This window comes from Galeopterus variegatus, unplaced genomic scaffold (assembly GCF_000696425.1).
Source record: "Galeopterus variegatus unplaced genomic scaffold, G_variegatus-3.0.2 Scaffold1079, whole genome shotgun sequence".
NCBI lineage: Eukaryota > Metazoa > Chordata > Mammalia > Dermoptera > Cynocephalidae > Galeopterus > Galeopterus variegatus.
In genome coordinates, this window is record NW_007727190.1 from 124,138 (window position 1) to 196,062 (window position 71,925).

The 71,925-nt window shown below is 36.1% G+C and overlaps 4 protein-coding genes across 6 annotated transcripts in view; 1 reads left to right on the forward strand and 3 right to left on the reverse strand.

Moving 5' to 3' along the window:
- Positions 1 to 11,011, reverse strand: part of PLRG1 (pleiotropic regulator 1) — a 14,280-nt gene extending 3,269 nt beyond the window's left edge. Inside the window, exons 1-12 of one of the 2 annotated variants that reach the window (XM_008574645.1) lie at positions 10,910 to 11,011; positions 9,425 to 9,531; positions 8,249 to 8,391; positions 7,468 to 7,521; positions 6,568 to 6,661; positions 6,304 to 6,391; positions 4,883 to 4,984; positions 3,685 to 3,777; positions 2,131 to 2,280; positions 1,940 to 2,041; positions 1,324 to 1,426; positions 464 to 572 (exon numbers count right to left, since the gene is read on the reverse strand). In XM_008574645.1, coding sequence (XP_008572867.1) covers positions 464 to 572; positions 1,324 to 1,426; positions 1,940 to 2,041; positions 2,131 to 2,280; positions 3,685 to 3,777; positions 4,883 to 4,984; positions 6,304 to 6,391; positions 6,568 to 6,661; positions 7,468 to 7,521; positions 8,249 to 8,391; positions 9,425 to 9,531; positions 10,910 to 10,918 — 1,154 coding nt within the window. In that variant the 5' untranslated portion in view covers positions 10,919 to 11,011. Of the gene's footprint in view, positions 1 to 463; positions 573 to 1,323; positions 1,427 to 1,939; positions 2,042 to 2,130; positions 2,281 to 3,684; positions 3,778 to 4,882; positions 4,985 to 6,303; positions 6,392 to 6,567; positions 6,662 to 7,467; positions 7,522 to 8,248; positions 8,392 to 9,072; positions 9,141 to 9,424; positions 9,532 to 10,909 lie in introns of those variants that run through there. The other variant, XM_008574646.1, reaches the window with a different exon arrangement.
- A 10,949-nt stretch (positions 11,012 to 21,960) lies between these two features.
- On the forward strand, positions 21,961 to 28,971 carry FGB (fibrinogen beta chain). The gene is made up of 8 exons (XM_008574647.1): positions 21,961 to 22,065; positions 24,317 to 24,523; positions 25,018 to 25,201; positions 26,154 to 26,381; positions 26,921 to 27,034; positions 27,377 to 27,502; positions 27,718 to 28,003; positions 28,603 to 28,971. Exons 1-8 carry the CDS (start codon positions 21,961 to 21,963, stop codon positions 28,832 to 28,834), a joined length of 1,482 nt encoding a protein of 493 aa, XP_008572869.1. The 3' UTR covers positions 28,835 to 28,971.
- Positions 28,972 to 40,115: 11,144 nt separating this feature from the next.
- FGA (fibrinogen alpha chain) lies at positions 40,116 to 47,923 on the reverse strand. Its single transcript, XM_008574648.1, has 6 exons — positions 47,823 to 47,923; positions 45,688 to 45,813; positions 45,045 to 45,228; positions 43,479 to 43,624; positions 41,595 to 42,897; positions 40,116 to 40,825 (listed from the first exon to the last, which is right to left on the reverse strand). Exons 1-6 carry the CDS (start codon positions 47,874 to 47,876, stop codon positions 40,116 to 40,118), a joined length of 2,523 nt encoding a protein of 840 aa, XP_008572870.1. The 5' UTR covers positions 47,877 to 47,923.
- Positions 47,924 to 60,605: 12,682 nt separating this feature from the next.
- On the reverse strand, positions 60,606 to 69,219 carry FGG (fibrinogen gamma chain). 2 transcript variants are annotated; one of them, XM_008574650.1, is made up of 10 exons: positions 69,001 to 69,219; positions 68,856 to 68,900; positions 68,474 to 68,657; positions 68,269 to 68,362; positions 66,342 to 66,472; positions 65,784 to 65,917; positions 64,697 to 64,881; positions 62,947 to 63,224; positions 61,361 to 61,530; positions 60,606 to 60,824 (listed from the first exon to the last, which is right to left on the reverse strand). In XM_008574650.1, the coding sequence occupies exons 1-10, from the start codon at positions 69,076 to 69,078 to the stop codon at positions 60,810 to 60,812; spliced, it is 1,314 nt and encodes a 437-aa protein (XP_008572872.1). In that variant the 5' UTR covers positions 69,079 to 69,219; the 3' UTR covers positions 60,606 to 60,809. The 2 variants fall into 2 exon arrangements, with proteins under 2 accessions (XP_008572872.1, XP_008572871.1); XM_008574649.1 differs by lacking the exon at positions 60,606 to 60,824 and having other exon boundaries at positions 61,322 to 61,530.
- Between the last annotated feature and the right edge of the window lie 2,706 nt (positions 69,220 to 71,925).

Consider the following 71,925-nt stretch of genomic DNA (forward strand, 5'->3'; position numbering starts at 1 on the left):
CAACCCGAAAAGTGTCAGAGGTGATCTGATACAATGAACAGTTTGTGGTATTATGCTCCTCCTCTTTGGATATCCTGACTATAATGTTCAAGGTCCTTACTTTTTTTTTCTACGTATATTAAATTCCTCCTTAAGAATTAAACTATTCTATGAACTCATCAGTGTACAATATCACTTATGTCCAAAATGTTAAAAGCCCAGCCACTGTTACCTTCTATTTTGACATGCAGCATTTAACCATTTCACTATATTTTCATTTCACATTACTTTTTTGTCACTATGTAGAAGTTTTTCCTCATCTTATATAAGGTATGAAGGAAAATAAAATAAATGTATATTCATAAATGACACAGGTCTGGAAATAACAGTGGCTAATTGATTGACAAAAGTAGTAATGTTGGCATTTCAGTACTATTCTAAGAAATGAAGAAAGGAGAGCAACGAATTAGGAGAATATACTTACTGTCTTGGATGTAAAACCACAGCCCTGACTGATTTTTTATGATTTGTTAATGTCACTCTTGTTTTTCCAGCCACCAGATCCCATAATCGTATTGTAGTGTCATGGCTTCCTGTAATGAAAACACATACACCCCCCAAAATATAGACCAGAAAAAAAGAATGCAAAAGTTAAATACAATAAAATATGAAGTGTTTTTCCATAAACATACATATACTGAATGAAAGTCATATCACCTCTTGGCTAATTTCTTCATTGCTCCAAAATTCTACTTTGATTTTAAATTTAATTCTTTAAGAAATACAACACGATACTTGATTAAATATCACTGAACAGCTAGAACAAACGCAAATAACAAATAAAGACAAATATATGCCTTTATCCCCTACTGGAAGGGAAAAACTCCAATTTTTTTTTTTTTTTTAGTTAATAAATATATCAAGTGAAGTAATTATTTTCTAGTCTTAAAGATCCAATGTTATTAACCTTAATTTGAGCAAAATAAGATTCAAACCAGTTATAAAGGTTATTGGGCTCAGGGTATTTTGTGTTCTAACTTCAATTTCCTATACTAATAATTTTGACTCTATAAAACAATACATAATTGAATCTAACAGCACAGTTTTCTAGTCAGGCATTACAGGATTCTGTACATGACATACTCTGTGATATGTAAAAAGTATGAGATAATCGAATGAAATCTTATTACAATAAATTTCAAATGCCCATGACTAAAATATATAATGACACAGAAACACTGTTAACACAACACAGAGCAAGAGTTGTAGTGAATATAAAAATATACGTATTATTATAATGCATTGATATGAATATGCTGTAAACTTGAAAAGTATCCATCATACCAGTAATAATTTGTGGTTCTGCAGCTTGACACCTCACTGTAGCAACGGCATTTGTATGTCCAGATAATGTATGTACACTGGCTTTAGTTCTCACATCCCAAATCTATAAAAACAGACATATTGTCAAAGAGAATAGGTATTCCTATCTCAGGAAGATAAATGTATCAATTCAAGGCTGGAAATTTACTAGACAACTGTGCCTGAATATAATGAAGAAAGTGCTTAAGTAAAAGATAATAATCTACAAGTTGGGTAAAAAATATAGATAGGAGGTAGCTGCCAAGAAAAAAAAAGCTTAAAGATCAGGGTACTGAAAGTCTAAGAATGGGTATAATGGGAGTACTGAATGAAAGAGCTAATGGACAATAGGTTAAGGTGATAAAATGAAGCTTAAGAGTGTCACATTTCAGGGTCAGGGCACTAACAATAAATATGGTGAGTCCACAGAACTGAAGACAAGGTGGGAAAAACATACAAGTCAAACTCAGGGACTAGGGTATTGATGAGTCAAGAAAACTATGTTTAATTCTCTATCAAACAATGTAAGATACCAATATCAAATATGTGTACTACAAGATGCAATATATTTACAAACACACAGCTCTATCCTTTTTACCCGTGCAGTTGAATCTCTACTACAGGTTACCAGCACATCAATTGTTGGGTGCAAATCCAAACCATACACTGCGCTAAGATGTCCATGATAGTGCCTTATAACCTAAAGATAAAGCAGAAAAGTTAAAATTTCTATAGTTAGGAAGATAAACTGCGGCCCACAATGTCTTAAATCCTAAAGTCCAAGCTTACCTTATTATACTCAAGATCCCAGCATTTTACTTGTTTGTCTTCTCCACAAGAGAACAGGTATGGGCTTCTTGCGCTCACTATCACGCCCCGCACTGTACTGATATGCCCAGTCAACGACAGTTTTAGTTTTCCACTAGCCAAGTCCCAGATCTGCAATCAAAGAATATTTATTTTTTTCTTTTCTTGGTTACCCTGAAGCAAAATTTTAGAATCTTGATGTTAAAACTGAATCTTCAAAAAGAAAAGGGAGATGATATAAATATATGAAAATAAAGAAATTTGTAAAATAAGTCCTCTAAATAAAAACAGAAAAAAAAAAGTGCTCAAACTGAAAAATATATTTGCAACAGATGACAAAAAAGTTAATATTCTTAACATATTAAAGATACAATTGGGGCCGGCCCGGTGGCGCACTGGAGAGTGCGCCGCTTGGGAGCGTGGTGGCGCTCCCGCTGAGGGTTCGGATCCCATATGGAGACCGGTTCCTGCTCACTGGCTGAGTGCGGTGCGGGCGCAACACCGAGGGTTGCGATCCCGTTGCCGGTCAGTAAAAAAGACAAAAAGGAAAAAAAAAAAGATACAATTGATGATAAAAGTATGAATAACATGGTACCAAATTAGCCAAGGATGGCAACAACTTAAAAAGAACCCTGAAAGTAGGAAGTAAATGTATGAAAAAGTTCAACCCCACTAGAAACTTTGTATAAATGGTTATAGATTAGATATTCATTTTTGCTTATCATATTAGATATTTTTAAAGGGATACACAATCAACATGCTGAAAAGTATTCTCTAATAGACTGCAAGTATCAATTCACCCATTTTGGAAAGTAATTTGTATTTTGGGTAATCAGCCTAAAAAATACTTGACCCATTAATTTCATTTCTGGGATTCTATCTTAACAAAATAATTTAAAATAAAGAAAAAGCTTTATGCACAAAGATTAATTATAGTATTACTTAATCAGGAAACTGAAAACTTTAATGTCCAACAACAGGAAAATAGATTATAGAATATCTAAATGATATAACATTACATAACCATTTAAAAAGATGTTGAATTTTTTGCAGGAATATGCCTTTGATATGATGTTAAATAATAAAAGGCAAGATACAAAGAATGATTTTGAAAAGATACACATTTACACATAGGAAAAAAGCTTATAAGAAAATGCACTGATATACATGCACAGAAATACTCGAAACTCATCCAAATATCTAACAGTGGTAGGATTCTGCATGGTCTATGTTCTTTCATAGTTTCATATATATTCCACATTTTCTATAGATGAGCATGCTTTAATTTTGTAACCAGAAGGGAAAAAAAAATTTAAGTCAAGAAATAAGTGGTAGGTTGCCAGCATGTTAAATACCACTTTCTAAACAGATACTTATTTGGAACTCTTGCTGGTATAGATGATGAATTTTACTCCATACCAAGATCTAACTAGAGGAACTGCAATAGTAATTCCCACCATAGGAAATAACTTAGAACAGATTAAACTTACATGACAAACACAGTCATGTGTATTTTTTTCTTCCCTCCCTCCTTACCTTTATAGTTCTATCAGCAGATCCAGTAACAAACCACTGGTTTCCAGGTTCCACAGCAATACATCGAACCCAGCCAAGATGTCCACTGATAACCTGTATTAAAAAAATAAAATAGGCCAACTCATCAACACATAAATTAGAATGTATTCAATTTTAACCACAACTGGGGTTTGAATTGCTCCTCTCCACATCCCCAGATCTTTAAATCATAAGTTTGTAAGATTATTTGACAATTAGATTTTAGAATGATAAATATTAAATTATCGTCAGTGGATAAATGGATACACAAACTGTGGTACATCTATACAATGGAATGCTGCTCAGCAACAAAAAGAAATACGAGGGTACTTCAAAAAGTTCATGGAAAAACAGAATTAGATAATACAAACGTCCCATGAACTTTGTGAAATAACCTCATATGTTATTACTATACACCAACAACTAGGACGAATCTCAAAAGCATTAAACTGAGTGGTGGAGCCAGTCGCAAAAAGTACATACTATATGATTCCATTTACATGACATAGTCAAAAAGGCACAAATATATTGATAGAAAACAGATCAGTGGATGCCAAGGGTGATGGAGAGTAAGACTATAAAAGAATAGCACAGGAGTACTTCTTGAGGTGACATAACTTCTACATCCTAATTGTGGTAGTGATTACCCAAATCTATACATCTATTAAAATTCATTAGACTTGTACACCAAAAGAAACATCTCTTTTACTGTATAATCATTTGAAAAAATAAAAAACTTAAAATATATATTCAATTATGTGTATCTGTACATTTCCTACTCTCTACATTTTAATTTAGATCTGGTATATTTTTAATCATTTTAATTTATTGTAGTTGAAAGAATAATTGATAGATCCAAAGAAATTTCTTTATATGGTGTTTTTCCCCTCAGCCTTTATACTAAAAGTTCAAACACTTTCCTAAATTTATTTTGTCTGCACTCCATGCTTCTATTATATTTTATACTGTATTTTATAGAAAATACAAGCATAGCTTCTACTTAAGGCAGTTTCCTTCTCAAGATATCTTTTTAAGTACTGCCTAAGCCTCTTTTCGTCCCACGTCAGATCACTCTACATGTTTTCATCATATTCACTCCTTTTCCTTCCTATTCTTCAGCCCTTGTCAAGTGGAAAGCAATCACGTTTCACATAGTGGAATAAAATGCAGATTTGCTCACCCTGTAGAGTTTCCATGGTGGGTGCCACTGGGGTTTCGGCATCGTAGGCGCTTTTTTAGCTATCAGTGCAGAGTTCTTTGTATTGCCAGTCTCCATAACAATCTAGATATGGAACAGATTACATTATTATTAAAGCTATTATACCTAAGGATTCATGTTATCAATTCAAAAATGGAAACTGAAAGAGGGAATTTATGAAAGATTTTTTCTTTAAGTGAAGAGGAAAGAACAGCTAAAATTTTTTTCATAACTAGAAAAAGAGTCCAAGACTTCAATCGGAACTGTATTTTTTGTATGTTAATTTTAAAAAGCAATTAGAAAACATCACGTTTTCAAATTCAAAACCCAGCTCTGCCAATTACTAGCTGATTGACCTTGGGTAAAAATTATGTAACCTCTATGTGCCTCATTTGTCAAATAGGAAGAACAGTGCTTACCTCATACGGTTACTATGAAGATTTAAAAAGTAGTAAATGCTCCGCATAAGCACTTACATCTGATGCATTTACATTCAAGTCCTTTTAATTTATTATTGCCACCGCCTTTCATTGTCATTTTAACACTATTGATTTAATATAGCATAGGAGAGACGGATAGTTTCTTCTATTTATTTTCTAATACAATATTTAAATACTATTTTAAAAGGTATACTAGTTGATATACCATCTATTGCTAACATCCATCCATTCAACCAAAACATATTTAAGCCCATAAAGTTCTTGCCCTCAAGAACCTTAAATTACATCTTCCTAAAGAGACAAAGAACCTGGACGAAGAGATCTTCTCCGAAGGATAAAGAAATGTGGTGTGAATTACAAATTTGTTCACTCCATAAAGCCAAATCAATTGCATAATAAACTGAGGAAGTAAAGCCTGCACTTATTTCAAGTATGTAATAAAATAAACTGCATATTTTCAGTTATCCTTCTACAACTACTTTCGCCAATACTAAGAGCAGCTGCCGCTTACTTACAAACAGATAAACGTGTATTTCTAAATGGTCATTTATAAGACACTAGTTTTATAGCCAAGAATATTACAATACTAACAGCACTCAAGTGTACATGTATAAACCAACATAAAGTTCAATAAAAAAAGACTTTCATATCTAACACATACTAATGCAAGTTTCAGAATATAACACTCCTTGTATTTTTAAGAGTAATAAATACTAACAGCACATTACCTTAATCAAAATACATACTATGACACAAATAACAGAATTTTAAATCCTAAAAAATATGTCAATTTACTAACAACTTAAGTTTCGGGGCTATAAAATACTGTCTAGCTCAGGCTTGTATTTATCTTAATTCCAAGGAAGTGTTCATTTCTTTAATAAGTAAGATAAGACTTTTGGGATAAATGAAAATAAGACAACAAATTCTACCTGCAGCGCTGTGTGACACAGGGAAACTTACTGAATTCATCACTGTAGGCTGTGAACGGTCAGAAGCCCCAGGATGTCGATATTCATTTCCACCAGGTACAGTACGATTTGCATCAACCCTGAAGCAAAAAAAAGAACACATTCTAAGTAACTAATGCCTCCAGTCTGTAAGCCCTGATAAAGGAGAATGTCATATAAAACATACTTACAGAGAAACAAATGTAAAAATTTAAAAAATGTGAACAGTAAAATATGCTTTCAAAATCTTTGTGATTATGAGTATAATATTTCATACCTGGCCTGAGAAGAAGGTAATGCCACTGTTAAGGACTGCGCGGCTGATTCACTTGGCATTCTTTGGACCTTAGTATCTGCTGTCAGAGCAACCCCTATTAAAATTTTAAAAAATCAATTCCTTTTAGTAGCTATCCTTGTTTTCATTTACATGTATTTAAAAATAAAATACTGCAGGAAAACATATACCAAATGGTTATTATCTCCAAGCAGTGATACCATAAAAATTTTGATTAAGTTTTGCTTATCTTTATAACTTTTTTTACTATAACTACTGCTTAATAATACACAACTCAAATTTTATTTGATCACAAGCAACTTGGTATTAAAGTAGCCCAAGATGATAAGGTTAAATTTCTATTAAATTTGAATATTACCTTCAACAGTAAAAATTAAGCAGTTCCTCAAATACTAGCAAAATGTTTTCAAGAGTGAATGTAAGTTATCACACCTGATTCCCCTGTAATTTCTATGTATAATATTTTGTCCTCCACCCTGTTATACTGGCCACTCCATCTGTGTGCCAATCCTTCTAAACACACACACACACACACACATATATAGAGGACATGTTTCTACCCTACCTGTTTCTATACTAATTCCTCTATCATTTTTATAAGCTTAGTGATATTTACATGTCTGTCTAAACCATCAGCTCTGGAGCAGTCTTGTTGTCTTTGGATTCCTAGCACAGTGCCTGAAATAATATAGGTGCTTAAGAATGTTTGCTGAACGAATGCACAAGTATTACTTAATTATCATCTAAAAAGCTATGGGTGGATACTTGGCTATTGAGCTTATCCTGTAATTTATAGGCAATGAGAATCTCATTATTGGTTCATTCATGGAAATACATGTGAAAATAAAATAAGACATTTTTAATATGCAGCAGCTCACTTACCAGGTCCTGGTGGATATGGATGTGTACCTGTCACTAAATATTCAACTTCTTGTCCTAAAAGGAAAAAAAAAAAGAAAAAAGAAAAAAGAAAAAAATTAATCGACGGTGAAGTTATCTTATATACAAGTATCACCTTTTCAGTATATCAAATAGTATTATACTATCAACTGGATTTCCCAAATTTTCCCAACTATACTCAAGCCTCAGAAATAAGGGAAGTTGATCATTTTTGTTTTGACCTGTGTAAAACCACATGTACACAGCTATTTCCTTGCCCACTTGCTGATATGAGATCAAGAAAGCTTGTGCATTTGCTACATAGAAATGATGTACAAAGAGGCCTTCTGATCCAGTGACAAACCACTCTGGTTTTTTCCCAAGCAAATGGGCTCCTGTGAAATTTTGGACTGTCTTTATTCATTACAATTTCAGTACTTAACATCTTTCTGAATTACAGCCAAGACAGATGGAATCCCTACAAGTTAGGAATAGTCTTCAAATTTTTCCTTTAGTCTCCACTGTGACCTTCTTCTCATCCTAAGATTTTCTGCATCATTATACTACCACTTGTATTTTCTACAAGAAAAAAACCATCAACCATATAACCTACTTGCTTCTCCCATGAGGAAATCAAGCCTTCCATCATAATACTTGCATAGCCATTAAATCCTGTATTACCGCAATTATTCCTTCCAAGAGAGGCACTACTAAAACATTTTAATTGTTTTCTATTTTTAATTTCACATATAAGTTCTGACATTCCTGATATCACCATACTCACCTTGATTGGCAGGATACTGTTTATGACCATATGAATCTGCTCCATTCTGAGGACCCTTCTCTTTAAAATTCTCTTTCGAAGTAGGCATATGCAACACAGGGCCATACTCATTACGAAGCTTGACTGCCATTTTTCGTTTGTGACTAGTTAAAAATTATAAACATAAGAATGTATGCTTGAATACTTTAAATACATTCACCAATGCAAATGTTTACAGATAGCCAGGAAACAAGTACTTAAATGGCTTAAGTTTACCTAACCACATAGAAAAAGTCTCTAGTAATACTTTAAAGTTAAATAGTATTTTAAAGAACAAAAAACTTCCAACTGCATTTCTACACCACATGTATTTACTTTGCTCACAATCCACCATACAGCAGTCACTAAAACTAAGTAATATTTTAATTTGTTACCTAATAAACACAAAAGCTTTTATGTTGAGTTATCTAGGGTCCAAATGTTTTAAAGATATATAGAAACTAACATATCCTTTATAAAATCTCAAAGTCGACATACTTTCCTTCAAATGTTTAAATATAAAAATACACTAAAAACTTCCACAGCAACCTTTACTAGATGTATCTAAAAGATTAGGTAGAAAGTACTTAATTAGCTTGATATTTTAAAAAGAAATGCGCTTATATTACTTTTAAGAATAGTTCACTTTACAAACTAAATATAAATGTTTGCTTGAGAAATTAAGTAGATTTTAAAAGAAAGGTAAAGGACAAAGAAGGAACACTGCACATAATGCAATCCCAGACTGGAGCTGGAGATGTAGAACCAAAAATATGCCACCACTCAAAAATCTTCATCATACTAACGAGAAAAGATGGGAGTAGAGGTACTGGCCAGGTACAATTTCAGCTCAGCAAGGCTCTGAGAGCAGCGGGAAGCTGAAAGCACATACAAAGTGATTGATTATAAAATAAAATACCTAAAATGGACTTTCCTAATTACTGGGTTTTTGCAAAATGCAATTAATTAATGGAATTTTTATGTAAAAAGCCAAAAAAAAAAAAAAAAGTTAGATCGGCTTAAATTATGCCAAAACTCATTACTGAATAGACAGTGTTAGTATCACTAACTGATCTTTAAAGGTCTCCCTCTCCCTACTCTCTTCCCCCAATATTAAAATTTTAAATATTTTAGAAATTGAAAAAGAACTATACCTACCTCTCTTCATCCAAAGGCACAGGTTTTCCATTATCAGCTACAAACATGTCATGAGTCCTCTTCAATGATCTGAACACAAGTGTGTGCACAGAATGTTTCTGTACTTCCTAGAAAGAAAGAGTGTAATTACACATTTAGCTACAAATTACACACACCATAACCTAAATTAAAGTCAAATGTAAGTATACACTTTACATTTAAATATGTAAAAAGCTTTATACCACTCACAGCTACTTATAGCAAGTCAAGCTACAGGAGTCAAGTTCAGAGGAGAAAACTCCTCTTTGGCCAAAGCCCCAGGTCTAATAACTGAGTGATGCCTGAGGTTAGTCATTTGTTCAGTAAATATTTACTGAGCTTATACTATGTGTCTGGCAGGTATTAAGCTAGAAGCTAACAATAGAATGATGAAAAGGCAGTCATGGTCCCTGTGCTCAAGAGGAGACAGACAAATAAAAATAAGCAAGATAATTCCACATTTTGATAAGTGCTATGAAGGCAACAAGCAAGGCGCTCAGTCAGAGAACCAAGGAAGAACTAAGAGTAACACAAAAGATGTCTCTGAGGAGATATTTAAGCAGAGAGGGAGTTAGTCTCGCACTGAATAGAGGTAAGAACAATTCAGGAAGAGGGGAATGCCATATACAATGACGTTCAATAACCTAAATAATGCCAGGAACGCAGTACAGCGTGTATGTTGGGTGAGAGTGGGTTGTAGTGCAAGATGAGGTTGCAAATGTAGACAAGGCCCAGATTAGATAAACTCTTCTAGAACATTACAAGTCTATATTTTTGTTCTAGTAACAAATGGCCAGTAAAGTGCTTTAACCAAGAAAAACATGATTAACTTACGTTTTAAACAGAATAATTTATAGGAGTACAAAAACTGGAGGTAAGGAGACCAGCTGGAATCTAATGTACCAGTCCAAGTACAACATGATGTTGGTATTAATTAAGGTACACTGCAGTGGATATGAAGAGAGGATGGAATCAAGAAATATTTGGGATAAGATGGACAAGTCCTGCTAATAGAATGGCTATTCAAGCTACGGAAAGATGTAAAGAACGGCAGGTTTTCCTAGGGTGGAGCTGACACAGGAGACGAACTGAAGGCAAGATAAACAAGACCGCCAGTCTTTCAGGGCACAGAATCACCGACACTACTCCGCAGAGGACGAGTACCAGTGGTCGAACATCAACAGAAGCCCCGCCTCCGAGGACAGTGCTCAGCTCCCAAAGGTTAGATGAGGACCGGACGAATTATCTCAGGCTTCCCGCCTGGACGGAACCTCCGACTCGGGTTCTCATCCAGCCTCTCTCCCTCCTCCCAAAACCTTAAGAGACCCCTCGGCCGGCCTCAGCCAAACGGCTTCCCTCGCACCCCCTTCTCTCCCCAGACTCCCAGCACTCTCGATCCCCCATGCCCGCTGCCAAAGAAAGCAGTCCAGAAACAAACGACTCTTGAGAGCCCAAGGGTCCTTTTACCTCCACCATGATGCTGCCGTGTACCCCAAGCCTCCGGCAGCGAAGAAACACTAACCACCAACGCAGAAACCGCCGCCTCAACTGGGCAGCACCTTCCGGAATTGGACGTTCTGGCGCCGGACGTGACGCAAGCCTCGCGCACGCGCGCTGCTCGCCCGCCGGCCTCCTGGGGTCGAGGGGCGGGTCTTCCGCCTCGGGGCCGCCTCTGGGGTGGAGTCTTGAGGCTGAGAGGTGGTGACTCCTGAAGTGCCTGGCGGGACTGGACGGAGCCGTTCACCCCTCTAAAGTCTTAAAGTAGCGATGTTTTCTGCCTTTCTCTCAACCTTAAATGTTTTGGTTTGGGGCCTTGGTTGTTTGTGCTGTATTCTTCGGGAGCTTAATGCGTTTTATTCAGATAACTTAAGAAATCGGTTCCAGAGAGCGTCTGAAGAGTGAACCCCCTTAGGTTCTAAGGCTCTTCCGCCGTCTTGCTCTCTGCGGATCGCCTCCGCGCCTTCTGTCGCCTGGTTCCAGTACCTGCCTGGAAGCACTTAGACGCTTTTGCAGTCTTTGCCCTAAGAACAATTCCACTTACACAGTACAGTAAACACTTGTTGAGTGAATGTTACGGAATAGTTGTTTCAGCTTGAGAAATTTTGACATGTAGATATGCAAAATAATAATGTGTTAACAGCGTATGGCACTATTCCAAATTTACTTTATGCTACATAGGGTTTTTTTTGTTTTTGGTTCTTTAATTTCTCAAAACTGCATAACCCTTGGCCGTTTTCTTGTTGTCTGCTGATAAATGTGGCTTCAACAAGGTCAGGGCACAGCTTTTCAAAACTCGTGGAAGACAACTGGAGACTTTAGCCATTTTTATTTATGTGCATCCTGGTACCCCAATATTGGTATTTTGTTTCCTACCCAGGTAAAATTTGCAGCTTGTTATCAATCCTGCGCGATTTTTTTTCTACGTAAAAAGAAAATTGATGGAGATAGGCATTTGCAAACTTAGACAAACATTTTACTGGATCTGCCTCTTCCTTAACCGTAATCATTCTCACTGATCTTGTCCCCGGAGCACACTGCTTACACTTTGAGAGGAGGAAAAATCTAGCAAAAGTATGTGAATCAACAATCTCGTTTAGAAGTTAATTAATTTTTAATGCATTAAAAACATTAAGGTCGTGTTTTTACTTTGAAATAAAATCATCTCTGATTTTGTTTGTGAGTTTGGCCTAAGAGCTGATTTTCTGTAAAAGTGGCCGGAAATGACATAGTTATAAAATATATACTTGAGGAATTAAATCATATTAAAATTATAACATACCTATAGATAGTAATAACTCTATAAGAGAACATGATTTTGAAAGATAATAAAACTATAGAAATGTAAAGAAGACATATATCTATGGCAATATAATACCTTTCTAGTTGAGTCTATTAACTTGTTAAATATTTAATCATCCTGGAAACATTTAATTTATGAACCCGGACTCATAAAAACGTTTTAATGATTGAGGTAAATTGTGCTAGATTTTGCTCTTTTTAAAACCCTCTTGAATTTACAGAATTATGCCATCCACTTGAAAGTTTATTTTAGACTGTTATAGAGCTCAGTGACCCTATTATCTAGTTCAGGGATCCCTGAATTACATTTATTGTGGCAAATTTCGCATTTATATAGCAATCGTTTTTTTTTTTTTTTTTTTTTTTTTTTTTTTTTTTTTTTTTTTTTTTTTTTTTTTTTTCTGTTTGTTTGTTTTAGTTTTTCTTTTGTTTTTGTCTTGAGAAGAGATCTGTAAGTTCTACTGCATTTGTCCCCAAAAAGGTTAAGAATCCCTGACCTGGCCAACATCCCAAGCTGCCTTATTTGAACAGTAGGTGTCATTACTGCTCTTCATAAGAGCTTAGAGGACTTTTCTTAAAGCAGATATGGAAAATAATTTATTAATGAAAATATTAACGTCATCCCTTTTGTGTGAAACAACTAGAAAAAATTTTATAAAAGCCTTCCTTCTTTTGCCCAGCTAATTTTTTTTTTACTTGCCAATACAGAAAATCTTTTTATTCTCCAAATATTGTGTCCTTTGCTCTTGAGGAGTGATAGAAGTTCACATGAGTAGATTTGGGTGCCATTTTTATCAACTTTTAGTCATATATTTAATGGGAGTCATATTTTTAGTCATATTATTTTAATGGGGTGTTTTCTGATTCTTATACTGAAAAATTATAAATATTACATTTATTCTTGTTTCTCTCAGTTTACAGTTATATAATTGTTTAAAAACACTACTCTATATACAGTATCCTTTACTGTTGTGTGGCTTAGTATGTCCTTCCTTTAAATTTCAGATTTGAAACCTTCACTAGTTCAAAAGAGAGTAATATTGGGAGCCATAATTACTTATTTGATTTCCGAGATCAGAACCTGTGAAAAATGATACTTGGACATTTCTTCCAGGAGTTTGGTCTTTGTTTACCACAATGGTAAGAAATGGCCTAAATGCTAAGGTAGTGTTAGCAGGTACTTTCTGGTAGCATAGTTAGACAAAAGCTTCTGGGACTGTAGGAGACAGTGAGGGACCTATTCTTCCAATTAATGTCTGGAATAGCCTTAGGAATAATTAAGTTGTACTGTGAATTTTAAACTGTCGATTATAAACATCTTAACTCTGTGTGTGTGTGTGTGTGTGTGTGAGAGAGAGAGAGAGAGAGAGAGAGGAGAGAGAGAGAAAGAAGAGGCAAGTGTTGCTTATCACAATTTCACCTTCCGCTACTATGTGAAGACATGTTTATTAGTTTTCTAGGACTGATATAACAAAGTACCACAAACTGGGTGGCTTAAGCAACAGAAATTTATTGTCTCACAATTCTGTGGGCAAGAAGAAGAAGAGGCAAGTGTTGCTTATCACAATTTCACCTTCCGCTACTATGTGAAGACATGTTTATTAGTTTTCTAGGACTGATATAACAAAGTACCACAAACTGGGTGGCTTAAGCAACAGAAATTTATTGTCTCACAATTCTGTGGGCAAGAAGTCTGAAATCAAGGTGTCAGCAGGATTGGTTCATTCCAAGGGCTGTATGGGAGAATCTTTCCATGCCTGTCCCCTACCTTCTTCTAGTGGTTTGCTGGCAGTCTTAAGCATTTCATGGTTTCTGCTGCATCAGTCTGAACTCTGTCTTCATCTTCACATGGCATTTTCCCTGTGCGTGTGTCTGTGCCCCAAGTTCACCCTTTTTAAGGACACCAATCACTGGATTAAGGGTCCACCCTACTCCAGCATGTCTGCATCTTAACTAATTACATCTGCAAAGGTCCTGTATCTTTCTTTTTTTTTTCAAGTTTACTTATTTATTTATTTTTAGTATTATTTATTTATTTATTTATTTACATTCTATGGTGTTGCAGAGCAGTTGGCGGGGAGAGGGAAAGGGAAGGGGGAAGAGTGGGAGCAGGAGGAAGGAGGAGGGACAGGGTTGAGGCCTGTGGCACCCTCCTCATTCCTGCAGTGGAGACCAGGAGGTTTCCAGCGGTGTCTTGGTCATTGCTGGGCTGGGTGCAGATGTCAGGGGTGTGTGGCTGAAGCCCTTTACCCCACAGCCCCAGCTTGGAAGAGGCCGGGGCACTTCCTGTGGCAGTTCGGTGGTCCGTGGTCAGTGGGTGTTGCTGGCAAAGGCCTTTTTTCTAAATAAAGTCCAATTCTCAGGTAATGGGGTTAGGAATTCAAAATGTGAATTTTGGGGAATGCAGTACCGCCTGTAATATCATGTCACAAAAACAAGTTTCCATATTGGACAAGATCATGACTCTCTTAGTTTATCTTTACAAATAAGCATTTGTACTTACAAATGTTTACAAACATTTACAAATGTTTCTATTTGCATATACATTTTCAGTGTTTATACCAACAGAAAAAATAGTAATGTGATAGTTTCAGTTTTCTTTAGATGAATTCATGTACTACCATGTTTGGTAGTAATATGTGTTTCATTACCTGTATTCTCCAGTAGATGTATGGCATGCATTTGGCATGATTTTTCACTGTCACAAACCCAGCATCTAGTTGACTTGCAACTGATAACTTTTCAAAATTTGTGGAATGAATGAATAAGCAAACTATTAAAGTTTAGACACTTAAATATGTGGATGGATGGCATTGAGACCTTAATTTTGATGTGAGGTTGTACCTATTGAATCTGTAAAAAACATACTATGTATGTGTGTGTATGAGATATGCTCACCTCTGAAAGATGCTATTTTAGCAACTGTTAATTAAATCATAATCTCTCACTGTGTGTAAGGCAAAATTTCTTATAAGAGGACAGTTCTGTCTTTCTAATCGTTGTAAATTTTATGAAAATGTAATATTTTCCCTTACATCTAAGTAAGTTAATGCTAAATTTTATTTAAATTCTATAAAACTTAACCCAGCTACTAAGTTATCATATACTAATTTATCTGTAGAAATGTATTTTCAAAAATGGGTTTAGCTAGCAGGAATACTTTTTGACATCAATAAATAAGAAGATTAAGGCATTTAAATATTTTACTATATAAATAAATGTTATATATTTATTTTATTATTTATTCATAACTATTTATACCATTATATTTATATTATATAATAATATACAGACATTTTAAGGCTTTCTTTTAAACATATGTTACTAAAGCCAGCAACATATTTACAGAAAAACATTAAAAATATTCTCATTAGTTAGCCACAAAAAAAGGATGCTCACTATCACCAGTATTATTCACTCTTATTTTTTCCTGAAAGCACTAGTTATGCAATTGGATGACGGAAGAAATAAATTTTGTAAAATAAGAAATAAGGAGGCAAATTTATTTTCATTTGCAAGTGGTATTATACCTAAAAAAAAATGTATAGTGAAAAAGATTTTATTAAAATAGCAATAAATGAGAAATGTGCAAGACCTAGATGAAAAAAATTAAGGGACATAAAATACTTGAATCAATGAAAATGCACACCTTATTTATAGAATACTCAGAATTATAAATACATCTGTTGTGTCATTATCTATACATTCAATTTAATCACAAATAAAATAACAATAGGTTTGATGTGGGAAGGCAGAGGAAGAAAGTTCATTGTAAAGTTTGAATGAGAAGATCTGCCTGCTTAAACATCCTGGAAATTTTTTTAAAAGAAGGGAAAGGAGCACTATCCCTACTAGACTTAAAGGGTATAATAAAGCTATAGTAATCAAAATATTTTGTTTACTGATAAGAGATATCAGTGATATGAAGAAATATCATATGATATGATATGAAGAGATATCATATCACTGATAGGAAGGAATTTTATATCTGTGGAACAGAATGGCATCTACAGGCTCATCTTTGAGAACTGAGTATCAGACAAAGGTGACCCGCCAGATCAATAGGGAAAAGATAGATGATATTGGGACACGAGCTGACAATTTGGTGATGTGGGAGAAGAGGAAGCTAGGTCCCCCATCTCATTTTTCACATCAAAATAATTCTAAGCGAATGGATTATTTAGTCATGAAACATCGCTAATATTTACTGAATACTTACTATATACCTGGTTACATTTTGAACACTTTTCATGTGTTTTTGTAAACTTAATTTGTGGTACAGACTGTTCTCTCTCTAATATGTAAATAATGAGGTATATAAGACAGTTAAGCAGCTTTTCTAGGGTCTTATGATTAGTTGTGGAAGTGGCATTCTAATCAAATAGTCCAGCTATTCGTATCACTTAATCGTTTCTATGTGACGTGCATGTTTGATCTCTCTTCTAGTAGTTTGGTAACAAGCAATAAATTATTGTTAATTATAGATTCCTGGGTTGACTGTACACCAATAGGACTTATTTTTCCTATGCAGCTGTAATTTTGTATCCATTAACCAGCCTCTCACTATCCCTCTTCCATCTCCCTTTTCCTGCTTCTAGTAACCTCAGTTCTTCTGTCTCATTTTAACAATTCAACTTATTATTGAATTAAATTGTTATTATTTATTTGTTTTTTGTTTTGCTTTGTTTTGTTCTCTTTTTTAGCTCCTATATGTGAGTGAGAACATGTGGTATTTCTCTTTCTCTGCTTGGCTTGTTTTACTTAACATAATTTTCTCCAAGCTAATCCATGTTGCTGTGAATGACAGTTTCATTCTTTTTTATGGCAGAGTAGTATTCCATTGTGTATATGCACCACATTTTCCTCATCCAAACATCTGTTGATGTACATTTAGGTTGGTTCCATATCTTGGCTATCATGAACAGAGTTGTAATAAACATGGCAATGCAGGTATCCCTTCGACATGATGATTTCCATTCTTTTGGGTATATGCCCAGTAGTGAGATTGCGGGATCTTATGGCAGTTCTATCTGCAGTTATTTGAGAAATCTCCATGCTGTTTTCTATAATGGCTGCACTGATTTACAGTCCTACCAACAATGTATGAGGGTTCCTGAAGGGGGATTTTAAATCCTGTACTGTATAGCACACTTTATTTGTCCCCATTCAACCTGCCTTTTCCCCCCCAGCTTGTCCTTACCCATCTGTTATGTAGAGAAGATGGAGATTTTTCTGCTCCACTTTCCCCCTTTTCTAACGTAGTATCCATGTTACCAGAAACAGCCTTTCTGACTTTGACTCATATCAAGGATCAATATTTTTCCAAGTACGTGATTGTTTCTTTTTACTTTTTGTATACAGGTATATCCTTTTCCCATTTTTATCTATAGGGCTCATGCTTTCTCATCAAACTGTAACTCTTTCCATACAAATTTAAGTAAACCTTTGACTAATCCTGGACACATTTTATGGAAAATATTGTTAATTTAATTCAAGAAATAGTTATTAAAGGGTGAAAGATTTTTGAAATGAATGTTGCTGATGTGCTACAAAATAAAATAGAAGTTTCCATTTTCCCCGGAGTTTAACTGCTGGAATCATATACTTAATATGTAAAAATGTTTAGTGATTTATTGTATTATTTGAAAATACAGCTTTTCTTTCTAATGTGCAATTTAAGCTTAAAAATAAGACAGCCAGTCTGATTCCCAAAAATTTGATCTCAGTTTTCTCTTTGGATTAGTTCAGCAAACCCCAGAAACCATCTCAGCCTAACTTAATAAAAGGTGAAGTGGTGATGAGACTATTGGAAGGACATCAGGTGTCACACAGATTTTACAGAAGAATCAAATGATTAAGTTTGGGAGTTGTGTTTACTTCTGCTGCTACAGTTGGTAGGCTTTCTCTCTAGAATACTGCCATAAATATCACATCAGGTCAATTCACCCTATTCTCTGCTTTTTTTCTTTTTTCCAGGAAATATCAAATCGGTATAGAGAATCTGACAGGGCTAGCTTTGGGTAAGGGGTCTGTCCACCCTTAACTTGGTTACTAGAGGCTAGATGGTCACGGTGTCACAATAGCGACAGGACCAATGGAGCCCCACTCCTGTGTTTTGGGCATCATTCCAGGAGAAGGGTCAGCCAAGAGGTGTTCATTACACCCTTCATGGTTTTGAGTCTCAATGTGACAGAAGCAGAAGAGTATCTCTGTCTTATCTCTAGCTCCTGTGACCTGCGTCTGGTTGAAGAAGAAAATGTCCTGTTATCCCTTACTGCCATGCTCTATGTCAGTTCCCGTAAGAAAAGCAAACTGACTTTTTCTGTAGATGTCAGTAGAGTTAATAGAAGGAGCCTCTCCACAAGAGACAGAGCTATCTCCTATTCTTCTTCGCTGCCACAGATTTCCCATTGAGGATGGTTAACGCTGGTCAGGCTTGCCCCAAAAGCCCTGGTCCAACCTGATCTCCAACTCTTCAGTATTATTTTCCTTTTGGATAGTGTTTTTCAAATTGTGGCTCAGGGTAACACACGCAAAATACACACAGAGACTAACAATGATTTAGAATCATATCTCAAAACCTATGCCTATTTAGATGAAGAATTGGTATTTTTATTTTTTTCATTCAATCATTTATACATTCATAAACTTTATCAACAGATATTTATCCAATACCTTCTTTGTGCCAGGTGCGTGATATAAATCGTACAGTCTGAATAACTACAAGTTTCAAGTCCAAAAGCCCTTTTTCTTTCAAGTCCCTTTTCCCCCTGATGGAGGTCAGGTCCTTAAGTTATTGTTCCCAAAGCCTCGCCTTCCCCTGCCTTAGGCTCAGCACAAGTTATTGTAAGTAGTTTCCATTTTCTGTCTTTCCCTTTAGACATAAAGCTTCATCAAAGTATCCCTGGCCCCTAGCACACTGCCTGCCACAAAGTAGGTGTTCTGTAAATAGCTGCTAAACACAAATTGCCTTGTGCTATGTAGACTGGGCTGGACATGAATTGTAAAAGTAGCAACAAATGTATTGACAATCAGTACCTGCAAGTCTTTGCCCTTCATTCCAGAGAGCTGCTTGGCAGGACAGGTTATCTTTGTTTTCTCTGTCACTGGTTTACTGCTCTTGTCTTATGTAACGACATCAGCTAATATGAAGAACACTGCACTATTGATCTCAAAACACAACTGAACAAATAGTACTCCCTTTCCTTTTCACCAATGGCATCAACATTCTAAAAAACTAAGTATTTTAGTAAGTAGAGTTTCTGCAAGTATATTTCTTCTTTTTGAAAACGTGACCATCCATCTACTTTGTAATATAGGCAATTTAGACTGTTAGTGTAGCTGTATGTAACTCTATGGAAAAAATATCTAACAAGAACTAGAATTAAAGAAACTCATTATCACTGCATGGTCCATGCCTCTCACACTGACATGAATATCCACACCCATTCTTATATATGAGGGTGAAAATATAAATGAAAGTGAGGACCAAGAATGACCGTGCCAGTCCAAGACACTATAGTATCAAGATGATGGGCTGGCCAAACAAATAAAAATAAGGTACAGGTAAATTTTTTATACTGTTTATATTCTGTTGGGAAATATGGTAGAAGGGGCACAGAGTATGGGACTGTACGGTCAGACAGACCTGGGTCAAATCTTGATATCAGCACTTACTACCTGTGCACTCATGGATAGTTTACTTAACCTCTCTGAGCCTCAGTTTTATCATCTGTAGAACTTAGTTGTTTCAAAAATTAAATAAGATAAGTGATTATCGTAGTTTGGCATTTGAGGCATGTTATCAATGAAGGCTAGTTTACTCATTCATGCTACAATTATTTATTGAATGCCTACTATGTCTATCTTGCTCACCAATGTTTCCCTAGCCCCTAGCACACTGCCTGTAGGAAGCTCTGAAGAACCATTTGTGGAATGAATGTTAAGTCTCTGCTGTTACGGAGCATACGTTCTAATTTTTTCCCGTCTTTCCAAATAGAACTAAAAGAGAATGTAAAGAAACTTTCACTTTAATATTGAACAAGAGCCTCATATACTAGAAGAAACTAATTTGCAAAGTTCTGGAGTTTGAATGAGGGTTCTATTGCTAGTTGATAAAATGTCAGTGATTGAAAATGTGGTAATAACGTTACCTCAGAAGAAAAAAAAACTGTGTTAGTCTTCTTAACATATAGTTCTTCTTAAGTCCTCAAGGATCTGTACATCACTAAAATAAAATCCTGTCCAGATTATTAAAACAACGTTTCTTCTTTATATTTTGAAGGGAAATGTTCTTGCATCTTATTTTAATTAATACACACATACATATTTGCTTTTTCTGTCAGATTGTGTATTCCTCTGAGAAAAATGAAAACTAAAGAAAGTAATCTTAAAGAATGTATTTACTCAGTACTAATAAATGGGACACACATTTGGAAAGACTCAATCAAGCATTTTTCTTACTTTTAACTTAATACTTTGTTTCTGTAAATCTGAGTTGAAAGAATTTGGGAATGCAACCTATGCTACCAGAAAAAGAAAGAAATTTAGTGGGTCTCACACCATTATGAAGATTCAGTTTCAAAGTATTGTTTAAAATACTCTCCTGATCCAAACCCAGATAACCAGCTATCTTTCTAATAAAATAATTTTTAAAATTTAATGAGAATGTTTCACTTTCCATACAAAAACCAGAAAATGCTTTTAAGCAACACACTTTCTGGGATTAGGGATGTTGACTTTGGTATTGATTCTTGGAGGAGTTGTTCCTGATTGCAACAAGCAAATGAACAGATAAGAGAGACGGATTGGGTGGTTTATGGGAAATGACAAAGGAAATGGGCCACATTTAGTTTGTGAGCACACTAATTGGAATAGATGTATGAAGACCTCAGCAATGTTAAAATAACATTGTTTTATAAAAAATATAATATACAATGTATAACATCACATAACAATAAAATAGAATGTTAAATATGTATCCAATCACCGTAATAATAATTTCGATTTAGGAATTTATAATCTATGAATCATTTTAATAATGTTCAGAATTTGTTCAACATTTTAACTTATATTAATAAGGAAAAAAATATGAAATCTGGCCGGAACAACAACAAAAAGTCCAGACATATTCTTTCTGATGTTTGTTTATCATCGCATAAAGCATGAATTATTATTGTTATTCTGATTAATGTCTAAAAAAAAGATAAATACATGATGATATAAAATTACTCTTGATTTTAATGACCACTTTTAAAACTGAGTTACATGATTGCCACAAAACATACGTATTTATGGTAAATCTTTGAGTTCACAATTTTAGTGGATGCCTTGTGAGTAGATCAAACTTTTCGTGCTTGGACTAAAAATACTTTTCTCACACATTCTTCGTGAGCTTGTGCAACATCCACATTAATTTATGAGAAATATGATGCACATATCATTTAGGGATGTCCTAATTTTCCATCATTTTGTCCAATTAAATGAATTGAAGAACTTTAGCATTTCTAAATTAGGCCAACAGAGAAGAATAGTTCTATGACAAGTAAATATCTCTTGCTGGGAAGATGTTGCTTAAGTAAGAAAATGGTTCAGTCAACAAGTGAACCAAAAAATTAAATATTAACTAAGGGAAGGTAACCATTTCTAAAGTCATACCTAGCAGAGGACTCAGGTATATATAGGATTGAAGAATTCTTAGTTAAGTCTGCAGGCAAAGGATGGATTCTTGGAACTTCCAAAAATTTAACACCATGAAACATCTCTTCTTGCTACTGTTGTGTGTCTTGTTAGTTAAGTCCAAGGATGTCTCTGACTACGATGAGGTGACTTTTTAAAAAATATTATTATATTATTACTAATATTAATATAAAATATAACAGAATCATAATCTTATGTGAATATATAATGAAATTAGTATTGATTGTAGTTATGAAATTGAATTGTTAATCTCAGGGACCTATTTTGTTTAAAGAATGTTTCATAGTATTTTTTCTATAAAAACAAAATAATTTCTTGTTTTCTGGTTTATCACCTTTATTTTTCCAGGATGAGGATGGCTTAGCTAATGTAAAATGTGTTTTTCTCACTTGTTATCCTGAATACTATGATTTTCATTTAGTTCTAGAAATACATTACTACAATTACAATGACAAAATCTGAAAATTCCACAGACTATAAAATAATGAAAGAGCGGTATTTTAAAAGAAAAAAAGCTGTGGTACATAGGTTGCGCTTTGGTGAAAGAGTGTTATATATAGATCCTGCAATTACCTTGTATGAGTGAGAATTATGACCTAAGTTTTAAAGCAGGCTAAATCAAGTGTAGTGATAGAAAATAAAATATTGTTTTTTTCAGATGAGAGAATTTAAACTGGCGGTAGTATTTATTGTTATTGTTAATGGTTATGAATCACAGCTCCGTCTAATTTATTCATTTGTAAAACAAGTTTTTCCTCAGGTATTGTTTTTGTTGACTTATTGCTATTGGCTCGCAGTTATTGAAAATACAGAGACAGTTTAATAGTTTAGGCTACAAAATGGATTTTCTACTTTTGGTTATTTCAATAAGTGATCTTCATAGAAGATCCACACAATTTCTGTAAATATTTTTCATTTCCTTTTCTCTAGTAAAGTGCTACCTATCTAGTGGCAGTCTAGTGGCAAAATAAAAATAGTTTTCTTCTGTTATAATTTTATTTGTAATAAACAGGTAAACTGCATTTTATAAAATTTGTGTTAGAGCATATAAGCTGTGGTTGGGACCATGTCTTTGTCGTGGACTATGTACATTTCCTCCAAATCTTCACCCACTAAGGATGAATATAGTTCAGTGGTGAAGCAGGGGAATCTGGAACCAACCTGCCTGGGTTTCAATCCTAGCACCATCCCAGTAAATGTTAAATAATATTACAACTTAATGAATGAATGACAATAATATTCTAGATAGAGTTCATTCGATGACTTCTAGACTTACAAAATTGCATGCGAGCTCAGTTGCTGCTCCAAATCTTGTCATTTGTTAATCTGTAATTAAGCTCCTGAGGGAGTAACTACTGACAAAGAATATATGATAATATAGGTAATCCAAACTAAAACTTTTTTATTGCATTACATATTTTTCACTTCATTATCTTTTAATGTAATATTTTTTATGTTAGCAAATATTTTTTATCACAATGAGTTAATCTTGAGAATTATTTTAAATATGAGAAAATTATGGTGCTTGATAGTGAAATCATGTAGGAAATTTCAAGAGAATGGTTTAACAAATAATTTTGTTGATAGGAGAGAAGAATAAATGTGGAATTAGCAGTGGAGAAGCCACATTTAGTATCTGTTATATATGATTCCAATAAAAATAGTAATGAGCACTTACAACGTGCCAAGTACTGTTCTGAGGGTATTATATGCAGTGAGTCATTTAATCTTTACAGTAATATTATAAGACAGATGCAAACTATTATCCTTATTTTACAGTTGAAGAAACTGGGGCTCAGATAAAGTTTCCTAAGTGTTGGGGTCGGTCAAGATTTGGACCCCTTGGTCTGGCTTCAGAGTACCTTATTAGGGTCAAAGATTGTTTTATTACAAATAAATTCTGAGTAAATTTCACTTTCAATAAATCTTTAGTCTCTTAAATATGATTACATGGGAGTTAGCCTAGTTGTTGAATCATAAAAATTTAAAACTGGGAAATGATTAAAAATAACTGTAGAAACTTAGTAATCCAAGTGGCTTGAGAGTATTCTTTCTTCCTGACAGTATAGATGCCTTACAATTTTGCATTCCAGTGTGTATAGGTTTCAGAAATCTGAGATCATTACTATTCATAATCTGATGCAACTTTGTTTTAGGGCCTCTGTAAAAATTACCTTGGGTACAATAGCTTTACATGCAGTGGGTCTTCTTTCTGTTACTGAAGAGACTTAAGCAACCTATTGATTCACTACCACCAACTAGCCAGTTGATGGACCCTAAGCAAATCATTAGGCTTTTGATAACCTCAAGTATGCAATGAGGGCATTAAAACAGTTACATCTCCAATCTTCTGCGACACTCTGCATTTTATTTCAGATTAGTTCCCCGCATTCTGAAGCGGATGCTCGTGGTCATCGACCCATTGACAGAACGAGGGAAGAGGCTCCCAGTCTGAGGCCTGCTCCACCTCCCATCAGTGGAGGTGGCTATAAGGCTCGTCCAGCCAAAGCAGCAGCCGGACAAAAAAAAGTAGAAAGAAAAGCCCCTGATGCTGGAGGCTGTCTTCATGCTGACCCAGACCTGGTGGGTGTGTCGATGTTTCTCGCAGTGGTGGGCGTCACATGCGGAGAAAGCCCGTGTTCACCAGGGCTTCCTCACATTTCATTGACATGCAATACTATCGTTGTTATTTTATTTGTTTATTTTGGAAATAAAATTCTAAATGTAAATGTAATGGGCCTTTGGTTTAGGCTTCCTTTCTTGTTTCCATTGGTCCAGGCTCACAACTAAAACTTAGAATATGTGGGTGTTGCCGTTACCTTTGAACTTTGCCCACTTCCTTTGTTCAGGTGGTTAAATGTTCATAGCCTAATTACATATCTTCTGTGGTAAGAAGTATTTTTAATCATCATAGGAGTATGATGATGACTCTAGAATCTCTGGTCTTATATAAAGAAAATCAAATAACAAGTTTTTATATTGACTAACTGTATCATTGAATTTTCACTACGTGCTATTTTAACAAATCTCCATAACCCAAATCCTTCATCTAATGCCTGCTACTTTCTTTGGTGTAGGGAGTGTTGTGTCCTACAGGATGTGAGTTGCAAGATACTTTGTTAAAACAGGAAAGATCAATCAAAAAAGATGTTGATGACTTAAACATCCAGGTGGAGTCTATTTCCCAGAGTTCCTCTACCACCTATCAGTATGTGACTCTGCTAAAAGACATGTGGAAAAACAGGCAGAAGCAAGTAAAAGGTAGATATCCCTGTGTTTTCCAATTGATTCTCAATTACAAAGTTGTATTAGGCTGCCGTGGGAATGCATCATTACAAGAAGATTAACATTTCTAGATTAACCTAAATAGCATTCATTGCACTTTCAGTATGTGCCTGATTTACCCTAAGGGCCTCACTTAGGAACCTTCACCTGCAACTTGCTAGATAAGCATTATTGAAATCTTATTCCCAGTCTGGCATCAGCAAGGATAATTTTCTATGAAAAAATTTCTCTGTGACTCCTTATTTTTAGTCTAAAACAAACTTGTGACTCAGAACATAATATTCACAGAGTAAAAATTCAGCATTTATAGGTTTAACATTTGAGGTTTCGAATATGAGAGAATAATCCGTGATATAGTCAGTTGTATTCTGTATGGTGATAACTAACCTGTGAATCTTGAGATCTGAATATTGAGAACTATTGGCATGGTGGTTAGGAGTAACTGGTGTGTGAGCCTAGCACAGGTATCTCAATGAGTAGCATGATTTGGACATTTTTTCAAAGGAATCAAAGGAATCATGAGTCCCTCATAAATTTCAAGGTTCTGCTGTACTTATGTGAAATGTATGAGTAAATCAATTGTATCCACTCCATAAGATGTTGAACTTTGGCAAAAGAAGGCTCAAATACTGCTTTCTCCTCTTTTTCTCACCAAAGAAATAAACAACCTATTGTATTTATTACTGGACACAATCTTTAGCTTATACCTATGGCAAATTACAGTATGGTAGTTAGACTATATGTTAATTTGTATATGCCACGAACCAAATAATTTCCCCTAAATACAACTGTATATCATGAGCCTGATGGAAGCTCAATATCTAGTGTTATCCTCAGAAAATCGAAATCATAACTGTATGGTTGAATACATTTAGTTTTTTTATGAGGCAAAAATGCTGACCATTCTTACATAATTTCAATTTTTTAGATAATGAAAATGTACTAAATGAGTACTCCTCAGAGCTGGAAAAGCACCAATTATATATAGATGAGACTGTGAATAGTAATATCCCAACTAACCTTCGTGTGCTCCGTTCAATCCTGGAAAACCTGAGAAGTAAAATACAAAAATTAGAATCTGATGTCTCAGCTCAAATGGAATACTGCCGCACCCCATGCACTGTCAGCTGCAATATTCCTGTAGTGTCTGGCAAAGGTAACTACTGCAGTTGATAAATATATGTCTGTAAGGTGCCAGAAGAACTCATACTCTCTAAAAATAAGAGAAATCAACAGATCATGACGATTTTACAGCACATCGTGAAGATATCCTTAGCATGTACTGTTCTAGCTTGGCCTGATGCATTTGTTGGTTTGGGGTGAGCAGGATGGAGTATGGTGATGGTGGTAGCTCTGGGATGGAGGATGTGTGTATGTATGCATTTGCTTGAATAGATGGCAGGACCATGGAGAGATATAGGAAATACTTTATTTCATGTGTTATGGAAGTTTATGGATATCCCAGGACACAAAAAGTAGAGAAGGGCTTTTTTCATCCCCTTTGCAGATAGAATCCTTAAAACTACGTTTGATTTTCCATAAAAGGAAGATCTAATTTCTGTTATATTATTCTTAAATGTCTATACTAAAACATTCTTCTATAACCTATGTCATCAGTTACCTTAAAGAATTGGTGACTAAAGACCAAATAATTATGTTGTAGGACTCTGATTAAATATGTTATCTTGTTTGCAGAATGTGAGGAAATTATCAGGAAAGGAGGTGAAACATCTGAAATGTATATCATTCAGCCTGACAGTTCTATCAAACCATATAAAGTATACTGTGATATGAACACAGAAAGTGGAGGTAAGTATTTGATAGTTGTTGACTTACCATCCTGGAATTATTTTGATACCATAAAATGTCAGGGCACAAGACCTAGATCTAACAATGAGTTATTTGATATGGAATTTAATCCGATATTTTTAAAGTTGTAAAATATCCACAATTCACAATCGTACTTACAGTTTTCAAAAATTTTAAGGGTTTTCCTGTTATACTTATTTTCTTATATCTATTTTGGAGCATTGAATATAAGTGGGCATAAAATATTAGTTGAATGGACAAGGGATTCAGACATTCCCTTCAAAGTAACATTATTTGTTATTGGTTAATATGTGCTGGGTTTTTTTCTTTTTTCAACCAAAGGATGGACAGTAATTCAGAACCGTCAAGACGGTAGTGTTGACTTTGGCAGGAAATGGGACCCATATAAACAAGGATTTGGAAATATTGCCACCAATGAAGATGAGAAAAAATACTGTGGCCTACCAGGTAAAAACTTGGAGCACAAAAGAAAATCATTCCATTTAAAAGGGGATTTTTTTCCATTAAAAAAACTTATGGTGTTGCGGGTCTGTTTTTAGATATCAGGCAGTTAGGAGGAGTTAAATTACAAAAAATGTGGAAGCTAAAGATAGGGAAGAAAGGCGGTTTTGGGTTTCCAAAGGTTTTATTTTTGGTGAGATTTTATTTTATTTTTCCTTTAGGTGAGTATTGGCTTGGAAATGATAAAATTAGCCAGCTTACCAAGATGGGGCCCACAGAACTTTTGATTGAAATGGAGGACTGGAAAGGAGATAAGGTACGGGCTCACTATGGAGGATTCACTGTACAGAATGAGGCCAACAAATACCAAGTCTCAGTGAGCAAGTATAAAGGAACAGCCGGCAATGCCCTCATGGATGGAGCTTCTCAACTCGTAGGAGAAAACAGAACGATGACCATTCACAATGGCATGTTCTTCAGCACGTATGACAGAGACAATGATGGCTGGTAAGTGTTGCATTCTTTGCTCCTGCTTTAAAAGCCCCTACTAATATTATTACCCATAATAATAATAGCTCATGTTATTAATAACTACCATTTACCGGGCCACTGTACTAAACTCTTTCTGTACCATTCTAAGGCATTTCAGCCATAAGGTAGGCATTAGTACTCCCATTCTACAGATGAGGTCTAGAGAGATTAAGTAATTTACCCAAAGTCACACAACCACCAAGAGATAGAACTGGAATTAGAGCACAGTTACTTTTTGAGTAATGAGTGTTTAGATAAATACCTATATCTCTATATTCTATCATGTACATTGAAACCTTCATTTTGTTTTCCAAGATTCTCTAATACTAAGGGATCTGAAAGATGTCATTTCAGTGTAGAGAAACGAATGTAGTCTTTAGGTTAACTGGCCACACAGGCCCAGTTCTCTTCCCTTCTTGCTATAGGGCAGAGAAGGCCTTTGGTGTATTAGTGTGACTTTACATTTAGAACCCAAAGGAAAAAGCACCATGCATGACTGAGTGTAGCACTCTTCAAAGAACTAACTTGACCACTGTTGTTCTGTTTCTAATGACCTCAAACACATTTCCTTTCAGGTTAACTGCAGATCCCAGAAAACAGTGTTCTAAAGAGGATGGTGGTGGATGGTGGTATAATAGATGTCATGCAGCAAATCCAAATGGCAGATACTACTGGGGTGGACAGTACAGTTGGGACATGGCGAAGCATGGCACGGATGATGGCATAGTATGGATGAATTGGAAAGGGTCATGGTACTCAATGAAGAAGATATCTATGAAGATCAGGCCCTACTTCCCACAGCAATAGTCCCCCAAGTAGAGATTTTTGTTCTTCTATATGTGACAGCATTTTTGTACATTATGTTATAGGAATTTTCTTTCATACATTATATCCTCCTAAAACTCTTAAATGGTTGTGAGTGTTACTTTTTGGAAAAGTCATAGGATAAATGACATTAAAAACAGCCATAATTTTCTTTTGTATTCTTCATTCATCTTTCTCACCAAGAAGTAACTAAAAGGATAATTGTGGACAGAGGCCATGTTTATAATTTCAGTTCTAGATGATTATGAAAAGTTTCAAAATAGGAAGAGATATTCTATCTTTGTTGTAGAAAAACTGTGAGGCAAACTAAAAAATTACACTTAAAATCCCACTTTTAAAACTCTATTTATTTATGTAAGACTTGTCACAGAAAACTTTCAAAAAGATTTATTAATTAAACCAGTTTCTGTTGCATTAAATTATTTCCTTAGGTTGTGACCCACACGACCAATAAGTTAGGCTTTGAACATGTAAGGAAAGAGAAGTATTCACAACCTTAAGTATCTAATAAACTGGTCTTGAACATTTGAAGATTCAAAATCTTGCTCTGTACCATGGAAAAACCACTTCTCTGCCACTTAAGTAGACATCAGAATCAGAGATTCCAAGAGTACAGTCAGGATCAAGTCTTCACCATGTGTTTTTTAAGGGAAATAGTGCAATAGGAAGCTGAATTTGCCTATTGCCCATGGAAACTATTATTGCCCTCAATTGTTTCTGTTTTCTGGTCACACTGGAAGTATAGGAGAAGTGGGTTTTCTGTTCTTTCCACTTCTCCCCATGAAGCAGGTGTATCATCTTAACATTTCTTCACCTGACTCCAACTGCACTGGGCAACCCCGGGACCCTAGGTCCTCCTTCCCTAATGTATCATCAATGACACCCGTTTTCATGGAACTTGTTGTCCAAAGGTCATCCTGTTAATGTTTACATATAAGCAAAGTCATTAATTTCTCTTTTGAAAATGCTGCTACTTTCTTAATTCCTCACCAAATCCAACTTCAACTCATACCTGTTTTCCCTGCCACAAGTTCTCTCACACCGTAGCCTGTACTCCATCTATCCCTCTGCCATCACACATACTGTACGAAAAATAGAAAACTCTGATCAGGCTACTTTCCTGCTTATTGTTAGCTCCTTGTTATCTATATCCAAATTCCTTAAAATCCAAATCCTTTCGTCAGAGGTGAAAATGATTTACTAATTGGTCCCAATACCATGTCATGCCTCCTTTACTATAGACTTACATCATTGTCACAATGAGTTTTCACCATTCCAGGACAGGTCAGGCCTTTTAAAAATTTTTTCACCAGCTTTATTGAGGTATATTTGATATAGAAAAACAAAACAAAATCCTGCACACATTTAACATATTAAACATGTCCATCACCTCCAAAAGTTTCTTTGTGTCCCTTTTTGTGTGTGTGTGTAGCAAGAACATTTAATATGAGATCTTTCCTCTTAACAAATTTTTAGGTGTATGATACTGTATTGCTAACTATAGGCACTGTGTTGTACAGCAGAGCTCTAGAACCTATGTGTAACTGTAACTTTATACACACTGAACAATTCCTCATTTTGCCTTATTCCCTATCCCTTGGCAACCACCATTCTATTCCCTGCTTCGAGTAGTTTGGCTATTTTAGATACCTTATGTAAGTGAGATCAGGCAGTACCCCTGTGCAGTATTAGTGAGAATGTAAAATGGTACAGCCAACATAGAAAATAGTATGAAGGTTCCTCAAAAAATTTAAAAAATAGAATTATCATATGATCCAGCAATCTCACTTCTGGGTACATACCCAAAAGAACTGAAATCAGGAACTCAAAGAGATACCTGCACTCCTGTGTTCGTTGTAGCACTACTCACAATGGTCAGGCACTTTTACAGGATGCTCTTACTGTCATAGCATCTTCCTCCTGTCACCACCTGACAAATTACTATTTGTTTTGAAACTTCACTCTGTCAACACCCAGAGAAGACTTTCTGAAATCCTTGTGCATTTTTGTCACTTTTCCACAATTAGCACCTGTAGTTTGTCATTTGATGCATCCTTTTCTTTTACTGATAATGAGCTCTTTATTCAGCTTTGATTCCAGAATCATCAGCCTGTCAGAAAGGCTGATTTTCATAAGTTCATAAATATTGGATGACTAAACCCAATGATCATCAAAGTCTTGGCTATCCCTTTTTTAAAAATATATAACCCATTTTCCAATACAGACACACACAGAAACTCAATATGCAAAATACTTGAAAGAAGAACTTTTGAGGCAAGACTGAGAGCAACAAAAATCCACAGAATGAAGGATGGGGGAGGGGAGGAGTGCAACCCTCAGACCTTTGCTCAGCTCATTTCTATCTAATAAATCCCTGGAGGTTGAGGTAAAGTCACAGCTTGAAAACCATTGAAGTAGATAAGCTGAAAGCCAATCCTTCATGTATAAACAGTAGAAACACAGAGACCACTCCTAGGTAACATGTAATGTGTAAATCCATCTAGAAGGAAGTAAGCTTTCCTAAGGTATCATGTGGTAAGAAATGCTACATATCTGATGTTGCCCATTCTGGCCCTACTTAGGATATGTAAAACAATATCTAAAAATGTTATTTAGCTCATGAATTTATGAAGATTATAGAAAGATTATTTCAAAGTTATTAATCCCACACAATGGTGTGAGAACTATAATAGATTGTATTATACAATTAGGACTGAACGTATGCAACAAACTGTAGAGGATATATGGATTTGGGACATAAACCTCTAGCTCCTTTGCATTTAGGAACCAAAGAAAACAGCTCACCAGTGTAACTAAGGGATTGGCTTTCAAGCTGATCACAGATTGCCGACAGGGGCAAAAATATGGGTGATGTGATAAACCACCAGCTACAGTAGCTCAGCTGACGTTTCTGTTTCACCATTGCACACTTATCACCAAACCTGCAGACTTCTTTATTACGGACGTCCTGACACTAACCTGGATTATTACATTAGAGTCTCGACATAGAAAGAGCCTAAGAGTCTCCATTTTAAAATAAATGTCCCTGAGAGTTTCTGAACACTGCCTGGATTTTGGAATTACTGATAGAGGCTACATTGTATGTATCTGAGACTACCTTTATATCTCTTTATCTTTATCTTACACAGCAGCTTTTTAAAAACTCAGTCAGTGACCATGAAGCAATAGTTTGAGCAAATAATCATGCTTGAAGTTATGACTGCATAGATGTCTACGTTTTAGACTGGACTTGGGTTAAACATGTCTCTAAATGCTAGAACCACTATTTCTACTATGCTGCCCTTCAGTCTCAGGAGATTCCCTAGCTTGAACTTCAAATTCTTTTGAAGTATAAAAACAAAATTATAGATGCTATCTATCATTTGTACACAGAGCTGAAACTTTGATTTGTGAATTCCATCCCTGCCCCTCACTGTTGCATGTGACTTGATGCTGCTGCTTGGACCTCCCTGTTGCTCAACTCTGCACTGAATAGCAATGTGTTGGCACACACTATGCATAAACATGGAAAATGGAATCATTTCTATTTATTTCAATAGCCTTAATTGTGGTTTTAAGTAATGAAAGTAGCATATGTAATTTGTAGATATTTTGGAAATCATAGAAAAAATGAAAATTATAATTTCAACGCAAGCAGTGGAGCAGCTAATATCTTGGTTTATGTTTTCCTTGTTATCCTGTACATGTTTTAGTGCCCGAAATTTTTATATTATATCATGTAAAAATTTCCATATTATTGAATATTCTTCTACAGTATTATTTTCTGTAATATGCTTGTAGTGGCCACACAATATTCCATCACGGGAATAAGTTTAAACAAGTCTCTGTCATTTCACATTTAGATTTTTCTGATCTTTTTCTATTAAAGAGAATATTGAAATTAATGTCTTTCTACATAAACTTTTTGTATATTATATAATATATATTATTTATAGTATTATAAATTTGTAATACTATTTATACATTATCTGTTTTTAATATTATGCATCATTTGTGCATTATTTATTTTATATTATATTTATTTTATAAATATAATTTATAATGCAATTTATATATTATTTTTATTTATTTATTTATTTCTAGGATAAATTATTAGAAGCAGAATTTCTGGAGGAAATAAAGATTTTGGCATTTTAAAAATTATTAAAATTATATATATTGCTAAATAACTCCAGAAAGATGTGTTAATTAACCTCTGAAGCACAGAATTACATTTGTTGGGGAGGTTTCGGTGACGGGCCATAATAATCAACTATATTGTATATTGACAAAATAAAAATTTAAAGGAAAAAAAATTATATATATTGCTAAATAACTCCAGAAAGATGTGTCAATTAACCTCTGAAGCACAGAATTACATTTGTTTTTATTTTTCTTCTCCCTTATTAATGCTGAATGCTATGTATGATTAAAATATTAAAAATTACTTTAATTTTCATATCTTTAATTACCAGTACAAGAGAATTTAAAATGTTAATGAGTATCTTCTTTGAGTAACTTCTTTTGTGAATTGCCTACTCATGTCCTTTCCCCAAATTTCTATTAGCATAATTATCTTTTTATGAATCATTAATCATTTATATATACAGGATAGCAATTGGGAACCTGATATTTTCCTCAACTTATCAAAATATTTTATTTCCTAAGTGATTACATTGGGAGAGTTATGTACTTATAGAAATATTCTTAACTAGTTCCAACATTAACCCTGTAGTCTTTCTTTCCTTCTCCTAACCAAGATGTAATCAGTAGGTGATACATTTTTATTTGTTTGTTTTTTAACTAAATTATGTTTATTTCTCCCCTGACTTTTTATTTCAAGAAGTTTCAGCCATACAGAGAAATTCAAAAATTTAGTTTAATGAATACCCTCTGTCCTTCACCTAGCTTCACCAACTTTTTACTACATTTGCTTTCTCTCTCAAAAGGAGATACTTTAATGCAGGAACAGCTTATGTAGGCATGCAACCTGGAGGTCATAGACCTATTGGGGATTGAGTCCAAGGTGAATTTAGCAAATATTTTCCAGAGTACTCTGTTGCAATCACCATGTATCCACTTTCAGCAATAAGCTGATGAATAGAGAGACCAACTGAACATTCTCCAACTCAAACCTGGCAGTTCTCTTAAGTTTTCTTGCCTCTGCAGTTTTGAAGTGTTGCTTTTACTGTATGGAAATGGAAGACCTAAAGTCCAGCTCTTGTTAAAGAATTAATTTTAATCTCCTCCCCAGAAATTCCTTACCATACTACTCCCCTCGGTGATGTTTAAGGTTCTTCCTGTCCTTAATCACAATTAATTAAGGATTTTTCTCCATAAATGAGATATAAAAATTACTTGAAATTCAATTTAAAAGAGACAATAAGTGAATTAATGAATAAATAAATACATAAATATATCTCAGAAACGTTTCTGTGTAAATTTCATTACACAGCAACGCATATTATTTTCATGTCTACCAAAATCTAGATGTTGCTACTTGTCAAACTGTTTCAGCAAATAGTAAATGTTGTATTTTTTAAAATATAATGAAGATTTATGATTTTTGCATTCTGTGTGTACTTATATTCATATGGTATTGTTTTCTTCCAGGCTTTCCTAGACATGATTTGAGGTTGGTGAACTTGGTAGGATGGGTAGGTCTCCTACCCTTAGCAACAGCTAACTAACTTGGAAATGTATTGTTGGGAAACTTAGAGTATAATTAGATTAGTAACACCACTGGGAAAATAATAAAAAGCAAATTATATATACAATGATCTCATGTTTACCTATGAACTATAGTATCATTTCCTCAGAATGAATAATAAATGATGTGTAAAATTTAGATGGTTAGAATCTGTAAAAACAATATTATGAGCTTCATCCCCAGATACACTCCTTATCACGTTATTTAACCTCCCTGAACTGTTATTTTTTTGCCTGAAAAATCAGTTCATGAAATATTATCTTTATTAAAGGACTCTAGTAATCATTAATTATCAATTAAAAGTATCTTTATAATATTTGGGGGGAATTGTAATTATTTCTTATAAATGGTTTCCAGACACTGAAAGTAAATACATGAACACAATACATGAATTAAGATGTAAATAATTTCTTTTTATAAAAATTGAATATGACATCTTAATTAACTTAGTTACATCACTAAATATAGAAGCGATTTATGCATTCAGTAGGAAGTTGAAATAGATGACCTTTAAAGTTCCTTTTAATATTTACATTCCTTAACTCACAAAAATTTATTGGGTCATTATTATGTGCCAGGCTTTATATTAAGTACTGGATATAAATACAGTTCCCACACATAAGAAAAGAGTAATTAATTAAGAGATTCTCTCGTGTTCTATGGTATACTGAAGGAGAACATGAGGGACAGCTTCAGGCTGAAAATGCAGATTGATTTACCTGGGTGTAAAATTAAAATATACATGGATGTTTTTTATATTCCTGACTCAGGATCAAAATCCCTAATTAAGTGTTTTCTTCTCTAGAAAAAATATTTAAAACCATGTACCTTCTTGGAAAAACTTTCAGGTTCATATCTTTTTTGTTCATTCATTCATTCATTCATTCATTCATTCATTCATTCATTCATTCATTCATTCATTCATTCATTCATGTATTCAACAAGGGCTATTGTGAAATAGATAACCTAAAGAGAACTTACAGATTAGGGAGGACAGGTGATCATAACTTAAGTGAGCAGAAGTTAAGGAAAGAGAAAACAATAATATTTTTAAAGTAAATGTAAAATAAATTAGGTTAAAAAAATTGTCTATTACTTCTAAGAAAGTCTAAATGAAGTGAAGAAGAAACTTTGAAAATAAAGGCACAAGAGTTAATTAGCAATGAAACAATAGCATAAAAAAGTAAATGTAAAATAAATTGCGTTTAAAAATTAATCTATTATTTTAGGAAAATCTTTTATACAAAGTGATGAAGAAATGTTGAAAATAAAATATGTCGACATATCTAAGTAAATGCAAAAAAAAAAAATCAGGAATGGCGACGCTATTAGTATTTGACAAGGTGAAATTCAATTTCAAAACGAGGAAACAGGAAAATGAGAGTCATTATGTAATGATAAAAAATACAATCCATGGAAAAGATGTAACAGTCATAAACTTGCATATACTAGATAATGAAAAAGCCAATGATACAAAGCAAAATTCCTAGAACACAGAGATCACACACACATACACAAAACCAGAGTGAGATCTTATTATACACACACACACACAAACATGTATGCACATATAAATATATTGACACATATATATTTTACAATATGACAGATCAGTTAAATAAACTAGAAAAAGATATAAAATATTTAAATATTATGATCAACAGTCTTGGTAATATAAAATATTGTAACCTATAAATGTAAAGTATACATTCTTCTTTTGTCTATGAAACATTTTAAAAAATTAATCTGTATTTGTCCACAAAGAAAAATTAAAAATTCTAAAATAGTTAGAATGCAATAGTTGGTTAAACTAACATAACTTATAAAATATTTGGAAATTAATAATTCAAAGATGACTCACCCTAACCCTCTAAATAAGTAACTACATGGAAATTAAGAAAGACTTTTCTAAGTAGCAACTAGAACAACATCAAAAAATAAAAATAAAAATTAAATTTTTTCTAGACTTGAATGAAGAAAGAAAAAAAGTAGGGGATAAGAGGGAGGATACTTTATCCAAAAGTTATACTTTAAAGATAAACAAGGAGGTAGAAGCACAGGATGGAGTCTATATATAGATCCAAAGAAAATTTTATACAACAAAATTGACATTTCAATATATGGGCAAAAATGCTCTGTTTAATAAATGATACCAGTATAAATGGCTATCCATCCACAAGACAACAAAAGTAGGGTTTTTTTTAATAACATAGTAAAATAAACTCTAGATTAACTAAACATATAAATGTAAAGGAAAAAATCTAAAATTTATTTGTATAATCTTGGAATGGGTGAGACGTTCTTATCTAGGACAGAATACATTATATGAATGAGCTCTGTCCTAAAGGAATTCACAGTCTAGTACCATAATAACATAAATACGTTATAGTTAGGATAGACTATGCTACTTTTTTTTTTTTTTTCCTTTTTTGTCTTTTTTCGTGACCGGCAACGGATCGCAACCCTCAGTGTCGCGCCCGTACCGGACCGGGACCGGCAACGGGATTGCAACCCTCGGTGTTGCGCCCGCACCTCGCTCAGCCAGTGAGTGGCCGGTCTGTATGTGGGATCCGAACCCTTGGCGGGAGCGCCACCGCACTCCCAAGCGGCGCACTGTAGCAGTGCGCCACTGGGCCGGCCCTAGACTATGCTACTTTTAAGATATGAACAAAAACTACCAGAGCCCAGAGGACAATTCAATTCATTCTAAGGTGGGCATAGGGGAAGGGTTCCCAGAAATATCGTTAATTGATCTGTTTTTAGAGGAATGAATGAGTGTCTTCTAAGTAGTACATGAAAAGGCACAGAATCATTAAAGGACCTGGTATTTCAGTACCAGTGAGAAATTCATTGATAAATGAAGTGTGGAGCAAATGATCACAGAGCTTGAAAATGGACAAATTTGTGAAAGAAATTTTACCTTAACCTTAATATCTTTCTCCTGCTTAAGTCTATTGATGGTCACTGAAGCTATGGTGGTTATCAGATCAACCGAAGAGAAAGAGTAGTCACTATGGAGTGAGAAAACATCGTTTGGCCAAGGCTGGTAATTGCAAACCTCAATATCTGCTTTCCCTTCTCTTCCTTGTTAACGGAATCCCAATTTTAAGTAGGATAGCCTTGTACCTAAGCTAAAAATTGACGTTTCAGCCTCTTCTGCAAGTACGTCTATCCATGCCGCTAAGTTGTGCCTAATAAGATATAAGCATACGTGCTGTCTGGAACATCCAAGAAAGTTCCTTAAAAGAGAGAATGTACTCCTTTTCCCTTCTGTCTTTCCTCCTTCTCTCAGCCTGCCACAGGACATTATGTTTGGTCCATGAGGTGAACTGAAAGATGGAAGCCTTTATTAGGATGATGGCCTCCTGAAAACTATGGGATACGTTTCGGCAGACTTCTCTGTGAACAAGAAACAAGTTTCTGCCTTGTTGAAGCCACAAACCTAATTCTAACTGATAAAGATGAGTACTAATGTTATTGTAATTAGAAACCCCTACATTTAAGGAGTGGTTCGAGAAGAAATTAACCACTTAAAAAGACTGAGAAAGTGAGGCAGGAGAAAGTGTTATACCAGAAATCATGAAAAAAAGATAGATCCAGGAGATTGGATGAGGCAAAACAGTAGCAGATGTTTAAAAGAGGTCAAGAGGAAGAGGCTTAAATGCAGGACATTAAATTAGAATTACAAAGTTATTGTTGACTTAAGGAGAGCAATTTCAAGGAGTGGTAATCACAAGAAAACCAAGTTGAAGTGGATTTCCAAGTGAATGAGAGTCAGAGAAGCTGAATTAATATTTAATTTCAGGAGAAGAGAAGTAGAGTGATAGATTAAAGATAGAATGAAAAAAAAATGTTTGATGTCTTTTCTCACAACGAAACTGTACCTTCAGTTATCATGACTGCTAATATTGGCTAATATTTATTAAATTAAAAGAGGTTTACCTAATCTTTGCTAATAAACCAAAAATCTTCAAAATAAATTAGAAATGAATGGCTCTTCCTGTTCACAAACATTTTCATTTGGGGACTCAATTCTGTCCTTACACAGTGTGTTATTCTGGAAAACAAAATATTTTCTAGTGCCCATTCTTCAGAGGCATATGTGTAAGTATAGGTGGGGTGGGGGTTGAGATAGCGTGGAGCTCTGATGTCTGAAAGAAATGAAGTTTCTTTTAACTCTGAAGTTCTTTTCCAACTATCCAAAGCTTTGAAGATGTATCACTTTTTTGTGTCAAGGATTTTGAATTGTACATAAGGAAACACAAGAATACTGGGGCTTCATATGTGATTCCCTTAAAAGCTCTTAAGCTCACCTCCCCTCTGCTCCCCAGGCCTTGGCTCCTAGCTCTAACTTCCTTCTCTTCTTTCCTCTTTTCCTCCTTCGTTTTCTTCCTTCCTTCCTTCCTTGGAAAAAGGATGCAGTTACATTGGGATAGAAGCTATGCAAGCAAGGATGATGTGCTGGATTGCTGGAATATTTTAATATATATTTAAAGGCAAATGGCAAGTAGTTCTTACTAGAAAAGAATAAGAATTTAAAAATTGGGGGCAAAAACCAAACCACCAAGACTGAAAATGCAACTTGGATCAAATAAAATATTGACCAATGTAAATATGTTGAACTTATCAATATAGTATAGATCATATTTAGTGAGATGCTTTCAAACTAATCGCTTACTTCTAATAATAACTAACGTACCACAGAATATAGTCTATAATTATTAAAAAAAATGAAGTCAAATCAATGTTGGGAGATTATTTAGCAATGTGTAAATTCAATCTGTTTTGGGGCTACCTGTAAATATTTTAAAGATCTTAAATGCATTTTTCCATGTACTTTTGAAAGAAACTGATTAGACCCTGGGAAAAAAATTGTGTGATTTATGATCTCTACTGGAAGACTTAAATAATAGACTTCCATTTTTATTAGGAGAGAATGTTTCTTCTGGATTTGCTTGCTAAACAGAAGAGATGAACATACTTAGTAAATTGTAAATTCTTCTACAAAGGTCAGCCATTGTTCAATTCAATGAGTTTTAACTTAAAATATTGGATTAAAGCCATTAAGATCAAATAGATGAAATAACTTTTTTACTTTACAATGGCCCAATGATTTGGGGTGGTTTTCAAACCAATGCCCTTCAGGGTTATGGAGAAGAGCTGAATCTCTTTTCCTGACGTACTGAATGTCCCTTGGTATATCTGTACAAAAATATTAAACCTGGGTTGGCCAGTTAGTTCAGTTGGTTAGAGTGCAGGCTTGTAACACCAGTCATGGGTTTGGATCCCTGTATTTGCCAGCCGCCAAAAAGCAAAACCAAAACAAAACAATATGTCAAAACACACAGTTATTTAAAGATTAAAAAACTCATATAGCTTTATTTTTCACAGCACAAATATGTCTCAGTTACATTTAGTTACTATACAAAGAATAATAAAATAGCACCTGGAAATTTTTTTGTAGGTTATAAAGAATCTTGACTCCTTTAACTTCCTTATTTTCTCTCCATCACTAAATAAAGAAAACAGTGCTCCCACTCCCACTCCTTCAGCCTATTGGGTCACCAGGGGCCTGATTTTCATGCGAACAATCTTGAGGGAATAATCTGCTCCTCTAAAGGGGACCCAGACCACTCCATTCTCTATCTCATAAAGACTGTTGTTCCTTGGGTCATAGGAGCCCCCAGGGTAGTAGATTCCATTGAGATTGGCTGCTTGGCAGTTGTTGTACCACCATCCTCCTCCGTAGACTTCCGCACAGTTCTCTTCCCAGTGGTCTGCATCCCTGTCAAAGGTGCTGAACTGCATGCTATTGTGAGAAGTGTACTCTGTCCCTTCCTCTACAGAACCCTCAATCAGAGCATCACCTGCAGTGCCCTCATAGGAGGAGACCTGCAGGGCATAGCCTTCGGCTTCAGAGCCTACCCGGAAGTGATATTCTGCATAAGCTTCTTTCCCAGTCCAGTCCTCCAATTCAATCCTAAGGACAGAGCTTCTCTGGGTTAGTAAATGAAGATATTCATTGCCTAGCCAGAATTCTCCTTCCCCCTTGTTATCCAGGCTTCCGAAACCTTTCTTGTAGTCTTGCCAGGTCCGGTTAAAATTCAGTGATCCATCCATTCTTTGCTGGATCAAAAGCCATCCTCCCAAACTGGTCTCTTGATCACAATAAACAGAAAAAATCCTACTGGATCCTGGTAGCTTGATATTGAAAATGCCACTTTGGGCACCTGAAGGATGTGTTTGGAGGACATCATCACAGTCTAAAAAAAAAATTAAGCTGATTGGAGGAAGTTACTCTCATTTTACTTTATAAAGATAGGCATGGCCCAGATTAAAGAATACAGCTTCCTTTTTTTCCCCTTCCCTCCTTCCCTTCCTTCCTTCCTTCCTTCCTTCCTTCCTTCCTTCCTTCCTTCCTTTCCTTCCTTCCTTCTTTCCTTCCTTCTTTCCTTCCTTGCCTCCATGGGGAAAGAATGCATTTACATTGGGATAGAACTTCGGCAACTGAGGGGCATTTATACCTATAAATTGCAAACGGGATTTTCCTCAAATGGATTTGGATTTTTACTTGCACACACTGACTAACAGCAAGTAACCAACAAAGATAGCCAGGTATCAATTAATACTAATACAACTTATCTTTAACCTATCTAAATGTCAGCTGAGACACACAGTAAACACATGATTAATCAATTGAGTGACAATTCCAGTGGCACACATTTTGAATGGTGAGAGAATTTGGTTAAACAAACTCAAAATCGAGTTTCAGAAATATTCATTCATTTAACATGTATTTATTGAGTGATGACTCTCTGCACTGTTAGGCATTTGGGAATACAGAGATGATACAATGGACAAAGTCCCTGCTCCCATGGAACTTACAGTCTAGCACACAAACAAAAAAACCCCATACAAGTGCAATTTCAAGGTTAGAAAAGAAGTGTAAGGTACCATGGGAGCACTTTGCAGAAATAATTAACTTAATCTAGGGGGTCAGGGAAGGCTTCCCCAAAGGAGAAGTGTAGATACCTCTGGAAGGGCGTGATTTAGCATGGCCTCTTTTGGTGGTATGTCCTCCTGTGAGGTCTTCAAGATCTCCTTCACTTCCAGCCTCATCTGCCATTTTACGGCTCTTGGATGCCAGTGTGGAGCCTCCTCTGCTGAAAGTTGTTGTACTAGTTACAACTTGTTTGCTGTGACTTGAAGTTTTACCACCGGGAGGGAACTCAGGTACACCAAAGTAATGAGAGTCTTCCAAGTCGGTGAAGATGTCAGATTCTGAGCGCATAGAGTGGGTCTTACCATCAAACTCTTTGAACATAGGTGTGAGTACACTAGACGATGTTTTTCCAGTCGAGGCAGTGTCAAAGAAAAAAGCTTCATCGGCGTGCCTGCGGCGGAAATCATCCAGGCTACCTATGTCAGAAAAAGTACCCGGTGTGCCTAAATTGACTGCATCACCACAGTCAGAGCTGTCTTCAGACTGCACCACTTCTTTGGTCACTTCTTTGCGACCATCAGCACCTATCACAGTCTTAGTAATGACTTTAGAGCATGAATGACGTGTGGTGGGTTTGCCACTAGAGGTTACCCTCTCATTACCAATCAAGAGCTCTTTATCTCCTGTAGAAGTGACCAGTTTACCTGTGTGGTACTCTTTCTTTGTCCCTGAACTTACACTTCCTGATACCTCTTCAAATGCACCCCAGTCTGGGTTGGTAGGCCTAGTGTTTCCATAGCCTGAGCTATCTGGCCTAAAACTTCCAGACCCAGAACTCCCAGAGCTCCAACTTCCAGTACTACCAGATCCAGAGCTGCCAGGATTCCAACTTCCAGCAGTACTGCCAGATCCGGAGCTGCCAGGATTCCAACTTCCAGTGGTACTGCCAGATCCGGAGCTGCCAGGATTCCAACTTCCAGCGGTACTGCCAGATCCGGAGCTGCCAGGATTCCAACTTCCAGAACTTCCAGGTCCAGGTTTCCTGGGGCTTTCTGTCTCTAATCCTATTCCATGAGATGTAGAGTCTCCTGGGGCGTTCCCCGGTCTATCAGGCCTCTCTAACACCATTCTCATCTGCTGCATTTCTGTTAATGCCCTCCACTCTGGAGGGGCCTTCTGAAGCTGGCTCTTGAACTCTCCAGGGACCAAGTCTGTAACTGGGCTCATTTTTATCAGAGGTAAGTATTGCCTATCTCTAGAGGGAAGTAAGTCTTTGGCAATGACCTGTTCAAGTTGCTTCTGCTGATCTTCATAGTCCTTTAGATTTACTTCACGAGATAAAGCCCTACTGCATGACCCTTTGCAAGATTGGATCTTAATATCAATGTCCACCTAGAGAGGGAGGGAGAAAAATAAAGAGAAAAGGTAGAAATGATTAAATAAACTATGTATATTGAGTTCTTGTAGTTTATTTTTTGGAGACTGGTTTCCTTTCTTTGACTTGGAGACTTACCAATCAATACTCTTTGCTTTACATTTATGTAGCATCCTCAATGGAAGAGAGGTTGGGTATTGCAAGGCTAGCCAGGATAAACAATGAGAGCTATTTGGATTCATCTTAGACTTTGAATCAAAAGTAAGATGCTACTTCCTCTGAAATGAAGCACTAATTAAGGGATCCTCAGAGAAACTGAGGCTGAAGACTTAGAGACATGGAAGAGGCTTTGGAATCAGACAGACAGGAACTGAACATTTGCTTTTGAAATTTACTATCTGTGTGCCCTTAAAAAATTTGCTTAATAATTCTGAACTTTTTTCTTCCTCTGTAGAGTGGGGAAAATTATAGGTACTTTTAGATAGATAATGTATATAACACTTCTCTGCATGTAGTAGGCATTCAGTGCATGACTATTGACTTCCTTTTCCTTGATGTTCAAAAACAAGAACATCTGGTGTCAAAGTCATATGCTTACCTCCAGTCGTTTCATATCTACTAGCTGAGCCCTGACATTTTTCTGCAGAAGCTGGATAAGCTGTACTTTTTCTATGACTTTGCGCTTCAGGACCTCAATTTTGCTTCTCAGATCTTCTGACACTTGGTTATATGTATTATCATTGTCTGAAATAGAAAATATGAGTATTGAAGTAGCTGCTGAATGATTTGCTTGTAATAACTGGAAAATAAAACAGAAAAGAAAACTTGGTTATAAATATTTTCAGTATTTTATTTTGGTTATAGTTTGTTCTCTGGGCCGGCCCGGTGGCACACTGCTACAGTGCGCTGCTTGGGAAGCGCGGCAGCGCTCCCGCCAAGGGTTCGGATCCCACATACAGACCGGCCGCTCACTGGCTGAGCAAGGTGCGGGAGCAACACCGAGGGTTGCGATCCCGTTGCCGGTCCCGGTCCGGTACGGGCGCAACACTGAGGGTTGTGATCCATTGCCGGTCACAAAAAAAGACAAAAAAAAAAAAAAAAGTTTGTTCTCTGGACATTTAATCTGTGAATTTAAAACTTATTAGGCATTTGATTTTTTGACAATATTATGTCTTGAAGTCATCCAGGGATACCAGTTAAGATGTCCTACTAGTTATTAATATTATTATTAATTATTATTATTATTATTATTATTATTATTATTGTTCTTTTGCTGCTGGCTGGTATGGGGATCTGAATATTTTACCTTGCTGTTATTAGCACCACATCTTATAAGTAAGTATTAATCTAAATAAATGCAGAAGAAATTTCCTCGGAATTCTAAAGGTGTAATTAGGAGATAAAATAATTAGTTTGATCATAATCCAGTTTTTTTTTAATATCCTCAATTGGGGAAAATCCTCAACTGGATTTTCTTACTGAGGAGTTTTTCTTCCTATCTGTAGATTTGAAATTGTCCCTAAGCTTTTTTGGGTAAACAGTATCACTCACTTGCTAACTAGTGTTGCACCATTAACATTAAATTAGTCAAGTTTCTCCTGAAGAAATAAAGAGTCAAAGCAAGGCTTCAGGAACCGGACCCTCCAGACTCACTGCCCATGCCCAGGTTGGATGCAATGTTTCCTGGCCCTAATGGGTGTCCTATGAGAGAGATATAGCACGGCTCTATAGTTTAAGTTTTAAACATCTACATAATCAGCTCAATGGAGTCTAGGGGTTGAAATCCCAGCTTTGGGTATTTGAGCAAGTCTCTTGACCTTTCATTTCTTCCTTTGTAAGACAGAAAGAAGAATATCTACTCCACGGGTCTGGCTCAGCTTACTTTCAGTATATACACTTGAAAAGAACACACTTAAATTCTTGTCTTCAACCCAAAATTCTGACTTACTTTGTGACCTTAAACAATCTAAGCTAACCTCTTTTAATTTGTAAAAATAATAAAAACAAGCCCCTCCTTAAAATTCAGGGATATCATGGAGGCATGTGTTTCTTCAATACATACTTCAGAATAAAATCCCAGTAGCTATAGCAGATGTCATGTTTATTTAGGATTTTTGTTGTTGTTTTTGCTATAAAGTCAAAGCACTAAATATGCAGTACTTACTATTGTCTTTAGCAAAGTCCCCTCTCAAAATTTCCATTATATTCCTGGACAATGAATTAGAATCCTTATTGTTCTTCTGATAATCAAATAGTAAATTTTTGAGCTTATTTATTCTGTTTGTAAAATCTTGATTGACTTCATCAATCAACCCTTTCATCCTGCAGCCAGAAGGGCATTTGTGGTTCTGAAAGTGAAGGGGGAAAATTACATTAACTGTCTTTCTCTTGGATCCAGAACAATTTTGCAAGTTTCCATGCTTCTCTACCCCATTTCTTTAGATCATCTATAGAGGCTTAAAAGTAGTTAGGAGGGACTAGTTAGAGGTCATAGAGAAATTCTGGAATGAGGGTTCACTTAACAATAAATTATTTCTGACAAAATCTTGAGACCTCAATACTCAGGTTCCTAGTATTTGCAACTAAAATCCAGTCTGTTCATCTCATTAATGAGCCACAGTTGGGAAGGTAATTCAACAGTGCTCTTGGGACTAGGTCCCTTTTCATTTGTTGTCTTTAACTTGGCATGTAAAGAGCTATTAGATTATTTCCCACTGGAAAATGTTTCTGGGACCAACAGGGTCAGCCTGTGGGCCCTTCTAGCACCATCGGGAAAGAATCTCCTGCTCCCCAGGCTCCCTACTTACCCAGTCTTCATCAGAGCAGAAGGGCCAGTCTGTCTCTTTGCAGGCAGATTGGTGTCTTTCTACAATTCTCGGGCCACGCACGCCACCTCCTTCAGCTATAAAGTCACCTTCACCAGTATCTGCAGTCTTTAAAGATTCATTCACACACACAAAAGAGAGCAACAACAACATTAGCAGGAAGAGAAAGAGACACTGGCATGCCTACAAGTCCCAAGGAAGAGAAGATACTGTCACAGAGACTAATGAGCTCAGCTTTGGGGCCTCCACAAGCTTCAGGTTATCTTTGAATGAAAATCCTAATATTCATTTTATGGTGTTGTTATAAGAAATAAAGGACATAAGGTGTACAAATTTCTGAACTGTTTTTGGACTAAATAAGCATTTGAAAAATGTCATGGATTTTAAAGGACCCATTGTAAAAGGAAAATTATTTGAATCAACAAACTTAGTTAAATTTTACCTTTTCATTTTCATTATGACTACAGACAGAAAAATAATTGAAAATTCAACGAGTTCTTTCTCCTGTAATTCCTGCTTTGATAAGAAAAAACCCACATTATTTTTTAAGTTAATGTTTCTCTCCTTCAAGTTTCTACCATAACCTTTAGAGATGGGTCCATAATTTGCACAAGTACATACTGAAGACACAAATGTGGCCAGTTCAGAATTGGAAAAGCTTTTTAGTTTACTCATACATGCAATAATTTCTTTTTATTTTGAATGAAAAAAAAAAAGTAGGCTGAAAGCAAAAATAATGGTCAGTTACTGACAACTTTTTTGGAACACCTTATAAATACAAATACAGATTTAAAAAAGTTCTTATTGAGAACCAAGAGGTAAAATAGGATATAAACAATTCTTCTAACAAGGCTTTATATCCTAATGAATGAGAATGGCTTTTAGATTTTAACTGTTTTTGTTCTATACCACCAACTTACAAGGATTTTGCCATGACTATTTAAACCTAAAATAGTTTATTCTTATAATTAGATGACATTTGCAGTTTCATTCTAATTTTTAAAAAAATACCCTTATAACAAGAATGATTCAAGAAATCAAGAACAATGTGTTTAAATGAAGAAGTATAATCCTTTTGTCTACGAAATGAAATAATAAATTCAAACATATCTCAAAATAAAATGATATAAAAATAAAAATAAGCAAAATTGAATATTTATGCCAATAAGGGAGACAGAAGAAGTATTGAGGCCTAGGCATTATCCAAAATATCACTTTAGCAAATTTTAGTTTCATTTCTCATAAATACTTTTACTTATTATTATATCATAAAGGGGAGAGTTAAGTTAGAAAACCCTCTTTAGTTTTTATGTTTACCATCTGACATTAGGGCTTATGAGTGGTAAAGGGCAAAAGTTAAATTGGAATAATTCGCTTCCTGGATAAGTTACCAGGAGGTAACTGAGTACCTTGAACATATCTGTCATGTTTTTATAAAACCAGAATGTTTAAGAAGCTGTGTTGAATGAAGTTTCTCTTTTTTATGTAAGTATTTAGAGTCAAATTCTAGAAATTATTGCAATTTTTAAAAGTTATCTTAAAAGAATACAATTACTTACGAAAAGCATATTGCCTCATCAACTAATCTCTTCTGATTTTGCAATATGTTTCCAAAGATTACTCATTTGTTTGTATGTTTTGTCTTGGAAGAAACACGAAAACCTTTCAGAAAAAATGTGCTGAAATCAAACATTCTGCTTGTTATTTCTTGTTATTTGCAAGAATAGCAAGAAATTAAGAATTAGAGGAAAAAAATCTTATTATAGAATTTTTTTCTGTTAACTGTTATTATAAAGCCTCATGGCTTTATAGCAACGATGATGGCAAAAAGAATTCTTGCCTTTTGGAAAAAACCTAACCAAAACAAAACAATGTGGTAAGTCTGAATTCCAGATGTTAAATCTTCCCTTGTGAATTTGTCCACCTTGGTCAGCTAAGATCTCACTTGTGGGGACATAATACCCTGTACTCTTGAAGTGTCAAGCCCATGTAGGAGCTTGCCTCCCTTGGATGGAGCTTATCTGTCAAGACATAGACCTGGTAGGCTCAGACCTCCAGGCTCTTTGTGAAATAAATACCAGAAAGAAATCGAGAAGAGAAAATAAAGGGGACCATACCCATACTGTGCCCAGCACACTCAGGACCAGGCAGATGATCCTCATGGAAAACATCCTTTTTGAGAGTGGGACTGGATCATGAGCTGAGAGAGAGGAAGGTTGCCTCCACTTCCAGTTCCCATCCTACTTAAATCTGCAGGAGGTTTGGTTAATCATTACCTTTGTCTGTTTGGACAGTCAATGCTCTCTCTACATCCTTCACTCCTTCTGTAATGTTGGTGTCCCAGAAATTCTTGCTTAATTCCCATCAGCTTGTTTGCTTCCGATAAGCTGTTGCAAAGTAACATTTGATTCTTCAGCCAGCAGTTAGGGGAAGATCCCACATTCCAGGTATAGGGGGACTTTGAAAACAAAGAGAGGAACATAGGAGCACATACCCATATTCCCATACTCGAAGGAACATGGAGGGTGGCTGAGTTAGGCTAGCTGTAACCCCCTGTGAAGTAGAGATTTAGCAAATGACATTTCACTTTATGTTGGAATTAGGGTTGGGTGATGTGACTTGTAAAAAATGACGTTGATGATAGATTGGCCCAGAAGGCCTTCTATAAACTTATTTTGAACAGATTATTTTCCTCTATCCAAAATGATTGAGACAGCAGCCCCAGGAGCCACACACCCCGGGTTCATAATCCCAGCTACACCATTTCCCAGCTCTGTGCTCTTGGACAAGTTACTTTACCTCTTTATGCCATTTTCATTTTAAAAATGGGGATAGTAACAAGCCACTACACATGTTTTTATGCAGAACGAATGAGTTAATCTTGGTAAAGCTCTCAGAGCAGTGATTACCACAGAGTGGGTACTCAGTAAGTGTTAACAATTGCTGGAGAGCATAAAGTGCCATGAAAAATACCATTTCTTTCCTGTTTCTGTGCCTTTTGACATTCTAATTTACTTTCCCTGATCCTCATGTCAAATTTCTCCTTGGCTCAATGAAACTATCATATAATCCAGCAATCTCACTTCTGAGTACAGGAGTATTTCCAAAGGAAATGAAATCAGGATCTTGAAGCGATATCTATCTGCACTCCCACGTTCATTGCAGCATTACTTACAGTAGCCAAGATATAGAGACAACCTAAATGTCCCTTGGTAGATGAGTTGGTAAAGGAAATGGGGTATGTCAATACACTGGAATATTATTCAGCCTTTAAAATGAAGGAAATGCTGCTCTTTTCAGACAACATGGATGAACCTGGAAGGCATTATGTTTAGTGAAATAAGCCAGACAGAGAAAGACAAATGCTGCATGATCTTACTTACATGTGGAATCTAAAATAGTCAAAACAGAAGAAGAGAGTAGAATGATGGTTGCCAGGGGCTGGGAGGTGGGGGAAATGGAAAGATGTTGGTTAAAGGGTATAAAGTTTCAGTTAGTATTCAGTAAGATGAATAAGTTCCGGAAATCTAATGTGCAGCATGGTGACTATAGTTAACAATATTGTGTGGTTGAAATTTGCTATGAGGGTAGATCTTAAGTCTTCTCAACACACACACACACACACACACACACACACACACACAGAGTTAAGTATGTGAAGGGATGCATATACTAATTACCTTAATTGTAGTGTTCATTTCACAATGTATATGCATATTAAAACATCAAGTTGTACAGTTTAAACATACTTTTTTATTTGTCAATTATTTTTAGCTTCAATAAAGCTAAAAAAATCTTTAGCTTAGATTTACTAGATTTAGAAGATTAAAAAAAAACCAACAACAAAACAGGACACCCAGTTACATTTGAATTTCACATAAACAACAAATATATTTCGGTATAAGTATATCTCATGCAATATTTGGGTCACACTTCTACTAAATTTTGTGTTGTTTCTTATCTGAAATTCCATCAGTAAGTTATCTGGCAATCTTGTCTTGCCTCAAATTCTGCTTCCTATGTGAAGCCGATCCTGTTAACGGTAATAGCTAATATCTGAGTGTTCAGTAAGTCCTGGACACTTTGCTAGACATTTTATAGGCCACCTGGTTTAATCTCCGCAATTAAAAGCAATCCCTCGTTCTATATTCCTTAGATCATGAACCGCCAGTGTCATTTATCGTTGTGGGAGTGTTGTCCATCGCCTCCACCCGATCCTAAACTTGAGAACTGAGGGATTTTGTTGGTCTTTATACGCTCCCCCAAAGGTGTGGGCCCTCAGGGAGCAAGCAAGCTTGCGTGGGCTCCGCCGTCGCGCAGGTGACCCGCGGCCGCCTCAGGCGTGCGGGCGCCATGCTCGCTCGGACGACCGGAAGCCGTGGTGCGACGAGCGGAAGCCGCAGTGCGAGGCAACGCCTCTCTCACCGCCTGCTCTGTGGAGGCTCCTTGCCTGATGAAGCTCCCTCCTGAGGCGGCCCTCCGGGATTCCTACCGGCAGCGGCAGAGCTCAGAGGGCCTGAGAGCCCCGTCCGGGTTCTAGAGGGCAATGGAGAGCGGGGTTACCCTCCCCACAGTGACACAGGAAGGCGCGGCCTGTCTCCTCACACGTTTCCCGAGGCCCCTGGCAAGCACCCTCTCATGAGGTGAACATGGTGGCTCCCAGAGAGTAGCCTGGTGGGCTTCAGGTGAGTTGGTGGGACATAATCTGACTGAAAGGGAATTGACAGAATACAATGTGATTGAATGCCACCACTCTGGCGGCGTGTCCGGACGTTTCGAGGATGCCCCCCGTCCCTGCCTTCATCCGGGCCTCTGCAGACCGCGCCACCCGAGGGTCCTCTGAGCGCCTACTGCGGAGCAGCCGCCCTCACACCTCATCCCATTACCCCGCTTTGCTTTTCTTCATACTGCTGTGTCACTCCTGGACAACATGTATGTGGGGACTCATTTGTTTATTTTATGTCTTTCCCTCACTAAGCTCATGAGGCCAAGGCACACTGCCTAGTACCATGCCAGGTAGAGTAAGTACTACTCAGTACTTGTTGGAGAAATGGAAGGCTGTCACAGCACGGTGGCAGCACAGTATGGGGGAGGGACACCGGCTTTATGGAGAGTGAGATCTGGATTCCAGCTAAGTGACGTGGTTAAACTAGTTGAATTCTCCGAGCTGGTTTACCCATCTGTAAAATGGGTTGACAATATTTATCTTGCAGGATTGTTGTGAGGATTATATAAAGTGGCATATATAAAATGCTGGACATACACAGTAGGAGCCCCAGAAACAGCAGTTTTTATTATTCCTAGAATGTTCCAATGCCCCATAATAGAATGCTCTCTTGTTATCTGTCTAGTGCCAGAATTCCCTAACTAGGCACTTTTGTGGGGCATCCTACTGGCCTGGCACTGCCGGCTGAGCACCAGGAGGGGCTCCCCCATGAACGACCTGTATTGTAAGCTGTAGAGGAGAAGGTTTTGGTTAGAAAGCCGTGCAGATTAACAGGCGACAAATAATACAAGGAGTATCATTTTTATAAGACGTGACAATAAGGATATCTTTACAAGTGAAAAAGTGGGGAAAAAGTGTAAGAAACTTTCAGTTGCTTAAACGACAACCTGCTATGTATTGCCTTTACCCCAAAGATGACTATATCCTATTTTCCTTAGCTCTAATGAGAGAGATGTTTATTTGTCTTTTTGAATTAATATAATATTCCACAAGTTATAAATATTTAAATGCAGGAATTTACACGTTTGTGATTCCATAACATCTGGCAGGACTGGAATCGTTTTTATTAGTATGGTGTGTAATACATACAGAAAGAATAAAAGTTTTACAGCTGTAACTATGTTTCAGTTTTAAACTCTATCTACTATCACAGCTTATGCATGAAGAGTAAAATATATGGCCAGTCATCTAGATATTTGCCATTGTATAAATACAACTTAAAAATGCAAAAGAAAACAAAACAACAGCTTTCTTTTGGAAAATGGAGTATTATCTGTCCCTGGGCTACATCCTAGAAAAAGAGGGGAACAACCCATTCTTTGCCAATTAATTATATTTATTTATTTATTTTAATTTATCAATATACAATGTAGTTGATTTTCTTGTCCCTTTACCAATTCCTCCTTTCCCCACCTCCTTTCCTCCCTCCCCCATCAACATCATATCTATTCACTTACCTTAACCAGTTCGAGGAATTATGGTGATTATTGTGTCATCTTCCCTCCCCACCCCCTGTTTGTTTGTTTGTATATGTATTTATTTATTTTTATTAGTTCCCACAAATAAGTGAGAACATGTGGTATTTCTCTTTCTGTGCCTGGCTTATTTCACTTAATATAATTTTCTGTAAGTCCATCCATGTTCCTGCAAATGGTAGTATTTCATTCTTTTTTACAGCAGAGTAAGTATTCCATTGTGTATATATACCACATTTTCCTTATCCACTCATCTGATGATGGGCATTTAGGCAGGTTCCAACTCTGGCTATTGTAAATAGCGCTGCAATAAACATGGGAGTACATCCCTTTGACATGATGATTTCCATTCTTCTGGGTATATTCCCAGCAGTGGGATAGCTGGGTCATATGGTAGATCAATCTGTAATTGTTTGAGGAACCTCCATACTATTTTCCATAAAGGCTGCACCATTTTGCAGTCCCACCAACAGTGTAGGAGTGTTCCTTTTTCTCCACCAGCATTTATTATTCTAGATCTTTTGGATATTAGCCATCCTAACTGGAGTGAGATGATGTCGCAAAGTGGTTTTGATTTGCATTTCCTGAATGCTGAGTGATGTTGAGTGTTTTTTCATGTGTCCGATGGCCATTCGTATATTTCCTTTGAGAACTGCCTATTTAGCTCCTTTGCCCATTTTTTAATTGGGTTACATGTTTTTTTACTTTTAAGTTGTTTGAGTTCCTTGTATATTCTGGATATTGACCCTTTGTCGATGTATATTTTGCAAATATTTTCTCCCACTCTGTTGATTGTCTTTTCGCTCTGTTAATTGTTTCTTTTGCTTTTTAGTTTGATATAATCCCAGTTGTTTATTTTTCCTTTAGTTGCCTGTGATTTGGGGGTCATATTCATAAGGCCTATGCCCAATCCTACTTCCTGAAGTGTTTCCCCTATGGTTTTTTTTAGGAGTTTTATTGTTTCAGGACATATATTTAATTCTTTAATCCATTTGGAGTTGATTTAGTATATGATGAGAGGTATGGGTCTAGTTTCATTCTTCTGCATGTGGATGTCCAATTTTTCTAGCACCATTTACTGAAGAGGCAGACTCTTCCCCAGTGTGTTTTCTTGGTGCCTTTGTTGAAGATCAGATTTGCCAATTAATTTTAAATATACCTACATTGAATTCTGAGAGCAGTTTGCTCACTTATCCATTTATTTAAATTTAACAATCATTAATTATATATATATGCTATTTGTCCAGTCCTGCATGCTCTGTGCTTGAAACAGAAAGGCATGTAATGTATAGTCTTTTACCTTCAAGTCGCTTACAATTTGTGAGCAAGTCAAATAAGTATGCTGCTAAGAATTAAGTGAAAACATATCAAATTGCCATTACTGTAGATCACAACAATGAATATCTGCAGTTTTTTTATATGGTGTAATCTAATATAAAATGATGGGGAAAATTCTGTAAAATATATTCAGAGTGCTGTTAGAACACAGAGCAGAGAATAATATATCATTTCTGCATTGCTTTTTGTTCCTTTTTTGTAAACTTCTCCTTAAAATGTCAAATTTAATTCAGGCATCAAAATGCAGCATGCTTCTGAAAAATACCAATGGCTTCTATCATAAAAATCTACTTGAATCTGTACATTTATTATTATCCTAATAAGAAGATAAGGGTACTTTGACAGGTAGTACTTTTTAAAAACAATATTAAATGTGCAATTGGAAAGTACTAAAATTATTTTCTAAATTTTGAAATGCCTGAATTATAAAAATTAAGGATATTTTGGCATTTATAAGTACTCTTGCAGGGCCTCTGCTTGAGGTTTTACAACAGTGGCTGGTCTACAAAGGATTCTCTGAAAACATTAGCAAGTCTGCTTAACTGTATGTTATTTTCTCTACTTGTCTCCTGCATATCAAGGGTGTTGCAAAAGTTTGTTTTTACCAGCCACTTACTGTGAAAATGACTGAGTTGGTATGATAATCTATGTAAGAGTGACTAATGGAACATTTGTTTTCACAACTCATCAGTACTTTGAACCCAGATGGTTTCCCCGGAAGTTACAGATGTAGCAAGAAGATGGGAATTTCCTTAAATACACAGAAATGATTCTGAATTGTGCTTAAAAGGGAAGAGGACAAAAAAGCTTTTTTTTTTTTTTCTTGCTTGATTTTGTCACACAGCATTTCTCTCTCTCTCTCTCTCTCTTTTTTTTTTTTGGCGGCTGGCTAGTACAGGGATCCCCGGACCTTCAGTGTTATCAGCACCGTGCTCTAACCAACTGAGCTAACCAGCCAGCCCTGCGTTTCTCTTTAATCTTCTTTTTCAGGAAAAATTCTACCTTATTTCTTATAATTGAACTGTCTCTGGAGTTAATGGCCATTTAACTAAATAATTTTCTAACATTTTTGCAATTAAGATCTATCATGTTCCAATAGTAAAATAATCATTTTTCTTTTTTCAGTTCTTAGGCATAATTTTCATGGTCTTTTACTTAAGCACTTCTAATCAACTTCCCATTAAGTAGTTATGAGTGAGAGTGTGTGTGTGTGTGTGTGTGTGTGTGAGAGAGAGAGAGAGAGAGAGAGAGAGAGGGTTTTAACAACAAATTCAATTTATTTAAAAGATGTAGGGCTATTCAGATATTCTATTCCTTCTTGTGTAGTGATAAATTGTATGTTTCTAGGAATTTGTTCATTTAATTTGTCATATTTTGGCATATAGTTTTCTTTTTCATTTTTAACTGCATATCAATTAAATAATTCATTTTTAAAAATAAATTTATCTTACCTATAATGTGCTTTCTTTAGACTTACTAAATTTTTTGCATTGAACAGTTATTAAAGCATAAATGCTATTTTAAAAAGTGAAACCATTATACATATAATCAAATGATGTATTAATATCAACAACATGGATTCATTCTAATATCACACACTTTAAAATCATTGTATTCAGCATACTGTTCTGCTGATTTCACTGTGGTTCTTCTATTAAGATTAGCTAAGAAGATCTTTCAGTTGGTGTTGATTTAGCAGTGATATATGGAAATCTGGGGAAATAGCATCTGCAAGGTGCTTATAGTTTCCACAAATAAGGAGTTATATGAAAAAAGGGAGTGATTTAATTATCAAGATCCATTTAATTTTCTGTGGTTTTTATTGGCACCTAGTTTTAATGGGCCATTCTGTAGTAAAACCAAGTCAATTTAAAGAAGGTGTTTAGGTAAAAATTTTGCTTAGATAAAATTCAGCAAAAAATTATGGAGAAAAACAGCAGAGAAACCTAAATTGAAGAACATTTTACAACATTCCTAGCAGTATATCCGAATAGACTACTCTAAGTTGTCATGGTCATGAAAAACAAGAAAAGGCTAAAAAATTGCAGATCAAAAGTGACTAAGGAGATGTGACAGCTAAATGTAACGTGGTATCCTGGATGGGATCCTAGCACAGAAGAGAAACATTATTGTAAAACTGGTAAAATCTGAATCAAGTGTGGAAGTTAGGCAATAGTAGCATATGAGAGTTGGTTTCTTAGTTTTGCAAATGTTCCCTAGTAATGTAAGATGCTAACATTAAAGGAAACTGGGTGATGGTATAGGAAACCCTCTGTAGTATCTTTGCTACTTTTCTATAAATTAAAAAGGATTCCCAAATTAAAACTTTATTTAAAAACAAAAGCAAAAAATGTTAGTTTTAAATATTTCCAGACTTAATTAACATTGGATTTAAATCCCATGCAACAGTACCAATCATAACAGCAAAAAACCCTCAATTTTCTTTTGTTTTATTGTCTCTGAAACAATTTCATATATTATCTCATTTGACCCTTAACACAGCTTTGTGGTTAGGAGAGTAAATTAGGAGGGAAAACATTTGCAGTCCAAGGTTTCTTAAATGTTAGGTCATATTGTTTTTAAGTCACACTTTAACTATTTGTCCCTGAAGAGCTGAAAGAGGACACTTGCATGACAGAGTGGAATCTGCCCCACTTTGTTTATTTAGATTTATTTACAGAGGGTTCTCCATTTGCCTCAGCTCACCCTATGCTTTTGAAATTGCCAGTAGAAGAAAGTCTGGGTGAGGACCTGGGAAATGGAAGTGAAGTCCAAGAATACTGGATTTTGAATTTGGGAAACATAGTTTTGATCCAGTTTAGAACAGATTAAATGTTATTATCCTTAATTTACCTCAGTTTGTGCCTTAAAATATTTTCCAATAAAATTGAGGTGAGGAAGAGCTTGAAATTGTGCTAACCAGACTTCCCAGAAAGCTTTCAAACCTGCTACAGAGCAGTGTTCTGCAAGCCAATGGTCCAACCTACTATCAGTGTCCATTATGGGCCAATCACTGCAATGCCATTTGGGACAAAGCTCATGTTTACAAGACCAGTAACTATTTGTCTATCTCTAGTTTGTTCTTTCTCCTTCTCAAAGGAAAAAATATTAATAGGCCTCTGTCATGTAGATCATTATTGGAGAATAATTGTAATTTATCTATACATTTATGGGATAAATTAATTCTGCTTAATCCTCTGTTGCAAAATAATTTGTGAAAACTCTCCCTTCCAAGAATCAATGTCTTTTTTTTTTTTTGTCCTTTTTTTGAGACCGGCCGCACCGCGCTCAGCCAGTGAGCACTGTGAGCGCACCGGTCATCCCTATATAGGATCCGAACCTGCAGCGGGAGCGCTGCTGCGCTCCCAGCGCCGCACTCTCCTGAGTGCACCACGGGCTCAGCCCTAAGAATCAATGTCATTAAGACTATGCTCTCTGATCATAAGGCAATAAATTTAGATACTACTTAAAAATAGACAGTTTTAAAAATCACACGCTTTGGAACCAAATAACATTCACTTTATAATCCTTGGGTTCAACAGGAAATCAAGGGAAATTATAAAATACTCAAATTATGGGTAGATCTTAAAAACACAGTGCTGAATGAAAAAAGTAATAAGTACAATGAAGACCTTAGCAGTGATTCTCAAAGTATTTGTGATAAAAGGCCAGTTTTATTAAAATTCTAATCAGTCAAACCTATTATTTTATAAAACACAACAAAAATAATTACTAGAAAAAAATAAAAATTTTAAAAGCAAGGATATGCAAAATATATAGGCCCAAATTTTTATTATTAGATTCAAAAGACATAAAATTACATTTTAATAAATATAAACAGAACAAACATAACACAGGAAAAAGTTTCTACATGCTAATTCTCAATTCTTGAACTTAACGCAGACCAGTAACAAAGAATTTGGGGACAAGAGTTCTGAGTAACACTGATTTGTAGCACAATACCATTTATATAATTTAAAAATACATACACAAAAAATGATTTATAAGAATGCATACAAGTAAGGAAACACACACCAAAACTATTAGAATGGTTGTTTATTAAGGGGAAGATGGGAAGAAAAGGACACTTGAATAAATGAGAATCAATCTATCAAGAGAGTGACCCTGCACAGACCAATGAGAATGATGTACTAGGAGTATGGTTAACTCAACCTCTGCCTCTGAGGTGTGCACACACACACACACAACTCCCCAGAATAAGTGAACTATAGTCATTATCACACTCTTGGTCTCTTTCACCAGTTTATTATTTTCTGTCTGCTTTGATTCATCTCACCATGTTCAACCACCTCCCCTCCCCACCCACACACTCTTTTTGAGTTACCTCAAACTGGTAAAAATTCATTAGGTAGACATATATTCTTCAGGCTTAAATGTGTACTTTGTTTTTCACTCTTATCATCTGAATAAACCAAAGGTATCTACTATAAATACCTTGACTAGTTTATACCGGTTAGTCAGAGTGAAAAAATTTTAGATTTTGAAAAGATCCCAAATATGCTGTCTATACTTACATGTCTTCATTTCCCACTCACTTTCAACCCACCCACAAGTCTGAAAAATATTCTTTCAAGTACAACTAAACATAAGGAAAATTGGAAAAAGCTGTAGCACTTAAGAGGTATGTTTAAAAATCTTGACATTTAGCCTAAAAATGATTACTCCTGTCTGCTGATTTTAGAGCTCTGTGCTGTAGTTGTATGACTTGAAGTTGGGACCAGGGCCTTCCTTTTTGGAAGGTTCCCTCTGTAGGTTTTTTGAAGTGTGTGATCTCGCACATCTGCTTTTTACTTAGCCTCCCTGTTTTTCAGTGAATTGAGTTCTTGTATATCTCAGAAGGTAAAGGGGAGGGCTGAGCAAAAGTTATCTGTAATTTGAGCTTTGAAGAAAAATAACCTGTCTCTTTGAGGTCCCAAACTCTTCTTTTCACTTAAACGTACATTTTTTTTTGTTTATTTATCAGGACAATTCTTTCAATTTCCACTTTATTTGTGGAGACATAATCCAGTTGAGTCTGGAAGTATTTCTCATGCTTTTTATTTCTTAAACTGTAGTCCTTTAATGGTCAGTACTGGATATTAATAACTAAACAAGTAGAATTTTGAAGTTCTTCTATTTTTCTCTACCTCTCTAGGTTTCAAAATTAACTGCAAAATTAATATGTACTTGTTATAACAAGTCAAACAATACAGAGGTATCTAAAGAAAAAGTTGTAGCCCCTTCCTGCCAATCAATGCTGTATTATCCGATATGCAGATCAAATATGTACTCAAGACACCAACAAAAACAGCGGGCTCCAAAATGTTTTTGAAAAAGTGTTATGATTGGTATTTCAGAAAAAGCATTGAACCAGTAATTATGGGAAAAAATCAGAAATCTATGGACTTCCTCATATTTATTTTGTGTTTTAGTATTTTTATTAAATTTTATATTATAGATTGGCTGGGTGGAGAACAAATATGTACAAATACATATGTGTCAAGATTATATTTTGTTTAAAATGTATATGCATATATAAATTTTATATAATTATCATTGTAGAATTATTTTTCACCTTAAAAGTTCACTTATTTTGTAAATGTTTCCGAGTTCATACAGGTTTATTGTTATTCTTACTATATAATCATTGAATTCTATTCCGTTGCTCTCATAAACCACCTTGCTTGTCCATTCTTACACTGTAAAGTATTTTCTAAATTTCTTACAGACATGAAATTTAAGGCTATATTTACATTTCTGTACCTAGCTATTTTCTTTTTAAAAAATAATTTTTAGGATAAATCAGTGCAGTGATATTGCATCAAAATTTGTGAATAATCATATAACTTCATATCTATGGCTAAATTGCTTACCCAAAGCATTGTATAGATTCATAAGGATAGATTGTATGGTATGCATTCTGAGTTTAGAAGTAGGAGCGCCATGAGGTGGGAACAGGTGATATTGGAGTCAAGAAAGAGAACAGGAAGGAGGTGATTGTAATTCTGGCAAAAGATGTGTATCTCAACTCTGCCAGTGGCACTGGGTACAGAGAAGGAAATAAATATAGTAAGTATTTGGGAGGTAAATTCAACAGGCTTGATGCATAATTGCATATGGGGAGGAAGGAATGAGGAAGGCTAGAGGATGTTACTGTTTTTTTGAACTTGAGTACTGAATGGAATAGAACAGTTTTGGGAGAGAGGAGGATACTGAGGTTACTATGCACTATATCCTCAATACCCAGCACAGTAGCTACAATAGTGAAAGCATCCAATAAATGTTAGTCGAATGAAAGCTTCATGCACACGTGAACAAATGAGTGCTGCATGCAATGAATCCATGGTCCTATTTCCCAAAGGCTCACAAGTACTTGGTTGTATACCTAGAGGCTGATTTGCTGTTTTTATTTCCTCAGTAGGATATTTTAAACTCAGGACTCATGAGAACAAGAAAGTGAGAAGATTAAGAAAGAAATTGGGGAAAGGAAGAGAATCCAAAGCCAAAGACTTCAGAACAACCAGATCAACTTCTCATAAAATTAGTCAATTACTTTACATAGTCAACCTTATACCAAGTTATATAGGTTTAGCTATTCCTTAGACAGTTGTAGATTCCTGAACTCAAGCTGCTAAAAACTCAGTATCCCTGATTCAAAATGAAGAAATGGCTCCATTCCACTCATCTCCTGGTTCACCAGTGAGGGAATGACAGATTGTTCTCTAAAGCTGTCTGCTCTGAGTTGCAGATATCTCAGAGTGATCACTTCTGGCCACAGGTGTTTGGAGTTAAAATGTTCCCCTGGGAGGATCCCCAAGCAGCTTTCTGTCTCTAGTTGCACTTTGGGTACCATGCACTTAGTGATGTGACTGTGACTTGTGCTTATGTTCTTTTTTTTTTTCCTTTTTGTCTTTTTTCGTGACCGGCAATGGATCGCAACCCTCAGTGTCGTGCCCGCACCGGACCGGGACCGGCAATGGGATCGCAACCCTTGGTGCTGCGCCCGCACCTCGCTCAGCCAGTGAGCGGGAACCGGTCTGTATGTGGGATCCGAACCCTCGGCGGGAGCGCCGCCACACTTCCCAAGCGGCGCACTATCCAGTGCGCCACCGGGCCGGCCCTGTGCTTATGTTCTTATATCAAATTTTGTCACTTTCGGTTACTGTATTTTCCTATATTTGTCTTATATTCCCTGGAGGGCAAAGCCATGATTTCTATTTCCTTTGTAACTCCCCAAGAGTCAGGTATAATGTTTAGCCTAAAGCAAGGGCTCAGCAACTGTTGATAATTGCCCAAATGTAATTACTCAATTGGTGAAAAGTGATCGTTATTACTGGTCAATAAAAGGTACCATGTATCTAGTCTTAGGAAACAAAAAGTTTATTGAAATGAACATAGATAAATTATCACCAGCATAAAACTGTTCAGTGGAGTTTTCAACATGGGTTCTTTTTACTCTTAGAATGAAGTGAGGCTTTGCCAGTTCATTGTCCCATAGGAAAAATATTATATGCCTCTGTTCAGATAAAATCCTTAAAAGAGCAAGTCACTTTTGAAATGGTCTCTTAAACGTCTCCAGCCTATAACAAAACAAAAAATATATTAAAAAGATAAAATTCACTGTTTAAAAGGAAGAATTAAATATGAACAATGTAAGGGGTGATAAACATGGAAAAAGTACTTAGACATGTGAACCTCTAAAATTCTCTTCTATTTTATTAGTATATGCTAACATATTTAAGAAATAATAAAAACGAAAAAATTACCAAGACAAAAAGATAAGTGATCACAAACATGCAAAAAATGTCAATAGTTTTATTATTACGTTTTTAGGAAATAAGTCAAAATGTTATCTCTTCATATGAATAATTTTTAAATAACTCTGATTTCAATAATTGGGAAATACAGTTTAAAGTGAGTTTTAATTTCCATTTAAGGCTAAATGTCCTTAGCAGAAAACTTAAAATTAATATAGTAAGAGAAATTAGGAAGAAATTTGCAGAAAATTTCTGAAACTTTGTGGGTCCATAAAAATTAACAGTTAATCCTCTACAGATAATCCCTGGGATAAAGTGATTTAGCCATATTCCATTTCAACACGGTGTTCTGGTCTGACCTGTTTGGCTCCCCCCAGGTGCTGTTGCTGTCCTTCTCCAATGGAGAGTCTGTTGAATGGGATTATCTTCATAGTGGTTTTCTTCATGGAATACCATCGGGATTTCCAAGTGGCCCAAATAATGCCATTATCATAGCCATTAGGAGTAGATGCTTTTGAGTAAGTGCCACCTAAAACAAGTTATAGATGTACATATCACTGTTCTTGAATTTCCTCACCTCAGAAAGTCTATAAAGAGCTGTCTATTATGCAGAGCATTGCCAGTTACATCAAATTTATAGTGTTATCTACTAACTGAAAACATTCCTAAAATCTCGACACCCCTTACAGCTATGTAATGCTTCATGTACACATCCATACTTTCAATTTATTCACTACTAAAAGGGCTAGAATCCCGAAGTTCCCCTCCTGTCTGTCTCCCTAAGTTTAGTCAGCCTGGACTCAGCTATTGTGGACTATCTTTCCTCATGCAGGTTAGAATAGCAGGAGCCACAAGAATTCTGATCAGGTGGTCTCAGGTAATCTGAAAACACAGTTTTACTGATTAATTAAAGAAACCATGAAGGGCTTTAGAAACTGGTTCTGGAATGTTTTTTTACATCCTCGTTACAAAGTGAAGACTAGGTTGATTTGCCTTCTCCTTGTTCCAGGGCACCAGATCTCACTTAATTTTGTGAGGGAGTTTTCTGAGTCCAATACTGGAATATACTACAAGCTATCAATATAGTTACCCTGGATCATATAGATCAAACACCTTTCCTGAGAGCTGCTCTAAATTATATGGTTTGTTGGTGCAAGGACAAGTTAGGTTTCTCCAATTAAAAAATGTTGTGAAAACCAAAAGGTTACTTTAAATAATCTTTGAGAGAATTCCAAGTTGGCTACTGGCTAGGACAGTATCCTCAGAAGGTAAGGTTGCTCATGAGTAGATGAGATGTGTAGCCATATTATAGGCTTCTTGGATCCTTTATGGATCCTTTAGCATCAGTAGGGCTTCCCCGCTCTTAACTCTTGGGTAGTTCAATAAAACCAGTGTTCCAAACCATTCCAGCCTTATAGCAAACTAGAACCTACACCCTCATCCTAAAGTACCTGTCTACAATCCTCAGGCTGGACTTTTCTCTCAAGCTTCCATAAACCCCTGCCCTTACCAGTACTTCCCTGCTCTTTACTTCATTCCTCCAGATACCTCCTCACTGATCACTGGTTGTATCTGACACATAGCTCATGCGAAGCCGAGTCAGGCTAACATGTTAACAAGCATAAATATGGTAATTTTAGCCCATCCTGATCATATATACGATATGCCTGAAAGAGATAACATAACCCAAAGTGTCAACTCTGATAGGGAAAGTTTCAAGCGCTCTGACAAACCACTGGATATTTTGTAGCAGGTGGATTTCTTGTAGAAGGGCTAATTTTAGGCATAAGCTTGGTGTTATCCAATTCTGGTTTCAAATAGAGAACTATCTGATAAAATCCCCACTATCTTTAGTAATTATTTCTCATTTCTTTATATCTACTTATTACCTTTCATAAAAATATATACTATACACTAATTTGGAATATAAGAAAGAAAGGCATACCTTGGTAATAAATTCCATTGAGGTGGCCAGCGTGACACTTGTTCATCCACCAACCAGATCCATCCTGTTCAGCACAGTTGCCTTCAAATTTATCATTGTCATTGTCCCAGGTACTGAACTGCATGCCATTGTGGGATGTGAAAAACTTGTCACTAGGATCATCACCAAAATCATAGCCATCAAAGGCATCTCCAGCATCTCCACCAATGAAATAGGCATACGTCAAGCGGTATTTGTCAGCTTCAGCTCCCACCTTGAACATGGCATAGTCTGCAGTACTTTGAAGAAGAGAATAAAGACATTATATCCTGAGCCTCCTCAGGGATCTCAGAAGTTCCCTCTTCCACAGGACAGTTGCTTGGAATTTTTCACTTTGCACCTTAAGGCTGAAATGCACTCACTGAGTGAATTTTTCTGCAAATCTGGCAAGAGACAATGGCTGTGTGAACCAGTCCAAACCTCATGCCTGGAATACTTCAAGGCATGCCAGTGAAAACTAAGAACTTCATCCATTTGGGTGCTTTTTGCTTATTTTATCCTAAGATCAAATCAAGATATGTGGATGAGTCTGACTAATTTTACATTTTCCACTTTTTAAAAAATGTTTAGCAATGCACACATGTTATCATAGATCACAGTAATTATCTGACAGGGAGTGACCGTTAATTAATACACCAAACTTGAAGGAGATACAGCTCCATTAACCACTCATACCACTTGAAGGGTGAGATTCTAAAGCAGTTTTTCTTTCCCAAGGTGGTGTGGTAGTGGCAAGAAAGAGGGCTTGCGAGGGCATCACAGAAATAAAATGGTCTCTGTGTGGTCCGCAAAACATGAGCTGAGGGGGTCAGAGAGAAATCCCCCGCTGAAAAAAATTGTGAGAGAGGGCCATAATGGAGTGGAGAAGAATGGGCGTTGATGAATGAAGAGAGAGAGAGATGTCTGGAAAATGCTCAGTTTCTTCTCTAATTTCTAGTACTTGGGAAATGGGAGACTCTCTCACAGGAGGTCTACTGACTACAGTACTTTTTGGGTTAAAAAACAAAAACAGACAAACAAAAAACCCCATGTGTTTGGAGACAGAATATATTTCATTATTCCTCAAACATAACAAGAGGGTTGTATATTTTTCTGTGTTTTAACTAGATATACAATGCTCAAAACCCCCAAATATCTCTGAGCATAGAAGAGGCTGTAGAACACCAAAGGAGCTAGCTGATTTAATTTTAGGGCAGCTCATGCTTTGACAGAATGAATGGTCATTAAGGCACTGGGAGATCTGAAGAGGCTGCATTTGCTTTCCAACCAGGATAGTCATTAAGAGAGCAGGCTACAGAGTCAAACTGCCTGAGGTCAAATCCTACCTCTGCCATTTGCCAGCAACATGACCTTGGGCAAGTTAATCTGTAAAATGAAATTAATAATAGCACATGCCCTGTGAATGAGTTATTTGGATTAGATTAAATTATAATTTCATGTTCAACTTCTGGTACATATTAAAAATTCAGTAATTAGCTATTATTCAGAATGGTTCAAGGGTAAGTAGATTGTACTGAAACACTCAGATCCATCCTAGATAGGACCTTCCTCTATGAACTGCCCAAGAACCAAATTGACTTCTGGGGAAAATGGCTGGATGTGCTCTTTGCATTTGTCAGGCTGTCTTTGCCATTGGTCTATTGATAGTTGGAAAGTGCAAATTCCAGACAATCTCTACAACAAAAAGTTAGAAGTCCTTTCAAAGCAGTACCTGGTTCTGCCACTCCAGTCTTCCAGTTGCACTCTTAATGCATATGGGATTGCAGACTGTGTGCTTATCAAATGAATCTTCTCATTTCCCAGCCAAAACTCTGTAGTGCCAGTAGGAGACAGATATCCAAACCCTTCTTTATATTGAATCCAGTTTTTCTTGAAATCCACACTGCCATCAAGTCTCTAATTACACAATGGCATGGGCAAAAGGAATGAACAAATTATCAGTGCATGTAAAAACAATGTTGTCAACATTTTGTCTAAAATATAGGGAGTATGATTGTATCAACTAACAACTAAGTGACCTTGGCCAAGCTGCCTCAGTTTCCTCATCTATCAAATAGGAATAAAGATGCTTGCTTCTTATGGATGCTGCCAGGATTACATGAAAGAATATTAGAGAAATACTTAAAAGAGTGCCTGGCAAATGGTAAATTCTAAATTAGTGGTAGTATTAAAAAAGCACATAGACTTCAGAACTCAAGATTGATATTATTGATTCTTGTACTGAGGGTGGAATGGTTAACCCATTGCTTAGTCTGTGTCTACCAGCCTATGCTATAATCACTACCACCCTCTGAGTGCCCCCTGCAGGAGTAGTTGCAACAGTGGTAGGAGGTAAACAGAAGGTAAAGGGGCTGGGATCTCCAGTGGGTGCTTTGTCTTGGAGCAGCCCAACTTTATTCTCTGGGGGCTTCACCTTGTGATGGAGAGCCTTAGGTCTTGAGATACTTGATGAAAGAGGTCACTTCTAATTCTTCGTCTATGGTACTGTGGTTATGTACCATCATCAATCAATCAAGAACAGCACCAGCACAGTACAGAGTCAAAGCAGACATTCTGAAATCAGGCAGCTTGGGTCCAAATCCTGACTCTGTCACTTATTAGTTATGTGATCTGGGGCAAGTTACTCAATCTCTTGTGTCTCAGTTTCCTCTGTAAATAGGGGTAATAACACTATCTACTTCACAGGGATATTGTTAGGGTTAAATGAGTTAATGTTCATAAGATGTTTAGAAAAGTATCTGGTGTGTGGCAGGAACAATGTAGGCCTTTACACACACACACAGCGAGGGAAAAGTTACCTTCTGAAGCACTGTCCATCCATTTCCAGATCCGTCAATTTCACAGTAGACTAAGAACTGCTGCTTGGCTTTCAGAGGTTTGATAAAGTAAAGCCCACTCTCTTTGGCTCCCTTATTGGCAATATCTTGACAATCTGAAAAAGGAGAAGAAACTCTTGCAGTAGGTTGAAATCCAGGTAAGACTGTGCCAACCATGAAAATGAGCTTTTAACATGTTGTGGGCTGGTTGGTTAGCTCAGTTGGTTAGAGCATGGTGCCAGTAGCACCAAACTCCAGGGTTTAATCCCAGTACTGGCCAGTCACCAAAAAAAAAAAAAAAAGAAAGAAAGAAAGAAAAGGTTGTAAACTATTCATTTCCCAAGAAGTACTTTCTTACATCTCACATCATTCCTTTCAAACTATTTCTAGCTACTCAGGAAAAGCCGAGGCAATTAGAATCCTTAGATTTAATGCCTAGACCCTTTCCAAATTATTCCTATACATTCCAATACATACAATCTCCTTTACTTTGTATATGTGCTTTGATAAACATAATCCCAGTATAAACCTCTCACTTACCTTTCCCAGTTGTCTCATATATTTGTACTGTGTCTTTGCAAGGTTCCTGGCACTTTTCTTCAAGCTGGGCTACCTTCTGTTTCAAGTTAACGATCTTTTGATTATTTGAGTTATATATTTCCTGCAAAAATCTACAAATAGAACAATAAGATGACGGAAGATAAGTACTCTCTTTGTAAGAGTACTTTTGTATTTTTTTTTAAATACAACCTTATTTTCTTGAGAATTACTTTCTTATAAATTACTCCATTTTTAGTAAAACTGTAAAGTTATGTTACCAAATTGAGGTGAATTAAAATTCTAAGCTTTTTGTAGATGAAAAACAAAAAAATCAATTACAGCGGGAAAACAGTTTTGACCTTAATCTTTTCACCTAAAACGGGGCATATCGTCTCACCTCTGAACACAAATAACAAAATCCTTGTCAGTAAACAAATGTCATTGCAAATGGTCATTCTGATTTTAACCTTATGCATAAGGGACAGCAGATAAAGACCTACATGAATGATAAGCCTGGTTAATAGGAACATCTACTGATGATTAAGAAGCAGGAAAGGCTCTATTAAGTAATTTCCATGTGCTTTTTTATTTGTGGATCTACTAAGGATCCGTTTTTGGGCTTCAATCTATAACCTACATGGGGATACTATCTGGGACATTACCATATGTAAAATAAAACAACAGACACTTTTCCTCTTCTTAATGTTTCTAGCTACAAAGCTTTGGAAAAGGGCTGGGGAAAGTTAAAAACCCTGCTTTTATAGTTTCTTACAGAGTTGCTTATAAATATTAAGAAATAATAGAAAACTATTGACAATGCATAAACTGTTGTGTCTTTCCTTGAAGTCAAGAAGGGTAGACAAATTGACCTCTTTTTTTCTCTACTCTGTCTTAGACAATTTCTGCACAATAGCCTCCTTCAAATTCAATTGTGGACAATAACAATGCAAATTATAATAATAATAATCACAACAATAATAACAATGGCCCTCTGATTCCAAAAGGAAGAGAAATCCCTCCTGAGCCACTTCTTCTCAGCAACCATTTATCTCAATTTCTCACACTGCTTTGGAGACAATTTAGAAAAAAAAAAAATTGGGGAAGAAACTAAAACTGTGTCTGAGACCCTATGTTCAGAAAGTTTAGGAGTCCCTGGTAAACTATAAACAGAGACATTTTACCTCCAGATGAAGGGAGGAGAATACATAATTGCAGGTTCATTGTGCCATGATCAATACCTAGTTTTACAACATTTGTTAAACTTAGTCTTTTTTTTTTTGTCTTTTTCATGACCGGTAAGGGGATCGCAACCCTTGGCTTGGTGTCGCTCGCACCGCGCTCAGCCAGTGAGCGCACTGGCCATTCCTATATAGGATCCGAACCCGCGGCAGGAGCGTTGCTGCGCTCCCAGCGCCGCACTCTCCTGAGTGAGCCACAGGGTCAGCCCTAAACTTAGTCTTTTAAGGCATGTTTTCTCTGCTCTACCTTCAATTTTGCTTCGAATTTACTTTAGTAGGCAAGAGCCTTATGCCTGTTTGCTAATTTCTTATCATCAATTTGTTGACATTTTTATAAAGAGAATTTTATTTTCAACACCCAAATTCCTATAAATTTGATTTTACATTGTAAGGCAATTGGGGGTGGGGGGAGAAAACATTTAGATAAATATGGTCATAATAGCATCTGAAGACATCTAGAACACATTTCTCCAATGTCATTATTAAAAAGCAACTATAAGCCAGTACAAGTCACATTGCACTAAAAACTCCTATCTCCCATGTGTTCAAGGGAGTCAAGCATAATGCCCATTGGATATTAAAAACAAACAAACAAACAAAAATCATAAAAAACCACTTTCACTGAAGCATGGAATATTAAATAAAAACTATTTCAGTCTTGGAGAGCAAATTAAGACAAAAATGCTTACCGAATACTTGATTCATGTGTCAAAATGAGTGCTTCATATTTCATAATTTCTTCTACCATTTTCTTGGCATTATGAGTAGCGCCCTCTATCACACCTGCAATATGGGATCAGAGACGTAAACATACATAAGCAAATAGGAAAACTAAAATATCAACAAAAGAACCTCACAGATGATTTTCTCAGTCAGTAATCTTTCGTTTCTCACTTTGTTTTGGTGGTTCACCAGGATTATAGCCGACTTGGATTGCTTTGATCAATTCTTTGGCTTCTGATGTTCTGTTTTCAACTCGATATAAGATGTCTTCCAAATTCTGTAGATCATCATCTACTTTGGTTTGGTAAGTAGACAGGAAATCTGCAATGCCACAGGTTGTTGGGCAGTAACTACCCTGAAAATATAACAATGAAGTGGTTAAAAATCTTGATTAAAAACTACACTTAAAATCTGTTAATAAAAATAGGTAAAAGCAAGACTACATGTTTAAAAAAAAAGCTTAAAGTGTCAAGTGATGCTTGCAAGAGAATTACTTCTATTCCTCTGGCCCTCTCCAGTTCAATCTCAAAGCGAAAAACATAAAACTACTTACAAATCTTTCATCTAAGATGCAGCAGTTCTCTCTGGTAGCAACATACTAAAGGAGAAAAATACAGAAATTTCACTAATTCATCATATATTTTCTTATTTTTCCACTTTCTATATAAAACAATATGTTTTGTGAATAGCACACTTACTGCCAGGCATGTTGAAGAGAGCAATAAAAGAATGTAGGAGTAGAAAATTAAACTCCGGGGATGCACGGACCAACTCATGATGTCTGTGGTGCCCGGCACTCTGAGCCCTGTAGTGTCAGTGCTGTGGCCTCTTGGGTTCCAATTGTCCCTTTATGTGAGCTCCAGGGATGGTGAGGACAGCTAGTGGCTGAAGCTGATCACGGGGCCTTCTTACGAGAAAGGCAGGGACATCTTTCCCATCCCCTTTTCCTCATCCTGCCTCCAACCTATGCTTAGTCAGGTTCCCAGATTTTGCACACAGGTTTAAGCTCCTCCTTTTTGGCTCAGCTCAACCCTTTCCCTCTGATCCAGTATCATCTCCAAAGGCTAGTGAAGCATTAGCCGTTGCTGTGAGGACAGGGGGGAGTCTGGGAGGCTGCATGATGCAATTCCTTCCGGGACATAGTTGTGAGCAAACACAGATATCTGACCTCAGCCAGAACAAACCCAGCCCATCTTTAAGATGGGGCCTGTTGCATAACCTAAATTACTGAAAGAACTTTTTTAGTCCAGGAATGAGGTAACATTATTATTTTTAACCTGCAGCCATGGCAGGAGGAGACTTTACCTTCTCCCATGTCCCAATTCAGTATCCCAGGAACAAATGACACTGGAAATCCATTCCTGTCCCTCTCTGTCGACCATTTTCATGGCCTCTCAGTTCTCAGTGAGCTTTTGAGCTCACCTCCTCCTTTAGTCTGGAAGAACCAGCTGGTGTGGCACCCCATCTGCCAAAGAGGAGAAAAGAGCCAGGAACCACTTTATTTTTCCTGCAGTTGCATCTAATTACTTCAGAGGAAAGGCTGGATACAGGAGGCAGGGTCTAAAAAATCCACCTCCTTGTGTCTGACTAGAAACATAGCTGAAAGAGAAGGGACAAAATGAGAAGTTGGGGAGGGACTATCATCTTTGTTGTGCCACTACAGCTTCCATGTACTGGGGAAACACATCTGTCATCACCTCTATTGATAATTTTCAATAATTACCACTATTATCAATGTCTCTATTTTTGGTTACCCTCATTTCCTCCTCTGAAGCCAAGCTTACTATAAACTTCGATGAAGTATATTATTGGGAGAAATACATCCGGTTTGAAAGAAATTTTAGTCTTTAATTCTAAGTACATACAAAGGAATATTTATGTTTGGACTTGAAAACAGAGATAAATATTTATGTTCAGTAAACAACCAATAATGATTATAACAAAGTGAATACATCAAAACCAGATTTGTTGCCTTGTCTCTCTTCAGTTATTGCCAATCACATCACCATACTGCTGGCCAATTAAAAGTCTCACAGTTGAGCTGGCTGGTTAGCTCAGCTGGTTAGAGTGTGGTACTAATAACACCAAGGTCCAGGGTTCGTTCCTTCTGCTGGCCAGCAGCCAGTCCCACCCCCAAAGTCTCACAATCTTTCTCAGCTACCTTATCTACTTATTTAGCCAGTTGTCAATCATGTCAGTTGAATTAAACATTAGAGTGTTACTATTTCTTTCAAACGGTTCTACCTCTTTCACAGCATTTATAGCAACTTCATATTGTATGTATACATGCTGAATCCACTTCATTATATTGTAAAATTTTTATGGCTACAGCACATAGCATAGCAATACTTCACACTCAATAACTATTTGATGAATTGAATTAGTTGTCTTTGTGGAGAGGTATGGGGTAGGGGGATGAAGGACAAGATTGGGAAAAAGGCCTCATTTTCTCTGTATATCTTTTGAATTTTGAACATACGCACCTAATATCTTCTAAAAATATATACATAATTAAAATATGTAATTATTGGTCATTCACAATGATTTATTTGTTGTGTTAGTGATTACTTCTTGATTATTTTTTGATTTAAATATAAAAGATGACTAAGGCATTGCTTTTGCCTTTAAGGAGAGTATAGCCCAATCAGAGAACACATACTATACATAAATAGTTGTTAAGAGCCCTGGAGTCCATCTGTTTGGGTTTGAATCTCATCTCTACAACTTACTAGCTGACTCAGTACAAGTTACTCAATGTCTCTGAGTCTCATTATCCATGTTGGTAAAATAGAAATAATACTTACGATATAGTACCTACTTCATAGCACTATTACCCGAGTTCAGTGGGATAATATGTTGAGCACATCGCCTCATTCACAGAAAGTCTTAAGTAAACATTTGTAAGGTTTATGAATTACCAAAAATTTTTAGTATAAAATTTGTATAAATGGGAATTTCATCTCAGAATTTTAAGATGGATTTCTATTGGTAGATTTGGTTCATGGGGAATGAAATTTGTTTTTCTTGCTATAGAAAGTTCTCTTTATTTTTATTTTTTTATTTTTTTATTTTTTTTGTCTTTTTTGTGACCAGCCGCACCGCGCTCAGCCAGTGAGTGCACCGGCCATCCCTATATAGGATCCGAACCGGCGGCGGGAGCGCTGCTGCACTCCCAGCGCCGCACTCTCCCGAGTGCGCCACGGGGTCGGCCCCCAGAAAGTTCTCTTTAATAAAAGACCTGTTGTAACTAACTGTAGTCTGATTCTGTAATGCTCCCAAACAAGAAAGCACCTGATTGTCTAATTGAAGTGGAAACTCTATCTAAATTAATTCCCCCAATCAAAGATCACACAATAATAGAAATAGATTGCATGCCTTGTGAGAAGGTGCACTTCCTATCAGTAACAGCATTCAAAGAAAGTGTCTTCAGACAGAGCATGCTGTCATTGTGGTTCTTTTTGCTGAAGATCATAAAATATTGATTCATTGAATTTAAGGTAAAAATCCATGCATCCATGGGTTGGGTTCTGAGCTTAACTTCATAGAGTTGCGTTGCATTCGATGTCTGGGGTACCCAACTCTCTGAGCCTTGTAGTGTCAGCGCTGTGGCCTCCTGGTGTCCA

Excerpts from the sequence above, each read along its gene's own strand:
- FGB (XM_008574647.1), top strand. The coding sequence starts at position 21,961 with ATGGATTCTTGGAACTTCCAAAAATTTAACACCATGAAACATCTCTTC. Across the intron at positions 25,202-26,153 it reads CAGGCAGAAGCAAGTAAAAG|ATAATGAAAATGTACTAAAT; the intron begins GTAGATATCCCT and ends TCAATTTTTTAG. Across the intron at positions 28,004-28,602 it reads GACAGAGACAATGATGGCTG|GTTAACTGCAGATCCCAGAA; the intron begins GTAAGTGTTGCA and ends ATTTCCTTTCAG.
- FGA (XM_008574648.1), bottom strand. The coding sequence starts at position 47,876 with ATGTTTTCCATGAGGATCATCTGCCTGGTCCTGAGTGTGCTGGGCACA. Across the intron at positions 45,814-47,822 it reads GTGTGCTGGGCACAGTATGG|ACTGCAGATACTGGTGAAGG; the intron begins GTATGGTCCCCT and ends GAATCTTTAAAG. Across the intron at positions 42,898-43,478 it reads TAGATATGAAACGACTGGAG|GTGGACATTGATATTAAGAT; the intron begins GTAAGCATATGA and ends CTCCCTCTCTAG.
- FGG (XM_008574649.1), bottom strand. The coding sequence starts at position 69,078 with ATGAGTTGGTCCGTGCATCCCCGGAGTTTAATTTTCTACTCCTACATT. Across the intron at positions 65,918-66,341 it reads ATATGAGACAACTGGGAAAG|ATTGTCAAGATATTGCCAAT; the intron begins GTAAGTGAGAGG and ends CTCCTTTTTCAG. Across the intron at positions 61,531-62,946 it reads CAATGGAATTTATTACCAAG|GTGGCACTTACTCAAAAGCA; the intron begins GTATGCCTTTCT and ends AACTTGTTTTAG.